Below are 72,089 nucleotides of genomic sequence, written 5' to 3'. Positions count from 1 at the left end.
TTGATGTCTCTGTTATGCATAGCAGCTGTCAACTCGCATAAGTGATCAACAATGAATATTGCACTGTGACAGGCTATAACATAAGCATAGTTCAGTTCCTGTTGGTGCACAGTTGCATTCCATTTCACTGTAGTAATGCCAAGATTTGTAAGTCGCATAGTCGAGCAAGCAGCCGAATTTTTCACGTGTTTGTCCGTTTTTGCACGTTGAATGAGGTCTGCTTGATGTGCATGAATTTCGCATCTACAAAACTTGCACATAGCCTTATTCCCAAATGGCAAGCTGGATCCAAGCTTTTCATTCGTGATCCTCTTCCCATGCCTTACAATACCTTTTGCCGTACTTTGACCAGTTTGTTAGTTTAGCCATGGAGATCCCAATGTTATTGTGGCACAGTAGTAGTCTAGTGCTTTAACAGCTAGCTGGCTGGCTGGCTAGCCAGCTGGGCTTTTGTCTGCAAGATTTTGAGAACTTTGATTTATTGCATGCCTGGGCTTTTTGTGGCTGACTGCTCCCTTTCACTGAGACCTTGATGTCTTGTGAGCTTGATGTGACCATGCTAATTGGCCTTGGCAACTTCAGCCTTCTCCTTAATAACGCCCCTTTACCCTCTTGTGAAAACTTCTTGAATACTATATTTTCTCTAGGTTTATTGCAACTTGTTTATTCATTACATAGTTGTGTGGGGCATGGTTTAGATTTAGGTTTTATAAATAGTCACAGTTCAACCAAATGATGCCACTGATTTGTCTCTCATACAAAATTAACAGAGGCAGTAGCACCTTATAGACAAACCTATTTTTTAAATGGTGCTCCCTTTTAGTTTATACCTGATTTTATGTTGTACACTGCTGTGATTTTGCACTTGTAAGCCAAGAGGAATAGAAAGTGTAATAAACTATAACCAATTTATTGAGGCATGAGTTTTTGAGAACATAAGAATAGCCATACTGGTTCAGACCAATGGTTTATCTAGCCCAGTATCCTGTTTCCAACAAATACCTGGCAGAAACCCAAATAGTAGCAACATTCCATGCTACCAATCCTAGGGCAAGCAGTGGCTTCCCCCATGTCTGTCTCAATAGCAGACTGTGGACTTTTCCTCCAGGAACTTGTCTAAACTTTTTTAAACTCAGATACGCTGACCGCTTTACCACATCCTCTGCCAACGAGTTCCAGAGTTTAAAAATTAATTGAATGAAAAAATATTTCCTCCTATTTGTTTTAAAAGTATTCCATGTAACTTCGAGTGTCCCCTAGTCATTGTACTTTTTGAAAGAGTACAAAATTGATTCATTTCTACCCGTTCTATACCACCCAGGATTTTATAGACCTCAATCATATCTCCTCTCAGTCGTCTCTTTTCCAAGTTGACAAGCCCTTACCTCTTTAGCTTTTCCTCATAAAAGAGGAGTTCCATCCCTTTTATCAGCTTGATCGCTCTTCTTTGAACCTTTTCTAATTCTGCTATATCTTTTTTTTAGATATGGTGACCAGAACTGAATCAAGAAACAACGAAGAAGAAAAACCTTTGCAAAACTCAAACAACAGCACAAAAGCCCTTTGGCCCAAACACAAATTTGTGTAGAGTCTTTCTTTCAACATAATTCATCACCACGACCGATTTTGCTTTTGTGTTGTTGTTGACCAAAACTGAATGCAATACTCAAGGTGAGGTCACACCATGGAGTGATACAGAGGCATTATAGTATTCTTGGTCTTATTTACCATCCCTTTCCTAATAATTCCTAGCATCCTGTTTGTTTTTTTGCCTGCTGTCACACACTGGGCGGGCAGAAGATTTCAGCGTATTGTCTACAGTGACACCTAGATCTTTTCAAGGGTGGTGACTCCAAAGGTGGACCCTAGCATCAGGTAACTATGATTTGGATTATTCTTCATAATGTGCATCACTTTACATTCATCCACATTAAATTTAATCTGCCATTTGGATGCCCAGTCTTCCAATTTCCTAAGGTTTTCATGCAATTTTTCACAGTCTTCATGTGTTTTAACAACTTTAATAGTTGTGTTATCTGCAAGTTTAATCACTTCACTTGTCATTCTGATTTCTAGATCATTTATAAATATGTTAAATAGCATTGGTCCCAGTACAGATCCCTGCGGCACTCCACTATTCACCCTTCTCCATTGACAAAAATGGCCATTTAACCCTACCCTCTGTTTTCTGTCTAATGACAAATTCCTAATCCACAACAGAACATTGCTTCCTATCCCATGACTCTTTAATTTTCTCAGGAATCTCTCATGAGGAACTCTGTCAAAAGCTTTCTGAAAATCTAGATACACTCCATTAACTGACTCATCTTTATCCACATGTTTATTAAAGCCTTCAAAGAAATGAAGCAAATTGGTGAGTAGAGAGTTGCATGGGGACAGAAATCTAACCCATCTCTGCCCATCCCTGCTGGAATCTACCCGTTCCCACAAGTAATCTCCATTAATTATTACCCATACCCATAACCTTCAGAAGTAATTTTTGTTTTTGAGTGTTAATGAAAAAAAAAACAGAAAGTCACAAACATATGCCAAATCAGGCATAAAGCCAACACCCCCCCCCCCCCCAATTCCCCAACCTGAAACCAAGAGGCTGACATGACAACCAAAGAAGAGGTCAATAAATAGTCAGCTCAAATACAGGGAATCCTACTAACAAACTCCTAATCGGACCTATATAGAATTGCCTAATGCTCCTACCTCTCAAAGTCCTCATTGTAGTGCAAGTTGGAAGCATGAAATGGTGACCAGATCTTCTGTGTCTGGTGGTGAATCATTCTAGAATTCTCCATAATGCATTTCTTGAGATTGACTACATTTACAGTAGTGGGGGAGGGGAAGTGAGAAGAAACAACCTAGCTTTATATTTACAAAGTAAACAGTTTAATGATTAAGAATTGTTTGTTGATGGCATTTTCCTTTAGTAAGTGGCTACCAGTTGGGAGTGGGACTCTAAGGTTGTGCTAATTGATTTTTTTTGTTACATTTGTACCCCACGCTTTCCCACTCATGGCAGGCTCAATGCGGCTTACATGGGGCAATGGAGGATTAAGTGACTTGCCCAGAGTCACAAGGAGCTGCCTGTGCCTGAAGTGGGAATTGAACTCAGTTCCTCAGGTCCCCAGGACCAAAGTCCACCACCCTAACCACTAGGCCACTCCTCCTCCTACAGATGACTGTAAAACCATATTTTTTAAGATGGCGTGGCTAGCAGCAGTCATCATCAAATGGCATTGGCTATGAGTGGATTACCACTCATAGCCAATGCTGTTTGATTGCTTGCCATGCCAACTTAATAATTACGCCTGGAAACAGGAAGTTCTGTCAGAGAACGTGGGACGCTACACAGAGAGGCATCAGGCAGGTGAGAGAAGCAGCATGCCTTCAGCGCTGCAGCATTAAAGGCAAGGTCAGGGCAAGTAGGAGCCTGAGAGAATGGGGACCACTGCAGGGAGAGGAGTCAGGAGTGCAAGAAGAGGTGCCGGGAGAGAGATGCGGACCATGGGGGGCTGGGGGAGAGGGTTCAGGAATGCAGAAAGAGGTCCTAGAAGAAAGAGGGAGAGATGTGTGTGTGTGTGTGGGGGGGGGGGGGGTTGTTTGAGAGGGACAGATGCTTGGAATAGAAGATGGAAAAAAAGCAAAGAAGGAAGATGGTGACCGTGGAGTGGAGAGGAAGAAAGGGAAGAAATTGTGACCCATGAAGGGGAGAGGATATGGGAGGAGATAGTGCCCATAGAGAGAAGGGAAGGGAAGAGGCAAGAAAGGGAGATGGGAGGAGATGAGGGGATGGGGAGAGAAGAGAGACTAGAGGAGATGGTGTCCATGGATGGAGGGGAAGGGAAGAGAACAGAAACTTTATAGATTTAAGGAGGAAGAAAAATGAAAGAAAGTTGAATGTGAAAGATGGATATAAGGCAGGAAGTTTAGGCGGAGAAAAAAAATAAAAAATAAAAAGTGAATAGACAGGAGGCCCTGGAAACAGAGTTTAGAGCACAGAGAAGCAGAACCAGAGACAGGGAACGAGATGATTAGAAAAATAAAATCACCAGACAACAAAGGTAGGATAATCAATGTACAGCTCTAATACATATATATATATATATATATATAGTTTCTTATGAACTTAAGAAGAGTAAAAGTGAGCTATGTAGATGTCTCTTGTATAATCATGAATTATCAGATCATATTTCTTCTTCTCTTAAGAAATCTCATTGGTTACCTATAGCATACAGGATTAAATTTAAAGTATTGCTACTTGTGTTTTAGGCCTTAAAAACTGTACAGTCTGTAACACTTTTTAATATCCTCATTCCTTGTGCTCCTCCTTGACTTTTATGATCTCAAAATGATTGCCTTTTATTGGTACCCCTACAAACAAGGGCCCACCATGCTCCATTGCCATGTTTAAAGCAGGTGTTGAAGCTTATTTGCTCAAATGGAGTTTTGGGGATAGGTGGTCTCCATGGCTGATTGGGGGAGACCATGACAGGTTCTCATCTGTCTCCTCTTCCTTTCCTTTTTTCTTGTGCTCTTTTAATTTGAATTTTGTTTGATCTTAATTGTAAATTGCTCTGATGTTTATAATGAAGGACAGTTTTCAAAGTCCTTGGTTAAAAATAAGCAGAATACAACCTGAGAAAAATTTGGCCAGGCTGTGGATAAGGAAAGGTGTCAGATATTATAGCATAGCTGTTGTTAAAGCAAAGGAGGTGTATTTTACTGTGAAACTTCAGGCATCTGTTAATTGGTCCCATGAGTCATATCTCACAGAAAAATCTTTAGTACAAGATCCCAAACCACTAATTTCCAAAGAAATAGAATGTCAGACATGAGTAAACATTTTTTTTCTGATCAAACTAGAAACGTTAGTACTTGTTTTCCTATCTTCCCACCTCTCTAATGGATTTAAGTATATGTATTGAGGTTATAGGGGAGGCATTTACCTTACAGATGATGTTATGAGAGTAGTTTCTTGTGTAAATGAAACCTCAAGTGTGTTGAACCCTTGTCCAATATGGGTCATCAAGGCCATGAAGTAGACTGTTGGAGATTTAATTATCTCTGCTGTGAATGCATTTCTAGTGCAGGACTATCTACCAGATCAGCTCAAGCAAGCCAGTGTTAAACCTGCCTTTAAATATAACAAAATTGAATCCCTTGGATCTTAGCAGCCAGGTCTATAAAATAATGAGTGGAATGGAATGGGTAGATGTGAATCGATTGTTTACTCTTTCCAAAAATACTAGGACTAATGTCCACGCAATGAAGCTACAAAGTAGTAAATTTAAAACGAATCTGAGAAAATATCTCTTCACTCAACGTGTAATTAAACTCTGGAATCCATTGCCAGAGAATGTAGTAAAAGCAGTTAGCTTAGCAGGGTTTAAAAATGGGTTAGATAGTTTTCTAAAAGTCCATAAGCCATGATTAAAATGGACTTGAGGAAAATCAACTGCTTATTTCTAGGATATGCAATACAACAGTTAGTAGAAATTCTGGTGTATGTGTGTGCTTGCGACTTATTGCTGCGTCTGGTTCTTTTACTTAGGGAAAGTCTCATACAGTCGTAGGGGTCTTTTTCATATTGCACCAATTATGGCATACCCCAGTTTTACGACAAATATAATCACAGACGATCCCTTCCTCCACCCTCTTTTTTACTCTTATAAATTTTCTCTATTTTATACTTTTTTTCTCTCTTTTTCTTCTTATTTTTTATTTTGTTTACATGAGGAGGACACTTTCCACAGGTGCAATATGTACGCACTATGTACTGTACACCCTTGTGTTGAAATAATTTTGATTTTTTTATCTAGGCTGTGCTCATTTTGCAATGGAAAAACATAGCTTAGCTTAAATTTCCAAGTGCAGATATTTCCCCCCAGGGATTTACAGCCTGCCTTACTGTCACAGACTACTCAATAATTATTGTGGATTCTTTTAGATTCGTATTAGGTAAATGAGACCTTTATTAGAGGTGCTAAAATCTACAATGATTAAGATATATACAATGATTAGCTATATATAAACAATCATTACATCACTGGTCTCTACATCTAAGCAATGCTAAGAGTTCTTAGACCAGGAAAAGAAGCAATAATACACTATACATACAATCATCACTGGTCCTTACATCATCCAGGCTCTTATCATCAGCTGGGGGGGGCCCGTTGCAGCGAAAGCCAGGAGCTTCTTTGACCAGGAACAAGTCCTCAGTGCAGTACGTCTACCCACAGATGAGCCCCCAATTTCACTGAAAGAAACTCCCCTTTTTATTAGGCTCAGAACTCATGTTCAGAGCTAAGGAAAATTACAGAATGCTTCTCTCTTTAGGTACTGTGGGAACCTGGTCACATGTTTTCCAAGTCCAGGTGGCCAGGCTAAACTCCGAAAACAAGTACCATCCCCCTCTTCACATACGAAATTAATTAGAGCTGTCTTATCTTCTGCATTCCAACTTGTTCTCACACAAAGTTAAACAATCATATTGTTAAACAGAAGTACTTCTAATCAACAATACAGACCCCGAGTGCACTGGTCGGTCAAGACAGAGTTGAAAAACAATCTTTAAAATTCACTTTTATTACAGATGCCCTGTTTGCTTCACACCCTTCCCCCTCCTCAGTGCAGCACACCTCTATCCCTGATGATCTGCATTTTGGTTATGAAACTTGCTGATTGAACTAACAGCTTTTTGTAAGAGTTACTATCTGTACTATCTACTAAAACATGTTGCTGAGGGACAGTACACTCTTTGGTTAAACTGTAAAATCCAACCTTTTAAAAGGCCACTTACAGAAAAAGAGCACTGAAAAAGGAAAAATATCCTGCAAATTCAGTAAAGCTAACTTAAATGTGCTGATTGAGAAACTTCAATAAGAAACATTTTGAAAATTTAAAGCAAGCACTGTTCTGTTCTCTGACAGCCTTACACTAGCTTATATTGTGACCCTAAAATGTGTTTAATGCCTTTACTGTTATTCTCACTTCTAAGGATTTTACTGCTGCAGTCCTCACTGCAAAGATCTACAAGCAATGCATTGTGTGTAATGTAGTCTCACATGTAATGCAGTCACACCTGCCTGTCTGAACAAAGACAATTCTGCTGCAAAGACCTCTTCTCTTTCTCACCCAAGCTTGGCTCCTTTGTCTACCTGCTGTCATTTTCTGGTCATTCTTACTATCTCTGTCCTGCGAGGTCAGCCAGGTATGACTTTCCCCTCCAATCAAGGGCTGCCCTCAGGGACCACCCCTGCTACCCGACAGCAGGCTCTGTCCCAATTTGTCCCTTTACCTCCTCCTCCCTGGGCCTGTGTGAGCCCCTTCTTGGCCTCTCTTTCTCCATGAGCCATTTTCCATCTTGCTTCAGACAGCACTTGTCCTGCTAAACCCCTGGTAATGAGCTCGTTTTTTTTTTTACCTCATAATATCTCTCTAATAAGATATTGCACATTCCAGCCACCCAGCTCTGAACTACCTGGCATCTGTTTCTTAGAAATAGGTCCCAGATAACCTGAGAACCTATACAAAGAAAGAACTTCCAAAAACAAATTGGTGAAGCAAGTCTTATTTATTATTTCAAAATACAATCTTGCAAGAAGGGTGTCTCATAGCAAGTAGGCACACGTATCCCTTAATTCTTACAGCTTATATTCCTTTCACTTGTAACATAGATTTCTGCCCCTAAATTCTTCATTGGATATTGATTCCACATTTGTAACCTATTACGTCAGTTCTAGGCATCATATGTCAATCCCCCCACCCTTCCTGCTGTTCCCCTTTTCTTTTCTTCCATAGCTACAAAGTTATTTTGGGTGTTATCTTTCAGGTGTTCACTCATGGGTAGCTCTCATGGCTGGCTTACATTCTTATTTCAGCCTTCAGACCTTCCTGTCCTTGAGACTTTCATACATTCCTGCATCAGCAGTTTCAGGCATGTTGGGCTTCCCCCCCCCCCCCCCCCCCCCCATTTACTGGTTATCTTGCTTCTCACATTGTAGCAACATCCTGTCTTTCAAACTGCCAATTCTTTCCAACTGCCTTTTGTTAGCAATTTTAAAGCCATCTTAAAATGTTACATTAATTTCTATGTATTAATGTGGTGGTTCTTATTAAAAAGGGCCTGCAATATTAGCTGTCAGCACACCTCCGCCAGTTGCTTCCGTCTGTGCTATACGCTACTGGATCCGCACCTGTCCGTGCTGTTTGAACAGCCGTCCATGCTGTCTGTCCCGAATTCCACACCCACCTGTGCTGTTCACCAACCTTGCCACACTGATATCACCGCCGGTATCTGCCTCCTGGGAAACCAGCCGACCTTGTCCTGACGGTTAGTCTGAAGTTCCCAGGAGCAATTACAGCATACTTCACAACAAACTGTTCTGGCTGCGCTTCTCTCCCTCAGTAAGGGTAAATACAGAAAAAATCCATGACATCCTCCTGGGCCTTGGGCTATCTTTCAGCCTCACAGTTCCAGAAGCCTGGCCTCCTTGGATAGTTCAGTTTAAAACACTGTATCCAGAATCCTTGATTAAAGCTTCAGTTCAAAGCGCTTGCTTTAGCATACAGTTCTTCACCCACCCTAGGTTAATCCCCAATACCCCATAAACCAGTACAATCCTCAGTCCTACATATATCAGGTTCAGTCTTTTACCCCTCTCTCTTTCAAGTTCAATCAAGAGACTGGGTTGAACTTCTCCACCCTCTTTGTCAGCCAATAACTCTCTGACAACCACCCTCAGTTCAGACTGACCTGCCTTAGAGGTATTGATAATAATAACAGTCTTGGTTTAGGAGTCTCTTCCTGATACCAAAATCCAGCATTTTCACCTGCATTCACTCCTCTTGGTCTTTCAGGCATAAGCCCTTGCCTGTGTCTAGAACAGAAACTTCCATCTGCTCTCCACCTCCCTCCTCCAGCTCTCCTTTTCCCTTTTGTGCCCACTCCTCCCACTCCATAAAATCATCCCCCCCTCTCCTCCAGGTGTTCCTCCTCCCCTTGATTATCCTCCTTTTCCCAATCCTCTCTTGGCCCTATGGCCTCCTGGGTAGTGTAGTCCCATTTCCTGTGTTCCCGCCTCCCCTGCAAGTGGTGCTGGTTTCTGTAGTTCTCCCCTTGTCTAGAGTACCTCATTCAATCTTTACCCACTAGAGGGTGCCCTCTCACCCCCAGGGAATTCTGGTCCTTGTAGTTTCCTGTTCTTAGAACCTTAGCTCCTCTCCTCCCGGCTCTTTCCTCCCCCTCCTGCCTTTTCTCAGAACCCTGCTTACATAGCACATACACACTCACACAAGTATAGTTATACCCTTTATCCCCAAAGATTTCCTTTCTACAAGGGCTTAAGCTATGTATTTTACTTTTACAATTTTGTTAAATGAAAAAGCAATATATTTACATATTTCTCACATGTTTAACTATTTTTCCACCTCTGCAATAAAGCTGCCTTTCTTCAGACGTCTATCTCCAACCACTGATACAGCTCTCAGAATTACGGAGTCAGTGTTGCCTTGGGGCGATACTTCTGAACATCTGACTTTGAGTAAACTATCTATATTTATTCAATAAATGAAATTTCATAAAATAAAGAGGCTTCAGGTGTGTGCTGGTGTACCAAGGTTATACTCCAGGATATTAAGGTTGTACAGATATTAAGTCTTAAGAGGCCTGACAAGCACATGAAATATTTGGGGAAAGTAGCCTTGAATAGGATTTCTCAGAGCAATCTGTCTTAACTGCCTGCTTTTATGTTGCAAATCTAGTACTCTGAGTGGCTACCTCCTCCCGCCACATTCTCCCTTTCTGGTAAAATCTGAGACACTGTAGCTTCTCTCAGAGAAAGCAGTAAGCCTCAAGATAGAGCAGCTCTACTGTAAAATACCGCACAAAAATATTGTGGCTTGTTATAATCAAGGACCATGTACATTACTGCCGTGTTAAAGTTAAATATGTCACCTTTTCTGTCAATGTCTGAGTGGTGATTGGCTCAGGTACTGACAGAATGGTGACATTAAAAGAAAACAAAATTATACTCTTCTTCGCAGAGAGCTTGGGAAACTGATTCTGGTGAGCAACTGTCAGACAAATAATGGTCTCTTTTCTGCTTATATGGTGGGAATAAGGGAACAGAGAGGGGGGGTACCGGCGGAGGAGAAGATAAGGCCCAGAGGAGGGGTCAACCCAGATTCTTAGCTCGAGTTCCACATGTCAGGAGAAGGCATAGATCATTTTCCCCAGAGGGCTGGAGGCAGTGTAAAATCTACAATTCCCAGCAGCCTTTGAGGAGGTCTTACAACAGAATCAAAGACTTCTTATCCCAGCAGCCCCCCCATGGAGCCCAAGGGAAAGGCAGGTAAAGGTGAAACCCAAGACACGGTCGGGAGGCCAGGAATGGAGGGGGAGCCTCTAGGCAGAACTAATCAGGGGGAGGAGGATCAGCTGGAGAATGGGTGGGGCGAGGAGCCCATGGAATGGAAGGGGATAAAGGAGGAGGAAGTGAGGCAAGAAGAGCCAATGGAAACTGCAGGCTAACAAACTGGGCAACACAACAATGATGGTGATTCCAATTACCCCAATATTGACTGGATAAATATAACATCAGTGCATGTTGGGAAAGGTGAAATACCGTGATGGAATCAAGGACTACTTTATAGAGCAGTTGGTTCAGGAGCCAACAAGAGGAGGAACAATACTAGACCTAGTTCTTAGTGGAGCGAATTATCTGGTTCAGGAGGTAATGGTGCTCTTGATAACAATGATCATAACATGATCAGATTTGATATAAACTCTGGTGTAAGTACACACAGGAAATCCAATATGTTAGCATTTAACTTTCAAAAATGAGACTATGATAAATTAAAAGGAATAGTGAAAAAAAAACTTAAAGGAGCAGCTGTGAAGGTCAAAAATTTAAATCAGGCGTAGATGCTGTTCAAAAATACCATCCTGGAAGCTCAGTAAAATATATTCTGTGTATTAAAAAAGGAGGAAGGAAGACCAAACGACAGCCGGCATGGTTAAAAAGTGAGGTGAAGGAAGCTATTAGAGCTAAAAAAAAAATCCTTCAGAACATGGAAGAAGGATCCGACTGAAAATAATAGGAAGCTACATAAAGAATGGCAGATCAAATGCAAAGCACTGATAAGGAAGGCAAAGAGAGATTTTGAAAAGAAGATTGCATTGAAGGCAAAAAAACATAGTAAAAGCAAGAAGCAGGCAAAAGAATCGGTTGGACTGCAAAATGACCGAAGGATAAAAGGGTCTTTCAGTGATGACAAGGCCATAAAAGAGAGATTAAATTAATTCTTTGCTTCAGTCTTCACTGAGGAAGATGTGGGAGAGATACCAGTGCCAGAAATAGTATTCAATGCTGATGAGTCAGAGAAACTGAATCAAATCTCTGTAAACCTGGAAGATGTAATGGGGCAATTTGACAAACTGAAGAGTAGGAAATCGCCAGGACCGGATGGTATGCATCCCAGAGTATTGATAGAATTGAAAAATGAACTTGCAGAACTATTGTTAGTAATATGTAATTTATCTTTAAAATCAAGAATGGTACCGAAGATTGGAGGGTGGCCAATGTAACGCCGATTTTTAAAAAGGGTTCCAGAGGTGATCCAAGAAATTACAGATCGGTGAGCCTGACGTTGGTGCCGGGCTAAATGGTAGAGACTATTATAAAGAACAAAATTACAGAGCATATTCAAAAGCATGGATTAATGAGACGAGTCAACATGGATTTAGTGAAGGGAAATCTTGCCTCACTAATCTACTACATTTCTTTGAAGGGGTGAACAAACATGTGGATAAAGGTAAGCCGGCTGATATTGTGTATCTGGATTTTCAGAAAGCGTTTGACAAAGTACTTCATGAAAGACTCCAGAGGAAATTGCAGAGTTATGGGATAGGAGGGGTAGTGTTCTATTGTAGATTAAAAACTGGTTAAAAGATAGAAAACAGAGAGTAGGTTTAAATGGTCAGTATTCTCAATGGAGAAGGGTAGTTAGTGGGGTTTCCCAGGAGTCTGTGCTGGGACCGCTGTTTTTTTAACATATTAATAAATTACCTAGAGATGAGAGTAACTAGTGAGGTAATTTAAACTTGCTGATGACACAAAGTTATTCAAAGTCGTTAAATCGCAGGAGGATTGTGAAAAATGACCTTACGAGACTGGGAGACTGGGCATCTAAATGGCAGATGATGTTTAATGTGAGCAAGTGCAAAGTGATGCATGTGGGAAAGAGGAACCCAAATTATACCTACTTCATGCAAGGTTCCACGTTAGGAGTCACAGACCAATAAAGGGATCTAGGTGTCGTCGTTGATGATACGTTGAAACCTTCTGCTCAATGTGCTGCTGCGGCTAAGAAAGCAAATAGAATGTTAGGTTTTATTAGGAAAGGAATGGAAAACAAAAATGAGGATGTTATAATGCCTTTGTATCGCTCCATGGTGCAATCGCACCTCAATATTGTGTTCAATTCTGGTTGCCGTATCTCAAAAAAGATATAGTGGAATTCGAAAAGGTACAGAGAAGGGCAATGAAAATGATAAAGGGGATGGGACGACTTCCCTATGAGGAAAGGCTAAAGCGGCTAGGGCTCTTCAGCTTGGAGAAAAGCCGGCTGAGGGGAGATATGATAGAGGTCTATAAAATAATGAGTGGAGTTGAACGGGTAGATGTGAAGCGTCTATTTACGTTTTCCAAAAATACTAGGACTAGGGGGCATGCGATGAAGCTACAATGTAGTAAATTTAAAACGAATCGGAGAAACGTTTTCTTCACTCAACATGCAATTAAACTCTGAAATTCGTTGCTAGAGAATGTGGTAAAGGCGGTTAGCTTGGCGGAGTTTAAAAAAGGTTTGGACCGTTTCCTAAAAGAAAAGTCCATAGACCATTATTAAATGGACTTGGGGAAAATCCACTATTTCTGGGATAAGCAGTATAAAATGTTTTGTACTTTTTTGGGATCTTGCTAGGTATTTCTGACTTGGATTGGCCACTGTTGGAAACAGGATGCTGGGCTTGATGGACCTTTGGTCTGTCCCAGTTTGGCAATACTTATATAAGTTACTCAACTTTTGGTGTGTTTACCTTCAAGGTAAAAGGCCAGAAGACGACCTGCTTTATTTTGCTCTGCATAGTAGCGTGCACCAATAGAAGCATTAAGCTGTCCAGCTTGTTTTGCCCAAATCGAGTTATATTCTATTTGATGCTCACATATGGGCATTTTTACTAAGCTGTGCAAGGGCCTATGTGCGTACAGTGCACGCCAAATAGGCACTACCACCCGGCTAGCGAGTGAGCCAGGTGGTAATTCCAAATTTGGTGTGCGCCAAATCCCATGGTAGAAAATAATTTTCTATTTTCTACCACAGGCCGCTTACCCAGCGGTAAACAGAGGTTGGCACACACTGCATGCTTACTGCGCAGGTAGCGCTTGAGACCTTACCGCTAGGTCAATGGGTGGCAGTAAGGTCTTAGGCTGAAAATGGATGCACACTGGTTTCAATTTTAGCACATGTCCATTTTCCGGCCCCTTAAAAAAGGCCCTTTTTCCTAGTCATGGTAAAAAAATGGCTCAGCGCGCACCAAAAGATGCACTCGCACTACAGCAGGCCACTTTTTACCATCGCTTAGTAAAAGGACCCCATAATTTGAGAAAGATGGCATAATTACTTCTAAGAACATACTGAGATTCCAGGGCTTTAATTCCCAAGTCTAAATGAGATAAGGTAGTAATTTGTTTTCTTTGCTATCTTATGTAGAAGCTAATAATAGAGCCACAAATTGTTGCCCTGAATGTGTCCCACCAAATAGAGGGAGAATTATCTTCAGTTTTATTCTAAAGACAGTAGTCTTGTATAGTATTTTTAATTAAACCTTGGAAACCATCTTCATTTATGAGGATAGGATTGAAACACCATTGTAATCTTTGTTTGCTAGAAGAAGAAAGTTCTACTTTCAAATCAATGGGAGCGTGATCCGATATAGTTATAGGTAAAATTTTTGCATCTAAGATCTTAGGTAATAGTGAATTGGAAGATAAAAAGAAATCAATATGTGAGGGAGCGTGATGAGGTAATGAATAAAAAGAAAAATCTAAATCATTAGGGTAGAGAAGTCTCCATGCATCGCACAATTGTAACTCATTTAAGATATTGAGAACAGAGGATCTACTCTTTAAAGATGAGGGGGGCGGAGGTCACGTGATGGTTTGAGAGAGGAAGTCGCGTCCTTCTTCTCTCTGGGGCTCCCTCTTCTTCATTCCCTGAATAACGAGCGAAAACCAGACGAAAAATAACTACAAAACGTGTGCGCACCTTGTGCTTATATATGCATCCCTTTGTAACAAAGGAAACCCAGGCTTCAGCGTCGAAATCGGCGAAAAAAACAGCTGAGAAGCACCGAGGGTCGGAAGAATCCAAGATGGCGCCCAGCCCAGTCCCCAAACGCCCTCCACAATTCCACCCGTTGCAGCTTCAACAGATAACAGAAGCGGTGAGAGAGGCTTTGAAACCGGAGCTGACAAAATTATCTGACCAGATTGCGGGTGTAGAATCGCTACTGGGAGAAACGACGAGGAGGACGGGGGAGCTCGAAGTGCGAGTTTCGGAGCTGGAGGACTCAAACACGGGCAGAGGATCATTGCTGCAGGACCTGCAGAATTCATTGCGAGCCCAGGCAAAACATCTAGACGACCTGGAAAACAGGTCTCGCAGGTCTAATCTTTGCCTGATTGGAATTCCCGAATCAGTGTCAGATCGCGCTCTGCCCACGCAATTGGAGAGTTGGCTCAAATCTGAGTTTGCTCTCTCTGATAGCAGTGGGCCACTCTGCTTAGAGAGAGCACACTGCCTGGGCAGGAGAACTGAAGGAGGAAACAGACCGAGAGTGGTCATCATAAAGGTTCATAATTTCTTGCACAAGGAAGAAATTCTGAGAGGTGCCAGATCCAAATGGGACTCACTCACATTTGATGGAACAGCAGTAAAAATTTTTCAGGACTACTCCGCTGCCCTGCAGGAGCGCAGGAAAGCATTTGGACCTCTGTGCCGCCATCTGGCGGCGAAAAACCAAAGATTTATGCTATTGTATCCAGCTCAGCTCAAGGTGTTGGAACAGGGGGGGCTGGAAGATGTATAACTCTCCGGAAGAGGCCCAGTCCCTCCTACGGGACAATCCCGCAGCCTCCCCTGGTCATAATGGCTGAAGGGGGAACACATGAGCAGGTAGCAGGCTATGGTGGTCTAAGATTGCAGGCGCACTGCAGCTATAACGCAGCTGGAGCAAAGCTTGCACAGTGTTGTACCACAGTTAAATGTTATGAAGTTAACTTGGATCTGTATGTTTGCGGATTTGTTGAATTGTTGTGAATTATTGTAATTCTAGCGCAGCAAAGATGAGAGGATTGGAAGAAGAAAAAGGGGGGATGGGGGCCCCTACCGTTAATTGACCGGAGCTCTCCTAGTAGATGTTGCGAAAGGAGAGGTCAAAGGTGATAAGGGGGGGAGGAATTAGGGGTAGGGGGGAAGCTTGGGGTGGGGGAGGGTAGGGGAGAGGGGGGAAGGGTGGGTCACAGAACAGAAGGGGACTGGGTGCACGGGGAATGTCCTTGAGATGTTGGGTGATGGAGCGGGGAGACTCGGGTGGAGCTGGGCACCGGAGTCTCCCATACTCTTATTATGGTTTGGTAACTATGGAAATAACTTCATTCAGGAAGGGGGGGTGCTCGGACTAGATTCATAACATGGAATGTAGGGGGCATTACATCCCCAATTAAGAGGGCAAAGATTTTACAAGCCTTAAAGAGACACCATGCAGATGTGGCTTGTATACAAGAGACGAGATTATCTCAAGAGGAGTTACAAAAGTTGAAGAGAGCATGGGTAGGTGAGGTATACGGGGCAGTGGCCGAAGGAAGGAAGAGTGGGGTTGCAATCTTAATTCGAAAGGGAGTTGTGGCGAAAACACACCTGGTGGGTAGTGACCCAGGGGGGAGATATGTGGTGGTGTGTCTCTGGCTACATCATGTGGAGTACTTAGTAGTAGCGCTATACGGTCCGAATCTATATGACAGATCCTTTTACGACCACCTAGTCCAAGTGTGCCTCCCTCATGGGTCACTGCCGCTGCTTGTGATGGGGGATTTTAATTTAGTGGCTGACCCCACACTTGACTGCTCGTCCCCTAGAAGGGCAACCCAGGGAGGCCCGGAGGTGCGGGCTCTATCACAGTTCATGCAAGCACTTGAAGTGGTGGATTCTTGGCGCACTTTACATCCAGAGGAGCGAGAATACACCCATCTATCTAGGGCCCACGGGACTTTCTCTCTTCTAGATTACATTTTGGTGGATCAGCGGGTGTTTCCCTATGTGAGTGAAGTGGAGATAGGCCCGGAAGAGATCTCGGACCACTCCATGGTGTGGTTGGATTTAGAGGATCGAGACCTGGGGATTGGGGGAAGAGGGTGGAGATTTCCCACGTATCTAGCATCAGACCCAACATTTAAACAGCACCTGCTAAAGAGTTGGGGGGTATACTCACAATTTAACAAAGAACATAGGGATACTCCCATACTATTCTGGCAAGCGGCGAAAGTAGTTTTGAGGGGTGCAGTGATCGTATTTACTGTACAACGGGAGCGCAAGATCAATGGGGCAATTATCCATTTAGAACGTAGATTTGGGAGAGCTAGGCGCCGATTTGCGGCGGTTCCGTCGAGCTATAATGAGCAGATGAAAATAGCTCAAATAACATTAAATTCACTTTTACATGAAAGAGCCTCGAGAGCCCTAGCGGTTAGGAAATACCGGTTCCAGAGGTATGGGAACAAATCAGGCGCCATGTTGGCAAGGATAGTCAAGGCTTGGAGTGGCCCTAGAGCAATAGTGGCGGTGAAAGACCGGAAAGGACATATTCAGAATGGGAGGGAAGGAGTAAAACAGGTGTTCCAGCACTTCTATAGTGAACTATATAAAAATCAATCCCCACCATCATTGGAGGCGGTGACAGATTATCTGCGGAAGGCCAGAATGCCGACACTTAAGGCAGCGGAGGTAGAGGACCTGAATAAGCCTATTACGGGAAGGGAACTTCAGGATATCATTAGGTCACTCCCCACGAACTCAGCTCCAGGCCCAGATGGCTTCTCTAGTGAATTCTATAAAATCTTAAATCCGCACATAGTGGGCCCCCTGCACTCGTATTTTGAGGAGGTAGTAGCACAAGGACAGTTTCCTGCTTATGCAAATGAGGCACTAATAACACTATTGCTAAAGCCAGGAAAGCCGGAGAACCAGGCTGGCTCTTTCCGGCCTATCTCCTTAATCAATGTAGATGTAAAGATCCTAGCTAAACTACTAGCTAATAGACTACAGGAGTGCCTACCCAGTCTTATCGGGCAGGAACAAGTGGGTTTCATGCGCAATAGGCACTCAGGAATTAATGAGCGATGATTGCTACTAGCCCAAGCCCAAATTCAGCGTTCAGGCAGCGAAGCGATGCTGGTCAACCTGGACGCTGAAAAGCATTTGATAAAGTGGGCTGGGATTATATGTTTGCAGTGTTGAGACATGTGGGTGTAGGGGGTTGGGCTTATGGGGCTATCCAGTCGCTATACTCAAATCCTCGAGCAGCTGTGCTAGTTAATGGATCTAGAGCACAACAATTTCCCATCGCGAGGGGGACTAGGCAAGGCTGCCCCCTCTCTCCGCTCCTTTTTGTGCTATCCATTGAACCACTGATTAAAAATATCCAACAGGGAGAGGGGGTGGCAGGGGTGACAGTAAGCGGAGAGAAAGTAAAGGTGTCAGCCTTTGCGGATGACCTATTGATAATATCAGAGTCCCCGAGGTCGGCACTGCCAGCACTGCTCGAGGAGATAGAATGCTTTAGTGTACTGTCGGGGTTCAAAATTAACCGGGAAAAATCACGCATAATGAGGCTACCTGAGCGACTGGATGGCCCTGACCCAGATGACTTCTCGCTGCAGAGGGCAAGGACAGAGATGAAGTACTTAGGTGTATTAATCCCCAATACATTAAGTTGTTTGTATGAGATAAATATCCAAAAATTGATGAAAGATACAGCGAGGAAACTTGAACAATGGCGGGGTCTTCCTATCTGTTTGTCAGGGCGTATAACATTATACAACATGATGATTATCCCCTGCTGGTCATATATGTTCCAAACCCTGCCTCTACACCTTACCAACAGGGACGAGAAACGATTGAATGGAATGTTAAGGAAATTTTTGTGGCGGGGAAAGAAGCCGAGATTCCCATTGGAGAGTATGTATGTACCGAAAGAGTATGGAGGGATGGGCCTGCAGAGTGTGAGACATTTGGGGATTGCTTGTGCAATGAGACATGTAACAGACTGGTTCCGCAACTCTGCGGATTTCTCGGCCACCATAATGGAACTAAGGTTGTTTGCACCCACTCACTTTAGTAGTTGCCTACATGGGAGTGGAAGGGCCTCTCCAGTACTACGTATTTCAAACCTTTTGCCGCAAGCACAGAGAGCCTGGAGCTGGATTTGCAGACTACATCAATTTTCACCAAAAGTCACCCCACTGCTGCCAATCTGCGGGAACCCTGAATTTCCGCCTGGTTTGATATATAAAATTTTTGAGCAATGGAGAGCGCGAGGTATAATCTACCTGCACCAGATCTTAACTCGAGAAGGAAAGTTGCAATCGTTTCAGAAACTGCAGGATCGAGGGCTGCTCCGCCCTAAAGACTACTTTCATTATTGGCAACTATTGCATTATACGAAGAGCTTGTCTTGGGAGGCCCTGGCTGAGGATGTGCAGGAGGAATTGCCATTGGCATACTCGCTGGGATCACAACAAAAAGTCCCATTGAGGTTTCACCTCCGACATATTAAAGACACAGCTGTGGAGCCAGATTTTGGTAAATATGCTGAGGCCTGAAGCAGAGACTTGAAGGTAGACATTTCATCAGGCCTGCTTAAAGAACATGTATTGGCCCTATACAGAGTGTCACCCTTAACTGATCATTGGGAATTACAGTATCGTTTTGTGTTTCGGATGCATATGCCGCCTCGACGGGCGTTTCATGTGGGAGTTTCCCCTGATGGGGCGTGCCCCAAGTGCCATACTGCGGGAGCGACCTTGGGACACATGTACTGGACTTGCCCTGCAGTGAAGAATTTTTGGACGACTTTATTGCAACGGGTCTCAGCCTTGTGGAGGACTAGGTGGTCTTGTTCTCCGATGCTGTTGTTCGGGAAGCACTGCCTGCGGGCTCCCCGACCAAAAGGGCTCACTCTCTTTGTACAACGAGCCATTATGTTTGGAAAAAAAGACTACACTGGTGGATTGGCTATCCCCAAAAGGTCCCTCACTCCAGAATTGGCGAATGCGGATGGTGCAGCTGTTGCGCTTTGAGAGAATGATGATAAAAGACGGAAATCCGACTGAGTTGGACAAATTCTGCTCGAGATGGGGTCCGTTTCTGGACTCTATGCCCCCAAGGGCTAAGAGTTCCCTCTTGAACATATGACTGGCTCATGGAGCCCCGGACATTCATTCCCAGAACTAAATAACGAGTCACAGGGAGGGGAGGGAGGGAATAAGTAGATAATAATGTGCCGGCCTGGAGAGTCTTGGGGGGCCATCAGAGTCCAGTCCCCTCGGGACTACCCCATCCGGAATTTTGCTTTAGACATTAAATCTTGTTATTCAAGGGAGGGGGGCACAAAATGTTAAAGAACTGATGATGCTGTTTAGAGAAAGCAATATGTGAAGTATCTATGATATGGTTAGAATGTTACTTAACTGTTTGTGTGGACTTCTTTTATATGTCATCAATAAAAATAATTGACGATAAAGATGAGGGGGGCATTTTGATTTTCTATCAAAGTTGGGATTTAACACTAAGTTGAAATCACCACCCCATATAATAGGTATGTATAAGAAAGGGAGTAGAGCATTAGCTATTGTGAGAAAGAAGGAGGGGGGTCATCTGCATTGGGAGCGTAAATATTAAAAAAACACAAAAGGTGGTTTATAAGGGTATTCGGAATTATCCAGCGTCCTTCCATGTCAGTTTGTTGTGAGATAATGGTAAAAGGGAGGGAGGATTTATAATAAATGGCAGCACCATTTTTCTTGCCGAGCAGGAGAAACAGAAGCTAGTGTGTACTTATTTTGCTTAAGTAAATTATAATGGTTTATTTCTAAATGAGTTTCTTGAAAAAATAATATATCAGGGACAGTTTTGTGATATATACCCCAAATTTGCTCCTTTTAAATGGGTTATTCAAGCCTTTTACATTGAAGGAAATGATATTTAAAAGGCTAGTGTTATGATTGGGGTCAGAACCCCTCTCAAACTTACCTTTTTCCTGGTGGTCAGCTTAGCTGGCTTCTGTTTCTTTTGTTTGTCCTTTTTGAGCAGCTGGTTATCTCTCTCTGTGCTGGCAGCTTCCAGCAGCATGACTCTAATTGTTTCACTTTACCACAGCTGTGTGGGTGGACTGAGTTAGCGCTACCTCTCTTTGGGTGTACTGGCTTCAAGTGCTTCACGGTTTTGCATTGGTGTGGGTTGGGCCTCTCTGGGTCAGTGTGCTGTTGCCTGGGTCTAGGGAGTGTGACATCATCAGGGAGGGCCTTGATAAGGAAGTGGTGTTGTTTCCTTCAGAGCCTTTGCAACAGTGGTGTTTGCTTTGGGTAGGGTGGTGCAGTGTGCACTTCTGACTTTGGGTCTAGTTTCCCTGCTTGCTTTTGCTAAGGGCCAGGTTAGTGTTAGTGCAGTGTGCACTGGTGTCTGTGTGTTTAGCTTTCCTGCTTTTCCCTCTTGGTTTTGGAAGCATTGCTGTGTGTAGGGCTTTGGAAGCTCTGTTGCTGATAGAAGTTCTTCAGGGTTTGGTGTTGTTAGGAACACTGCAGAGTTTGCTGTTAGAAGTACTTCTGGTGTTTGTGCTATTGGGAGCATTGCAGTCTTTGCTGTTGGTGTTTGGTGCTTTAGAAGCACTTTTGGCTTATGTGTTAGCTTCCCTGCTTTTTCCTTGTGGCTCCCCTGTCTTCCCTTTTAGTGCTAGGAGCTCTTCTGGTTGCTTGCCAGAGTAGTGCTTAGGAAGCACCTTGTTAGTTTTGTATCTAGTTTGCTAGAGCAGTGCTTAGGTAGCTTGTTAGTTTTGTGTTTAGCTTGTTAGTGTAGAGCTCTGCTTGTAGCTTGGTGCTTAGTAGCACCTGTGTTAGCTTTGTGTTTAGTTCCCTGCTCTGTTAGTTTAGGGCTTAGGAAGTCCCTTTCTTGAGCAGGGCTTAGGAGCTCCTGTTTAGTATAGGGCTTAGGAAGTCCTTTTGTCAGTTTACTGTTAAGAACACTCCTGCTGGTTTAGGGCTTGGGAGCACGTAGATCAGTTTAGGTTTAGGAGCACTTCTGTTTCCAGTCCTGGTCCCTGTGTCATCTGGTATCCAGTAAGTCCTGCCGGCTACTCGAACCCAGGAGCTCAACTCCTGGGGGGCTTAGTAGCTAAGTGCAGGTGAAGCTGTGTGGACCAGTCCGGTGTGCTCCAGTCCGGTGTTCCAGTCCTGTGTCCTCCAGTCTGGGGGGGTTCCAGTCCTGTGTCCTCCAGTCCGGGGAAGTCCATGTGTTCCGGCTCGCTGGGCGGTGCCTGCAGTCCCTGCCGGTGTCGGTGTGCTTGCCCAGCATTGGTTGGAGGGTTTTGCCTGCTGCTGTCAGTCCTCGTCAGCAGCCCAAGGGCTCACGTTTGCTCCAGAGCCCAGCCCCGCGGGCTCTGAACCTGAGAACCTGACAGCTAGACATCAAATATTGAAAAATAACTATTCCAGTACTCTAAGTACCCATTAAAATATAAGTATGCAATGTATATCAGAATCATGATGCAGTATGTACCTGTAAGGAAAATTGTATCAAATAAAACATCTGCTCAAAAACTAAATAAAATAACAACCAGCCATAAGGCAAAACTGAATGCGTCTGCGTGATAGGGCAAAGGATGTTCAGGCAGCGCTAACCCCATAGTAAGAATAAAATAATCTATTATGAATGCATGATAATCCAGAAAATAGATAAGTGACTATTGGATATGAAAAAGGTAAATGAATTTAAAGGGAAATATATAAGATTATTTCAATAAATGAGAAATACACAACTTTAAAGCAAGACATCATGAAGAGTTATCTTAGTTTAAAAAAATCCCAGAAAGTTATTATTCTGATTATGAGTCAACATATATAGGACTAGAAACAAGTTTATAACTAATAGAGTGTTGTGGAAGAAAAAGAAATTGAAAGAACATTTGCAAAAGCATGTCAGGATTACAAAATGTAGAGATTGTAATAAAGGTAACATTAATTACAAGTTATTCAGTTATGTATGTTTATGAGTTTAAGAAAAATAGAGATGGAGATCCAGAACCTGGAATAGAATGTGCTAAAGTAGGAAGCAACTTGTCCATTTTTTAAAATGGTAGAATACTGTATTATTTCCCCAACTTGTAAACGTAAGTACAAATTGCTTAAATTTGATCATTATTTATCCAAACATTCAGTAATTTCCATTGTACCTTAAGATTTCTTATTCTCATCTGCTCATTTGTTCTCTTGTTTATGCTTCATGTTTGAAGTGTTTACTAACAATTATATTTATTTGTTTGACATTTATATCCCACATTATCCCAAACAAGTTTGAGTTCAATGTGATTTACAATAAATAGTATAGGATACATAACAAAGAATAATGCATAAGAAAGTAATTTGTTGTAAAAATCTAATGTTACAATACAGTATCATAAACATACTGGGATGGCTATGAATGTTTAACATTTAGCAAATCTATTATGAATGAGAAATTGTACATGAAGCAAAGAAAAACTTAATGGTAAATAGAGAAATAACCAATTCAGGTAATAATGAATTGTTTGAGATATGGTTGTTCTTTGTGAGGGTTTGTTTGAATAGGAACCATTTGAGGATTTTGTGGAATCTAGTATATTCCTGTATATTTCTTATTTTGGGTGGTAAGGAATTCCACAATTTGGTTCCTAGGTACTGAACTCTACAGAGTGGACAGTTTTGTAGATCACTTTTTAAAAATTTGGGAGGTGTAGTCTGATAGATTCTTGCCTCATATTTAGTGTTTCTTTGAGGTAAGTTTATTAATAATATAGTCTGGAGCTGTGCCATTTACCATTTGAAAGATAAAGGTAAATAACTTGAGGTGATTCTCACTTTGATGGGAAGCCAATGTAATTTGATTAACAAAGGGGAGGCACTTTCAAAATGAGAGATTTTGTATATGAACCTGGCCGCAGTGCAGTGTTTATACATTGACTTTATATGATTTTGTATTATTATGTCAAATAACCTCAATAAAGATGGTTCTTTAAAAAAAAAAAAAACCTGTCCTGGAGTTGCCAGGAATTAAAGGTTATTCGTTTGCACTTTTACATACAGAGAAGGTGGATAATGTTGAGCAAGCCTATTTTATCTAGGTAAATGACTTTTGGAAATTGCCCTCATTATATTTTTGCAGTGTTGGGATGCTCCTGATTGTGGAGGGGGAGAGGGGAATGTTAGGAACCTGAAATTATTGGGGCATAAGGCTGAAGGTTCATCTAGAACACACACAGCCATTGCACTGGCTCTATCATTTGCTCGCTTATCATCAGCTACAGCACAGTCATTAAAAAAAAACCAAAACGAAAAACATAATTTATTAAACAGACAATTTAAACATTGAAAACACTGATAGAAATATGCAAGTTAACCTTGTTTGGCCAAAACACAAGCCACTAATTGGCGTTACCAAAGCTCATCTCACCACACGCCGCAGATGCGACAATACATATCACGTGGTAACAGGGCGGCCATTTTCGGAGTTGGGCTGCAAGGAAGGAAGGTCAATGCCTGCTCGCAGTGCTCGCAGAGTGCTACGTCATTCCTTAGCAATAGAACGTCACTGAGGCGCCGGGTGCTAACCCAAACCTCCTTGGATGGATGTGCAGGCCGCCGCTTACGATATACTTATGACAATTTCCGCCCTACCATCCCCAAGTAAAGATGGCGGCAATAGGTGCTTCCCAAACATGTTTGGTGCTTCAGTTCCCGCTTCCCCCATCAGCTTCCAACATGGTGCCCTGCAGCAGCGTCCCTTGCCAGCACTGTGACGCACTTCCGCCTCTCCGCTGTTCTTTACCCCTCCCTTGCGCGTTAAAGGGCTCTTCCAGCTAACGTGCCGCCTCCCGCTGCGTTGCTGTTGATCAGCGAACATGGATGTGTTGAATCAGGTGAGCGCGGCAGCAGCTTCAGCACCTTTGGACAGCGGCCCGCGGGTAGAGCCCGGGGGTGTGAGGAGGGGATTTCCAGGGAAGCAGACCCCCCACCACCAGCAGCAATGCAAGCAACAGCTATACAGAGAGGAAAAAAAGGGAGAGAGAAACAGGGAGAGAGAGACTGCAAACTGACTCCATCCATCATTCCACATAGCAAGTGCACAGAGGAAATAACTGCAATCTCCATCCACCTTTCATCAGCAGCCGCTGTCCCTCCATTGGTTTCATCCCTTCCACCGATCCGTCCTTCCACACTCCAGTGAAGGAGTTTCTTTCCTCGTTTCTGTCCCTTTCCATCCCTTTAACAACACTATCCCTTTTCTCCATCCTTTGGCATAGCAAGCTAAGCAGTAACCACACGGAGGAGGGGGGTGGACATTTGGGGAGCAGACGAGACACCCCTTATCCTCCATGTCTCCATCCCTCTCATCATGCCTTCTTCCCTTCCCTGTACCCATTCCTGCAGCTTTGAGCTAAACAGGCAGCAAAGAATGGAGATCACCTAGAGGGACAGAGGGAGGGGAGGACACAGCAGCAGCAGCAGCCTCATTATTATCTTCTTTCCTTTTATCGCATTTTTTCAGTATACTTATCAGTCAACAGTATGTAGCTGCCTGAATTATTCCTGCCTGTGTATCTGTTTGTCTTCCTACCTTTCCATCTGTCTGTCTCTCCAATATGCTTGTCTGTCATATTTATTTGGAGCAGTGCAAATAAAAGGAAGATATTTTCATTCCTTGTTTGTACTAACAGATATCTTGGTTTACAATGGGAGAAATGCCAGGAACAGAAAATGGTGTGTACTGTTAAAATCCTCCTCCTGACTGTGAATACTGCCACACAGGACAGTTATTTTAGCACAGATTATTCCCATGGTATTTTATCATATCTGTTAATGCTGGAGGGAATAGTGTTTCATTCTGTCTTTACATGTTATGATTGAAGGAGGATTCTGACATTTTTGAATGCATTGCTTTGTTATGTGGTAATGGGAGGAGTCTGGTTTGGGAGCTGTGTATCTTCTGTTTAATGATGGGTGAAGGAGCAATGTGTGATAGGCCTGGTCTCTGTGTAGTGTGATATTCTCTCTCTGTCTCTCTCTCTCTCTCTCTTTCTTTCATAGTGATATTTCATAATAAGAATTGTTTGCTTTTTCAGTCTTCCTTTTTGAAACTTTCTCTGCTGATGATCTCAGTCTTATTAATAATTCTCATTCTCTGTCACTAACAAGTCTCTGTCTTTGATAATGTCTCTCTATTTGTTTCTCTTGTAATCTTCACTGTCATCCTTAGCTTGTGGCCGGAGGGCAGTTTCGGATTGTGAAGGAACCTTTGGGTTTCATTAAGCTGCTGGAATGGGTGAGTAGGGATTGTTGAAATCTCTGTTATATTTTGCTTCCCCTATTAATTGCAGTTATTGTATTCTTAAATAATGAGGGCTCATACAGGATTCCCAGGGTAGTGGGGAGTTTGTCTCTTACTTAGAGAGTCATTCCCTATAAGCACCTGTAGGTAAAGTATGTTCTCACACTTGAGAGTTGATAATGACTGGCATGTCATAAGCAGGGATAGGCCAAAGGTGGTATAAATATCAGTGGAGGTCTTGGGCAATACAGCAGACAAACTGCACTAATCTCAGAGGAATGTCTGAGTAAATACATGGATGCAGCCAGTATTAAGTGGGTAGAGGTGCATGGACACTGCCACTCACTAGGAGAAGAGGTACATAAGTCTGGCCATAGGAGCCGACTCTGTGGGTGCTTGAGCACCCCCAACATTGAGAAAATTCCTTGTATTTGTACAGGGAGGGGTTAGTTCCATTGGGCTTAACACCCCCAATAATTTTGAAAAGTTGGCTCCTATGAGTCTGGCTGGTCTGTTAAGAAGGAAAAGTGATGTCTCAGTTCTGCAACTTTGCCCATCAGAATGCACAGAAAGACCTAAGACTACCAGGTGGTATAGGAAATAATCACACATCCACTTATGTTTATTATAACATTGAAAATGTACACATCCATTCATATCTTACATGGAATTTATCACATTCTTTCATTATGCAATGCATGAGTTATTCTATTTCTTGTCTTCATATGGTATGTGGAAATAACAAATATCCCTTCCTCAACTGATGTGACTAATTGTCATATGTTCCCCGATTAAGAAACCAAGAAAAGAAGAATTTTAAATGAGAGGGAGCACAGACAGAAAGAAAGAAAGAAAGTAAAAAAGAAACAGTAATGAGAGAATGAATGAACTAAAGATATAGAGTTAAAATGAGACACAAAAGAGGGAAAGATAAAGTGAGAAATACAATGATTCCTTTGCGCTTTGCCTCCTACACTCTTTCTCTCTTCTCCGCTTTTCCCAGCTAATACTGCCAGGAGACCAGATGGTGAAATGACAGCAGGGACAATAAGTGATTACATCTCTCATATATATGACAGCTACAGAATGGGAAAGAGAGAAGACAAGAGAGTGAGAAAGAGGGAAAGATACAGTACAAAGAGAGAAGGAGAGGGCTAATGTGAACAAGATACCTACAGGGCTGAAGAGTGTATCCCCTGCATAGTGGAACAATGACCAGTAATGGACTGACATTAATGGAGAGTGAAGCCTTTTTGCAGATCTCTTGCCCAAGGAGACAGTGATATGGGAAGGGCTTATAGATGGAAGCCTCTCTGTATATGCCTAGTAGAAAGAGACATTAAGAGGGAAGGGGCAGACAGTGTTAAAAACCACAACACTATATTCTCAACTAAGGGTGACATCAACAGGCCAATATTCAATATGGTTCCTAAGCTGGATACTTTTCTATCTGCAGGTACCTAAAATTTGCCCCAGATTTTGAAACAGCTGCTGTGTGAATCATACTGTTCTCAAGATCTCTCTCTAGCCACAAGTGTAAGCTCTCAGTGGATAAATGGGTGTATTTTCTGCAGCTAGACTGTATACATTGCATGTGCTCTGTTTCCAGTTCCAGTGCGAGTGGAGGGCCCGGCAGTGATGGCATTCTGCCACAGTTTTCAGCCAAGTATTTCCAGCTCTGGCTGAGTTATTCCTGCCAGAGAAAGGCCACCTCTTCCCAGTAGCTGGGAAGTGGCAGAACCTGGCTGTTATGATTGCCCCCTTGCAGGTGCTCCTCTGATGCTATAACAAATGGGCCACCTACTAGAGGAAGCTGAAAGACCTGAAGGAAAAGACTCAGAAGCTGAGGCTCCGCGAGACCGAATAGCTGGACCAAGTCAGCTTTGGGTAAGTACTGAATCTTAAAGGATATCCTGCCTTTACTCTGACAAGCCATGTTATACATACTGACACTACAGTCCAGATAGTAGTTGACTTCTGGGTAGGAGTCTGTCTATGTCTCCTGCACATACGTACACAAACACATCACTGCATCCATGTGTCCCTGTTCTCTCTTTTTCACCCACATGTACAGCTAACCATGCTGATGCTTTTAATTGTATTTCCCTTAGAGATGTTAATCAAAGATTGCTTATCAGATTTTAAAATAAATTAAAGTAAAACTTAATTCCTAATCAGTGCAGCGATGCCATCTTTGTCACTCCTTTTCTGAACATACTGTATAGTTTATCCTCCACTCTGCCCAGGGAGCCTCCTTTTCAGAATTGCTGCCTCCTTCTGCTACACAGAGAGGCTGATGCAGAAAGCTATCACAGACATAAGCGCATTGTTTACCACAAGGCATATGTGCACGTTACTGAGCACTCAGTGCAGAAAGGGTTCAGCGCAGTGGCGTAGCCAGGGGGGGTGCCAGGGGAGCGGCCGCTCCCCCAAATGGAGTTCTGCCTGCTCCGGTGCCTATTTTTTTCTCAATGTGTTGCATTGAAAATGTGCACCAGCGCCGATGGAAGTCCGCTCTCGCTCCCCCTGCGTCGTCAACCTGGCTCCGCTTCTGGTTCAGCGCAGAGGTCAACTTGCGCTGTCCACACAAGCGTACAGTATATTAAAATGAATGGTAATTAGGTATTCCTCCGCACCACACAGAAGTAAACAGATTTTAATGCACACACTACATGAGAAATTCACTGCCAGGTTCAAGGCAGCGTAGAAGGGTTAGTTGAGAGGATTTAATACCCGTTTTTTCTTTTTCTACAACCATAGCAAATGCCTGCAACTTTAAATGACAGAATGGGAAATAACAACTTCTGCGTATAAGTATCAGCCTCGCAATTTTTTTTAAGTGTAAGAAATTTTTGCTCGACAGAATGACTTGCACAGATGCTTGTGCTAGTACTTTCATTTTCTTCCGACAGGTGTAGAGTGAAGGCACCCTTACCACAGAACCTTTCTCTACATATGTTCAGTAGGCTTTCCTTGATTAGAGCGCAACTTCTGCGTGCTATAAATTTACATCTCACTTGTTTACTGCATTGCTGCGGGATATTAATCTTGCGAGTAGAAGCCGTGCACTGAGCCATCAGCACGCAGCTCTACCATCTGCGTGGCTTTCTGCATCAGCCTCACAGGGTCTGTCAAAGTTCACCTCTCTGGGTCTTAGACTTTTGCAGCATTCCTCTCTTTTCTTTGGACGGATGCTATTTGCAGAAAGCACCCATGTTATACTTTCTCTGGTCCTATTAACCTTTCCCTTACTGCAGGTATATACATACTGGGAACCAGAGATAAAAAGGTGCTTCTGTTCAGGACTTTAAAATAGTATGGCATCTTGCAAGTAACAGTGTACTAAAGATAGCCAAATCACAAAAGCATTGTTGTCTATGGAAATACATACAGTTGTTGCTACGGAAACTTTCACTATACAAAGTTCTAGTTTGCTATGGTTTACAGTACGCTCTCTGGACCATTTCTGAACCTACAGAATAATGCCTAAGTCTTCTTGCTAATTGAATATTTAACAGTCACCTCTTTCTCTTCTAACAGATACCTCTGAATTGGAGACACCCACTCCAACAGAGCCCTCCATCAGACCTTCCACTTCTTCCTTGTCCTGTGGACCATCTGCCCGTGACTTCTCTCCTGACCACCCCTCTGCCCTGCACTTCTTAACCTCTGGAACTTCCTTAGGGACCCCTGATATTTGCAAAAGAGCAGTGATAAGGAAGAATTTTCTATTGTTTTACGATTGGAATTCCCATTTTGCATTGGGTATTTAAGTTGGAAATGGAACATATAAGTTGGGGCATTTATTATTTCCAGCCTATTGTGGAAAAGGGCCCATAGGGGGCTGTGAGAAGTACATGAGTATGTCGCTAAACATGCAGCAGGAGCAACCGTTCAATAAAACTACACCTTTAGAAAAGGAGCGGCATCAGCCAGCAGCTCCTATGTGCAACAACACATATAATTTAAGAATATAAGAGTAGCCATACTGGGTCAGACCAATGGTCCATCTAGCTCAGTATTCTGCTTCCAACAGTGGCCAATCCAGGGCACAAGTACCTGGCAGAAACCCAAATAGTAGCAATATTCCATGCTACCAATTCCAGGGCAAGCAGTGGCTTCCCCATGTCTGTCTCAATAACAGACTATGAACCTTTCCTCCAGGAACTGGTCCAAATCTTTTTTAAACCCAGATACGCTAACCGCTGTTACTACATCCTCTGGCAACAAGTTCCAGAGCTTAACTAATCCGTGAGTGAAAAAATATTTCCTCCTTTTCATTTTAATAGTCTTTCCATGTAATTTCATTGAGTGTCCCCTTGTCTTTGTACTTTTTGAAAAAGCAAAGTATTGATTCACTTTTACCCGTTCTACACCACTCAGGATTTTGCAGCCCTCAATCACATCCCCCCCCCCCCAGCTATCACTTTTCCAAGCTGAAAAGCCCTAACCTCTTTAGCCTTTCCTCATATGAGAGGAGTTCCATTCCCTTTATCGTTTTGGTATCTTTTCTAATTCCACTATATCTTTTTTGAGAAACTGCAATAAGATGTGCCAGTTTTTGCTACTTATGTGTCTGGTGTAGTTTACAGGTGCAAGAGCAGCCAATCAAGGAGCCATGCTCTTGAAACCAAGTTTTTACATTTTAAAGCTCATTTAAATTACCAGAGGGTTAAGCACAATAACCCTCTCCATTTATTTTCTAAAGCTCTGGCTGAAACATTATGCATGCCTCAGAGGAAAAGCAAAAGCTGAAGGTAAATTTTTTAAAAATATACATGTATTCCTGTTCATGACCAGGAATACGTGAATAATTTTTGGACCTCACAAACCACACCTGGAACACATCCCCTTTGAAATCTGCTGCGTTGTAAAATAGGTATTTAGGCAGACACATCATCTAAAGGTGCAAATGACACTATTTATATGCAGAATTGGTGCACACGGCTTCAAAATGATCTGCTGATGGTCATAGAGGTGACCTCCCCAGATGGCTGAGGACCAGCACCAGAGCAGCCCTAAGCGGCTTAGGAGACCTTCTAGGGCTTGCGGGGCATGTGGGTGAACATGAGGGACCATACTTGAAGTGTACACCCTCATTAGATTTCTGAAGCAAATAGTCCTCACTGGAGAACAGATAACATGGTTCTCAGCACCTGCAGCACAGATCTCTTCAGGGCCAGACACTTGTGAGTTGCCATAACCTAGTGAGCAAGTGTGAGTTATGGGCACCAGCCTAGAAGTTGTACAAAATCACCAAGTGACACATCAGTCATGTAGAAAGGAAGTAGGAAGCAGGGGAGTGATCAGTACCAGGTGCAATCCCTGTATGGTCACCAGGAGGGACCTAGGATTCAGAGAAACAGCATGAGAGTTCTTCAGACAGTGACATCGCATGAGAGAGTTGTCCATCAGGCAGTATGGGCTAGATGTACTGGGCTGTTTCCCCATAGATATGAGTTAAAGCCTGTATGACTTCTGGCCTGAATCAGGCCCAGGATATATTACAACAAGTGTAGGTTATGCATAAGTAGGAAGTAGTTATGTGCAACCATACCATATTTATTGGTATTTATTAACTTTCTTTATAAAGAGATTTACCCAAGGTGGTGTACAGCAAGTGCTGTTTAACATAAAACTTACAATTTTGTTAACAGTATAACAGCAGTAAAATGATCTGATATAAGTATAGATACAATCAATGAAGTAAACTTGGAAGTGGCAAATTGAAACGTAGTAACAGGAGTAACATGAAACAGTATCAGAAATACCTGCATTTAACAGCATTGTGGAACAACCATATAACAGAAATATGATAAATGTCAGTACAATGCAAATGTTATAGCATGTAAGAACATTCAAACATCAATATGGTGTCGGCATAATACCAGGGAAACACCTAATAGGCATGCATTAGATAATTCATTTAACAGAGATATGATTCTAATGCTGTTTGTACAGTACAATGAATCATCTTACTATGTAGATAAGGGAGCAAGTGCAGCTGACATATAGATGGGAACAAGATGGGCAGTACAAACTCAGATAGGCTAAATGGGTAGCTGAACTAAAGGCAAATTTTATGTATAATTGAATAAGATATGAGGAACCGTTCTAGGTTATAGGGTGTGTGCAGCAAGTTAGTCCAGATTCAAAGTGAGTGGCTAGTCAGTCACAACATATATTAAAGGCTTGGGAGAAGAGCCAGGCTGTCACACTTCCTGAAGCAGAGGTAGTCTTGAGTTTAATATAATCTCTTTGTGGGGTCTACTCGAGAAAATTTGCTGACGGATATCACATCATGCAATTACTTTTGATGAGGATACAGATAGTGATGCTCTTTGAGTGGACCTTAGAAGTCTCAAATGTGTGTAGAGGGCTAACTTGAGTTTTAGATTTAGCCTTGTAAGGTACTTGTAGCCAGTGTAATTTTTGTAGGAAGGGTGTGATATGGTCATGCCGCTTGCAGCCTTTTATTAGTCGTGCTGCAACATTCTGAATTATTTGGAGCTGGTACAAGCTTTTTATGGTTTGACCAATGTACAGGGCATTACAGTAGTCCAGTCATGATGTTATCACAGCAGGGACCATTGCAGTCAGACTCGTCTTTCTATATATGGAGACAGATTTCATAGCTGCCACAAGTGATAGAAAACATTTTTAAAGGTTTGAATCTGCAGTATCCCATGATTCATGATCTGTGATTTTAGGGGAGTTCATATTCCCAGAAGGTATTTTGAAGTCAGGTACTTGTCAACTTGTGTTAGTAATCCACAGCATTTCTGTTTTGCTTGGGTTCAGACAGAGTTTGTTGGGGGGGGGGGGGGTTTGGAGGGGGGGCTGCCCATTCCTGAGTTGCTGTTAGACAGGTACTCAGTTTACTATTTTATTGGGCAGACTGGATGGACCGTACAGGACTTTATCTGCCGTCATTTACTATGTTACTATTGGGCTCCTTTTCGAAAGAGAAGGGCACCCATCTTTCTCCCAGGGTCGCCCAAATTGGCATAATCGAAAGCTTTCCATTGCGGGGACGACCAAAGTTCCCGGGGGCGTGTCAGAAGCATAGCGAAGGCGGGACTGGGGCATGCTTAACACATGGGTGTCCTCGGCTGATAATGGAAAAAAAGAAGGGCATCCCTGATGAACACTTGGCCGACTTTACTTGGTCCTTTTTTTTTTTATGACCAAGCCACAAAAATCAACCAAAGCAACTCAGCTAAAGGCATGAGGTAGATATTACATTTAAAAGTAGGTGACAGTATGGATCCCTGTGGCACCCCAAAGTTCAGTGCCCAAGATGATGATGTGTTATTTATTTACTTATTTAACTTTATTTTCAGCACTTGATATACCGCAAGTGAACCCTGAGGCAACTATGTTTACAGAACTGATTGTTGCCCGTCTGACAAACAGGAAGCCAGATTGATGTGGACCCGGCCGGTTACTTTCATTTAGCCAGTTGAATGCAGATTGTTCTATAAGTTTTACCAGGAAAGGGATATTAGAGACTAGTTGGTATCTTTGGAACTTGTCCTAGTCAAGGGAGCTCTTTTTCAGCAGCGGGTGCACCACAGCCCTTTTAAGTGTTCTTAGCAGCTGCCCTTCCATAAGAGAGGCAGTAACAGTTTTAGTGGCCCCTTCAATGAGGCCTATGCTTGCTAGCTATACTATCATTGCTGGGCAGGTTGTCAGCTGTAGACCTTTCAGAATTTTTTCAAGAGCCTCCTCTGTGTCCTGGTTGAATGAATCCCAGAAGCCTGTGCATGGTGGGGAGGAGGGGTTCACTTTGCTAGCTGGTAGGATGCTTGATGGGACTATCTGTAGGTCTTGTTGGACAAAACATCTTTCAAAATCATTGCTGATTAATTGTGATTGGGAAGGCTTCTTGGTTGAATATTGTTTTTTGGCTGTTGCTGTCATTCTTACATTTGAGCCTGTCTTCATCTAGATAACATTTTTGCCATTTGCTTTCAAGTTTAGATCTTTGAGGCTTAAGGGATCCATAGTTCTGGGGAGAAGCACGGGGAAGCATTTGTGCATAAAGCATCAGAGGGGCCATTTTTTCTATGGCCATCACTAAATGTGCATTCCAGATGTCAGCCTGTTCTGACAGTGTCACCATCTTTTTGTCCAAATGGGGTAGAACAAAGCCTCTAGGAAGTTCTCAGCAGTCAGATTTCTCATGTCTCAAATTTCTTTCCAGACTTTACTGTTCTGACCACCTCCTTCTTTAGAGGTAGGTTGTTTCCTGCCTTCAATCTTCAATATGTGTGAAGAGTTATTTCCTGTAGCCTCTCCCTTGCTGTTTTTCATTAGGACTAATTGCTCATTGTGATTGCTGTTTCCATAGACAAGCCCTCTTTTCCTGTGATTTCCTATATGCTCTCTCTCTCTCTCTCCTTCTAGGTAGCTAGAACTTAGGGGCCTGGTATGTGTGAAGTAGCATTGTCTGTTGAAGAACAGTAGTTAGGGAAATTAAATTAAGTCATGGTCCTTCTCTTGCCTTCAGAAGATGAAGATTCCATGAAGAACACTTATCTGGGGCCTTCAGCTCATAAGCAAAAGAATAATCCAGGGAAGGGGCAGAGCCTATCAGCAGGGGAGGAGAGAAACATTGAGCTAAAGATACCAGAGGACCAGCTGCTAGATTTTCCCCTGAAAATTTCATGGACCCTGAGGATGAAAAAAAATCCCAGAATGTTTCTATGAACTGGTCTCACTAGTAATATAGGCAGAAGATTCAGGGGAGAGAATTTTAGCTGTGGACAGAGATGAGGTGTCTCCAAAGGAAGTGAGCTGATCATATGGATATCTCCCAAAACAGTGAAATCCTGTGGCAGCTAAAGGGGATAAAAGCGCCTGACAGAAATGAGAATGAAGTTTTGTCTATCTATGTTGTAAAATGTCTTGTGGAGAGCATGTCAAGTCAGATGCTGTTCCCCTTTTGCTAGCTCCTGTACTGCATCCTGCCTCACCTGGAATACCATCAGGATACTGTGCAACGCTCAGAAGACAGCATGACATCCAAGCAAGCCCGGTTGTGCTGCAGCGGGAATTATATCTGGAGGAGGTGGAATGGGTGAAAAACCTGACCCTGTACAAATGTGAATGTCTTGTAGAGAGCTGTAAATAAAAGTTACTTTCAAATTAAAAATACTGTGTGGTGATATCCAGCATTATCATTCTTGCCAACTCAAAAGCTGTTGGAAAAAATTCTATATTAAGGGTCAGAGTGCTTGTCTGTTTGGGGGCAAAATAACTCTGAAAATTTAACAGAACCAGATTTGATATTGGAGAAAAACAGTGAAACAATGCATCAAGTTTGAAAATAGGTAATGTGCACTTTCATGTGCCTAATTTATACCTATTTCATAAAGTCAAGTACATACCCACTTAACTGTAAAAAAATATTAACTTAAGCACAAAAGAACGTGCCCACATGTGGTACTTAAACCAGCTTGAGGGCTGGTATAAATGATAACATACTTTAAGTATGTGCATAAATTAAGGAATTTTATAACCTACATGCCTAAGTGTTGACTCCGCCCACACTCCACCTAAACTCCACCCGTGCACACCCACTGTGAATGTACACACCATGATATTTGCATGTACTTTCACACTGTCAATTACATGTGTAAATGATTAAATACCAGCATTTACACACATTCCTACCACCTAAAATTAGGCAGCTGCTCATAAAATTATTCCCAAGGTGCTGGGGTGGTTCAATGGATTTTCACCTAGGCATTTGTAAAGGCTTTGAATGTCTATGGACATCAGATTTGTATGTATAGCTCCACTTGAAAATGAGTCCATTCATTTTTAAAGTATTAAAGGACTTCATTATGCCATCTCAAGTTCGTTTCATCTGAATATATATCTATGTGTCGCCCCTTCTTTTAAAACATTATTTAACACAAACCTAGCTTAGGACTTCTTTCCTTCACCAAACAGGATTGAGTCGGGCACATAAGTGGCTGACATCATCCAAAGGTGCCAGGATAGAACTGCTCTCTTAGAATTCAAAACTTACTATAAAATTCTGAGCATGCACAGCCTTTCCCATACACAGAGGTCTCCTCACCTCTTCAGTTTTCTTCCGCTCTGCCAAATGGATGTATGACAAATCTCTCCTTTGTATATACATTATTTTCAGTATATCATTGAAGTATATCAATATTTATCAGTACTGTGGGTTATCTAAGGGCTCATTTTCGAAAGAGAAAAATGTCTAAAAAGCGGCATAAACGTCCAAATCAGTATTTTTGAAACCTATTTTTCAGACATTTTTCTATGCTGTTCTTCTGCAGTGCATCCAAATCTCAAGGGGGCATGTCGGGGGTGTGGTAAGGGTGGGATTTGGATAGACCTCTTTCTTTTTCAAAATGACCTTCTTTTCTATTTGGATTTTGGATGTTTTGTGCAAAACATTCAAAATTGTACGTGGCTGTCATATCAAAAATGCCCCTCCACATGTTTTCTCCAGAATGTCAGCTTTTCACTTGTGCCCTGTCTGTGTGAGAAACTTCCATCATGAAGACTTCATCCATTTTGCTTTGTCTATAGAGCTCAGTTGTGACTGTATGTTCTGAATGACATAAGAAGATAAGATAGCCATACAGGGTCAGACCAATGGTCCATCTAGCCCAGTAACCTGCTTCCAACAGTGGCCAATCTAGGTCACAAGGACCTGGCAGAAACCCAATTAGTAGCAACATTCCATGCTACTAATCCTGGGGCAAGCAGTGGCTTCCCCCATGTCCATCTCAATAACAGACTATAGACTTTTCTTCCAGGAACTTGTCCAAACCTTTTTAAAATCCAAATATGCTAACTGCTGTTACCACATCCTCTGGCAATAAGTTCCAGATCTTAATTATTCTTTGAGTGAAAAAATATTCCTCCTATTTGTTTTACAAGTATTTCCATGTATTTTCTCCTGGTCTTTGTTTGTTTTGAAAGAGTAAAAAATCGATTCACTTTTACCCATTCTACACCACTCAGAATTTTATAGACAATCATAAACCCCCACCCCAGCCATCTTTTTTCCAAGCTGAAGAACCCTAACCTCTTTAACCTTTCCTCATATGAGAGGTGTTCTATCTCCTTTATCAGTTTGGTCACTCTTCTTTGAACCTTTTCTAATTCCGCTATATATATTTTTTAATACGGTGCCCAGAATTGAACGCAATACTCAAGGTGAGGTTGCACCATGGAGCGATACAGAGACAATGTAGTATTCTTGGTCTTATTTACCATTCTTTTCCTATTAATTCCTAGCATTCTGTTTGTTTTTTTGGCCACCGCAGCACACTGGGCAGAATATTTCAGCATATTGTCTACGTTGATAGTGTGTTGAAATAATGACTGAACATCATTATCACTGGGGACCTCTGTGACCTCTCTGTGGCAGTAATACTCCAGACTACTGAAGTCATGAAGGAATCACTTCCATCTCTCACTCAGCTCAAAGCACTTCCTCCAGCAGCTACCTATCATCTGTTCAGAAGCCAGATACAGAGGAGTACTATATGGAGCCTAATCCATCTTGCTCTACTTTTATAGAGATTCTCAATTCGTTTTTAGCTTCCCTTGCTATCTGTGACATAGAGATTCAACAGATGACTTATTCTGCGCAATCATCTTCCTAATTCTCAGTGCAGTAACCTTGTGCATGAGCAGCACAGCAAAGTCTTCCATATCATCCTAGCACTCACTTCTTCACAGAGGTAAAGGCCTCTAGCCAGACCAAACTGTTCCTTCCTTCTCTGTGCAGCACCAGCAGTTTCGATGCAGCTATTCTGTGGAGATGTAACTAGCTTGTCTCTTTTTGCAAGGCATGCTGTATCACTAAGGAAAGGATTCCTCAAAAAGGAGAACTTCCCTTCCACTTGTGAGCAGAATCATTGCCACTTGAACAGCGGTAGTGCAACTTGTTTCATGAGGAGTCTGGATTATTCTACTTTCCTATTATGCCTATTCACATCAGTCTCTTACAGGCACTATATTAAAATTTTCATTATTCTGTTCATTGCTGTAATACTCTGTTAATCAGGTCTGGGTATCTCTGCTCAGTATGTTTTTTGCCTAATGCAAGAATGTCTCCTACTGGTAAATTAGCATTTGATTAAAATTGTGCCTTCTTTTCATGATCACTGTTGTGTCCTGTGATCCTGATGAGTTACCTTAAAGTTCTACCTTTTGTTGGAATGTTTCAGTATGGCAAGCATGGCCATATTGTGTGAACTGGATACAATTTTGCACCTGTATAACATCTCTTCACAAATCAACAACAAAAGAAAAGACCAGTATGGCAGACAGCATGAGCATTGGCAATCCGGCAAACAGAACATGCTCTCCATCAGTCAGAGGGAGAACGTTTGCTCATCTTCACATCTCTGATGTTGTTTTCATTAATACTAGTAAAAAAGGCCCGTTTCTGTTTGAAAGGAAACGGGCGCTAGCAAGGTTTTCCTCTGAGTGTGTATGTTTGAGAGAGTGACTGTGTGAGAGAGGCTTCTGTTCCTGCTGCTGTGCATTCCCCGTGTTGTGCTGATTCGCTGCTCCCTGTATTGCGGCTCCGCCCCTCTCCCTTCTACTGGCCAATCTGGTGTGGGTTGTGTGACATCACTATTATCTACTCCAACATGATCCACGGTTCCAGGTAGCCTCAGAATGTTGGAGGTGAGAATTATTATATAGGATGGTTGCCTTCATGATTTTCTATGGTCATCTTTCATTGTGTATCCCATATCAGGTCTCTGAAGTTTGACTTTTAACTTACTTTCTCCTCATAGTCTCTACTGAATTGCACACTCTAGGAGTCAACTACTCTTTGCATGAAATCTACTTTCTTAGGTTCTTCCTTACATTTTCCCTGGTTTCAGCTGGATTTTCCATTTTTCCTATGGACAGAGGGTTACAAAGCGAGCTTCAATAGGAAGTCTGCCTTCTTCTCCAAGCTAAAGCCATACACAGTATTCCATCATTATCTGAGGGATTCTGGATTTACTTTACTTTCTTATGAGTCACTATTGTTCCCATAAGATGTCAAGCAAGTATGACAGATTAAAAAAAAACTTCAAAGATAGGTACAAAAAAGTGAAACTATATAGTAACATAGTAGATGATGGCAGAAAAAGACCTGCACGGTCCATCCAGTCTGTCCAACAAGATAAACTCATATGTGCTACTTTTTGTGTAAGCATCTACAATTTAAGCCTCACCTAAGACATATTTTCTGAACAAATAAGATTTCAGAAATTTCCAAAACACAGCATAAGATGGTATTGACCTAATATCAATTGGTAAATTATTCCAATATTTTGCTGATAAATATGCTATAGTCATATAATTTAATGTCTTAAATCTGATGCCTTTAAGGGAAGGAAAGTCCAAATAATTTCCTCTCATTCTTCTACTCATTTTAGGCATTGGTTTATATAAACAGGCATGTTTCCATTCATAAACTTACGAATCATTGTACAAACTTTGAAAATCCCTCTCACCTCCACAGGAAGCCAATGCAAAGTAACACACAGAGGAGTTAGTCTCTCATATTTAGACTTTGATAGAATCAATCTAACTGCTACATTTTGAATACTCTGTAATCTCTTCTTTAAAAAGTTAGAACAACCTACTTAAAACACATTACAATAGTTAATTTGTGGTGCAATAAGAGATTGAACTAACAATCTAAAATTATTGGTGTTAAAACATTAACATATTTGCCTTAAATTCTTCAATACCCCCAAAACCTTTTTTACCTTTCGTTGGCAATGTTTTTCTAATGTTAAGTGCTGATAATCATCCCCAAGACCTTCAATTCTGTTTCAACCTTCAAAGAAATAACCTTAGAACACAATCATATATTTGACACATCAATATTAGGTGCGGTTAAAATCAAAATTTTAGTTTTATCTTGATTCAGTTTAAGGCACAAACAGTCTCAAGCAGGGTTAATCCATGATTAATCAGTATATTATCATCCTTATTCTTAGAAAAGGGAAAATACAGTGTAATATCATCAGCATAAGAAGAACAGCACCCTCTTTATCTATGTGAAAACCCAATGATGACATCAGGACACTGAACAGTATTGGAGAAAGGGGGAGCCCTGAGGCACACCAGTATGTACTACCAATTCAGCTGATAAGACCCCATTCATCTTCACAGAATAAGATCTAATTACAAACCTCTAATCCAATCTAGTACCAGAGCTCCTATACCAAAAGCATCCAAAATTTTCAATAGCTTCTACTTAATGTAACAAAAAAAAATAGATAAGAGTTGGCACTTTGTACCTAATCTTTCGTTTTCCAGGAATTATCTATTTTATATCTATTTTCTTCTACACAGCTTAGGTTATGGGATGTATACCGAAATCACCCTGTACGACAATCCAGACTTCCTTCGAGCCACTTGTTTGTTGTCAGATTAAGTCCACCTTCTTCTCCATGCCAGAGCTATGGAACCTGCCTCACCACAGGCAAGGAATTGAAGTTTTTACTCAAAATGCCATCTCATTCCAAAAAGAAAAAGACAGGAGTCTTACGCCCTACACTTGATCTCAATGAGCTTTCCTTCTCAAGGAGAAATTCAGAGGAATAGAATTATATCTCGGAGGTGCATGTACTCATATTCCAATCCACCCTTCTTAGAAGAGGTATCTCGGGTTTCCCTTCACTCCAACTTTTTAAGTACGCAGTGCTTCTCTCCAGCCTTTCTCAGGCCTCAGAGAGTTCTCCAAGTGCCTCATGGTAGCAGCTGCATACCATCACAAACATGGGCATTTAATCTTTCTGTACCTCTGCAACTGGTTCATATTGTCTTGGTCACAGTCACAGGACAATTCTTCTCAGCAAAACAATCATTTTTCTTCAGTCTCTGAGATTCCTTATCAGCTTTCAAAAGTCCAGACTTCATCCAATGAACTTCAGTTTATTTTTAAAGTAGTATCTTGGACACTATTCTTTCGGAGGACAGAATCCAAATCTTTTTGGCCCATGTATATACCATACATTCAGCACCCATGGCCACGGATAGAAAGTATTTACAGATAGCTTTTCTAACAATGCAACATTTGCTTGGGATCCCAAGTACCAGTGGAATAAATGTTCCCACCATCTCTCCTTCATGCTGTATCTTCCTTCAGCTCTGCTTCAGGTTTTAAGGTGGATTTTAGCAGTGAACATTCTTTTGCTCTTTCACAGCATCAGTTAGAGGCCTTGACCTGAGGGTGGAGAGCTCATCTCATCAATCAGCATTCCTAAGGAATCTGGTCAAGGTACAAAACACTCTTCACATAAACCACTTGAAGCTCAGGGTGATGTTCAATGCCCTACAACTATTCTTTCATTTCTTTCACAGTTCCTCTCTAGTGGCACTATGGGAGTACTACACGATTGACTTTACTTTCACCTGAAGATTTCCAGAAAGGAGTTTCCACTGAATCTAGTATTGTAATCAGGGGAAGAGAGTACTTTTGGAGGGAACTTGCCAGAGATGTAGAAGTAACCTAATGGTTAAAGCAATAGACTAGAAAGTGAAGGGCCCAGTTTCAAATCCACTGTAGCTCCCTGTGGTCTCGAGCAAGCCACGTAAGCCTCCATTGCCTTGTGATGACCAATTGTAGTACTGGAAAAATTGCCCCAATATAGATTCTTCCATGGACACCATCACACTTGTAGCAGTCACATGAGCTATGTATGGCTTGCTGCTTATGGGCAGCAGAGACAAGAGAGAGAAGAAATTCTGAGAGGTCCCAGAAGGTCTAGGGGATCTTTCGCAAGGCATCCCATTTGTGAGTCAGGCAGATGTTATCCCTCTCAACACAAGCAGGCTGGGAACTACAGGCCAGTTAGTCTGGACACTGTGGTAAGTAAATTAATGGAAATGCTTTTAAAACAGATAATAGTGAGGTTCCTGGAGTCCAGTGGATTGCAGGTCCCAAGGTATCATAGTTTCACTACAGGCAGACATGTCTGGTGAATTTTAAGATATAGGATAATGTAATTATATTTAAAAATATCAGTTTTCCTGTTAAGTATGATGCAGGGCAGGCTACTTAGAAATCCATCAGCAAGTGCATCCTAAATAATTATTTTGTAGTATCATTAAATGTAGTTTCATTAAAATGAGCATGCACGGCACTGAAAAACAGGACAGGGCGCCAGCAATATAAGAACAGCACGGGACAGACACCTTAGTTGGCGAGGGTTAGGACCCCCGCCAGCCAACCCGGGGGCCCTGGAGCCAGTTTGAGGGGGCTCAAGCCCCTGTGCCCCCCCCCCTTAGCTCTGCCACTGCCCACAATGCATACATAAGTGGCAGACGCAGTCCTCCCCCTTATGTTGGAGGGGATGCCCCACCGAGGGAGATATGGCACATATGTGGTGGGCATGTCCACATGTTTAATCTTTTTGGGAAATGACAATTACATTGCCAATTTACTTCAGATTGATATTCTACTAGACCCAGCTTTCATCCTCCTTAGAATGCCTCTACAACATTTAGCTTTTCGTAAGCATTTAGATTTGATCAGGCAGTTGCTACTTACAGCCAAAGTTTGCATTGCACAGAAATGGAAAGACCCGGTTTTACACTCCAAATGCATTTGGTTAGATAAAGTTTGGAGAACTTCTGGAATGGAAAGATTAATCTGGCTACAGAAACACAACCCTGGAGATATTTTTTGGGGCCCCTTTTTTTCGGGCTTCTACTCTTCCTTAACTTAGCCCATTGACAGATTCCAGTGTTTTATTTACAAACTTTACCATTTGCTACACATTGAGGGGCATAATCGAAAGGGACGCCCACGTTTTGCTGAGGACGTCCTCGCAAAACATCCCGATGGAGGGGCAGGGAAACCCATATTATCGAAACAAGATGGATATCCATCTTTCATTTCGATAATACAGTTGGGGATGGCCAAATCTTTAAATTTAGGCCTTCCTTAGTGATGGTTGTCCCTAGACTTGGCTGTTTCTGATCTTCGGCGATAATGGAAACCAAGGACGCCCATCTCAGAAACGACCAAATGCAAGCCCTTTGGTCATGGGAGGAGCCAGCATTCGTAGTGCACTGGTCCTCCTGACATGCCAGGACACCAACCGGGCACCCTAGGGGGCACTGCAGTGGACTTCATAAATGGCTCCCAGGTACATAGCTCCCTTACCTTGTGTGCTGAGCCCCCCCAAAACCCACTACCCACAACTGAACACCACTACCATAGCCCTTATGAGTGAAGGGGGGGCACCTAGATGTGGGTACAGTGGATTTCTTGTGGGTTTTGGAAGGCTCATATTTACCACCACAAGTGTAACAGGTGGAGGGATGGGCCTGGGTCCGCCTGTCTGAAGTGCACTGCACCCACTAAAACTGCTCCAGGAACCTGCATACTGCTGTGATGGACCTGAGTATGACATTTGAGGCTGGCACAAAATATTTTAAGATGTTTTTTGAGGGTGGGAGGGGGTTAGTGACCACTGGAGGAGTAAGGGGAGGTCATCCTCGATTCCGGTGGTCATCTGGTCAGTTCGGGCACCTTTTTGTGGCTTGGTCGTAAGAAAAACATGACCAGGTAAAGTCGTCCAAGTGCTTGTCAGGGACGCCCTTTTTTTTCCATTATGGGTCAGGGACGTCCATGTATTAGGCATGCCCAAGTCCCGCCTTCGCTATGGCTCCGACACGCCCCGTGAACTTTGGCAGTCCCTGCGACGGAAAGCAGTTGTGGATGTCCAAAATCGGCTTTCGATTATACCGATTTGGACGACCCTGTGAGAAAGACGCCCATCTTCTGATTTGTGTCGAAAGATGGACGTCCTTTTCTTTCTAAAATAAGCCTGATTGTGTGTATATCTACCTGTAGTGTTTTGTGGATTGAGCTTCTCTTCCTGAACTTCAAGTTCTCTTATTTAGAGTTTATCTCTTCTTTCTCTGTCTCTGTTACTACTGGTTCCTATATATACAGACTTGAATATTGGTTATATCTTATAGCCTTTCTGAAAATGTTCGTACAATTTACAATGTAATTTCCTTGATGTATTTTTGACTTGCTGCATTGTTATTGTTCTGATTATTATGATAATTAAAATAAAAATTATTTGAAAAAAAACAAAACAGTGCATTTCCTAGTGGAAAACACTTCAGCTAGGAGAGTAAGCGAAACTCAAACATTGGTGACATATAAACCATCTATCCAATTGCATCATCATAAAGTTGTTCATCGATGCATCCCAGCTTCTCGCCTAGAATATTCACATCTTTCCACCTAAATGTACACTGCCTTGGGTGAATTTCTTCATAAATATGATTAATAAATCCCAATAAATAAATAAAGCAATAGTGCGTTTCTTATCTTTTGTTCAAAGCTCCTTTCAAATCCTTGCAACAAAACTCATCGTACTCTAGATTGTAAATGGGCTCTCACCTGCAGCTTAAGCGTCCATCCTAATAGAACTGGTGTGCCATTGACAAAAGAAACTCTAGCAAAACTGGTTGCTTTTTGTCTGTATAATTCTGCTAAAAACAAGCAGATATTCCTCCAAAGTAAAATCTCATCAGATTATAGACTCTGCAGTCACAGTGGCCCTTATTTATTTATAGCATTTATATCCCACAATTTCCCACCCACAGGTAGGCTCAATGTGGCTTACAACAGTCTGTAATAACATACATCAATTCAGCAAACAAAAAATCAATTTTATAGAAGTTAAAGAGAGAAGGGGTAATAGCAAAGAAGGGAAAAGGAGAAAGAGTAGTGGTGATCAATATGTCGCTTTGACAGGTACAGTTTAGAAGTAAGAGATGTTAGGCGGGATTTGAGTGTAAGCTTTTCCAAGGTCTTGAGGCGTTTTTTTGAAGGTCGGGTGATCAGGAGTAAGTTTTACCAACTTAGGTAGACCAAACAGGTTCTACTGATATTTCTTGTTGTTGTGAGCGCCAAGAGCAGAGCCCATGTGCTAGAACAGGGGCAGGCAACTCTGGTCCTCGAGAGCCGCAGGCCAGGCCCCCAGGACATCCACAACGAACATGCATGAGACAGACCTGCATACCATGGAGGCAATGCTTGCAAATCTGTCTCCTGCATATCCACCGTGGACATCCTGAAAACCTGACCCGTGGCTCTCGAGGACCGGAGCTGCCTACCCCTGTGCTAGAAGGATCTGAGCAAAGGCCAAAGTGACATATCTGTAGCACACCAGGTCATGAAGGCACACTAGGCTATCATAGCATATTGCTGTTAATATTATTGTGTTTGGTTTGAAAGATCAGAAATCTCTTCAGCCCAGCGGTCTTCTGATGACCCTGTAACACACTCCATGTGTTAGAAGGGACTGGGAACCAGCTCTTTTTGTTACCCTGTTTCTGCTTCATGCACCAATGCCCAGAACACACACCAGAGAAACTGTCAGCAAGGGATTGGGATATCACTTAGAGCAGATCCTCCTACTTATGACCTTATCAGGTCTGCCTTGCTAAATACCATCTTCTTCTTTTCATATCTGGACCAGGCTTCACCATGGGACAGTACCTTCAGTCAAATTATGTAGGACAATCTGTCCCCGTGAACTAACAATTCTCACATTAGCTCTGCAGGCTGCTCCAAAGACTAACACAATATGGATCTAAGCAGCTCTGAACTGAGAGTCACCCACTTAGTTTATTTATTTATTTGTTGCATTTGTATCCCATATTTTCCCACCTATTTGCAGGCTCAATGTGGCTTACATAGTACCGTAAAGGCGTTCGCCAATTCCGGTATAAACAGTTTCACAATGATGTTATGGTAGAATAAGGTTCATGTGGAACAGCATGTTAGGGAATCGTATAGAGGAAGAGTTACGTTATGTCCATTACGTTCTTTGGTTTTGTAGTGTTGCAGGGTTCTGATATTTAAGTAGGGTCGGTAGGGTATGCCTTTTTGATCAGGTAAGGTTTTAGTGATTTTCGGAAGTTTAGGTGTCTGTACATTGTTTTCACGGCTGTTGGTAGTGCGTTCCATAGTTGTGTGCTTATGTAGGAAAAGTTGGATGCATAAATTGATTTGTATTTAAGTCCTTTGCAGCTTGGGTAGTGGAGGTTTAGGTATGTTCTTGTTGATCTGGATGTATTTCTGATTGGTAGGTCGATGAGGTCTGTCATGTATCCCGGGGTCTCACCATAGATAAGCTTATGAGTTTATGAGTTGCCTGACTCAGTCCTGCTTGTCCATAGGAAAAGTAATGTGCTTACCTGCAACAGATCTCTTCAGTAGATAGCAGGATTCATAAAGTACATGCTTTTCATTCATTTGTTCTTTTCTAAACTGTATTTCTCTGTCAATTTATTTATCTCAACTGTTTTAATGTATTTTGCATTCTATCTTATTTTAACAAGTTTTGCATTTTGTGATATTACAGGGGAGGGACCGATATTACATGAACCCTCCCGCAAACCCCCCCCCCCCCCCCCCCCCCCGAGCTGCCTGTGTGTTTAGCTTTGGAACTAGCTGTGAAGCTGAGGAGACTGGTGAACACAGGAAAGGGGACATGTACTGAGAAGTTTATACTAAGTTCTGAGCTCTCTGGAACAACTATTCCATCCCAGCACCATTAGATGATGTCACCCCTTGTGTGTCCAATCAATTGTCCACAGATAAGCAACCCTGCTTTTCTGTAGCAGACCCATTTTGTAAAAATGTAAAAAGACTTTTTACACATGCTTTTCATACTTATAAGTTCATTTGTTCTTTTCTAAATTGTATTTCTCTGTCAATAATTTTATTTATCTCAACTGTTTTAATGTATTTTTGCATTCTATCTTATTTTAACAAGTTTTACATTTTGTGATATTACAGGGGAGGGACTGACAGCACTGGATGCTGAGGCTCCGCTGCATGCACAAAGGGAAAGTGACAAGGGAGAGAGTGACAGTGCAGGAGACTGAAGCCCCTCTGTATATCCCTAAAAGAGAGGGATAGTGACAGGGGAGGGAGTGACAGTGCTGGAGACTGAGGTCTCTCTTTATATCCCTAAAAGAGAGGGACAGTGACAGGGGAGGGAGTGACAGTGCTGGAGACTGAGGTCTCTATATCCCTAGAAGAGAGGGACAGTGATAGGGGAGGGAGTGTCAGTGCTGGAGACTGAGGTCTCTCTTTATATCCCCGGAAGAGAGGGGACAGTGACAGGGGAGGGGGAGTGACAGTGCTGGAGACTGAGGCCCCTCTGTATATCCCTAAAAGAGAGGGACAGTGACAGGGGAGGGGAGTGATAGTGCTGGAGACTGAGGTCTCTCTTTATATCCCTAAAAAAGAGGGACAGTGACAGGGGAGGGAGTGACAGTGCTGGAGACTGAGGTCTCTCTTTATATCCCCAGAAGAGAGGGGACAGTGACAGGGGAGGGGAGTGACAGTGCTGGAGACTGAGGCTCCTCTGTATATCCCTAAAAGAGAGGGACAGTGACAGGGGAGGGAGTGACAGTGCTGGAGACTGAGGCCCCTCTGTATATCCCCAGAAGAGAGGGGACACTGACAGGGGAGGGCGTGACAGTGCTGAAGACTGAAGCCTCTCTGTGTATCCCTAGCATAGGAGGACAGTGACAGGGGAGGAACTGACAGTATCACAATCAAAGAGAAGACAGAGGGGAGAAAATAGTATTGCTGGAGACTGAAGCCCCTCTGTATATCTCCAGCACAGGGGGACAGTGACAGGAGAGAGACAAATAAGGCTGGAGACAGAATCCTATCTGAATAATCTCTGCAGATGGTTTTCCCTTAATGTTTTAATCTTCTTTGGGCTGCTGTCTCAGAGGTCCTGTTCTGCTCTTCTAAGAATAGAATTTCTTGCCTGTGGGTGTGCGATATGCGCATACTCAGGGATCACAGCTGGGTCTTTGTACCTGCCAAGTTTGCAGTGCGGAGGAGGGAGACTATGGATCTAGCACTGGCACTAGCACCTGCTTGTCTTTTAAAACCATTGCACAGGAGCCTGGGTATAGGGAGCTGTTCTTAGGCTGTCCAGCATTGTCCTGATCTAGGTCTGCTTTCGAAGGTGGATCTTGAGTCTTTATTTGTAAAACTAATATAAAAATACATAATCAATAAAATAGAAACCTTTCTGATAAACTTGCTATTACCCATCAGTGTGAACTTCCTCACTGCTGTGCCCCAGGTCAGTAGGACTCCTATCAGAGTGAACTCTCTCATCGCAGTGCTCCCTGTCAATAGGACTCTATCAGGGATGAGCTTCCTTACTGCAGTGCCCCCCCCCCCCCCCCCCGGCAATAGGATTTCATCAGTTTGAGCTCCCTCACTGCTGTGCCCCTTGTCAGTAGGACTCTATCAGAGTGAGCTCTCTCACCACAGTTCCCCCAGTTAGTGGGACTCCACCATTGTCAGTTCCCTCACTGCAGTGCCCTTTGTCAGTAGGACTCTATCAGTGTGAGCTCTCTCATCACAATGCTTCCTATTAGTGTAACTTGATGAGTGTGAGCTGCCTCACTGCAGCGCCCCCTGTAAGTTGGACTCCATCATTGTAAGTTCTTTCACTGCAATCCTCCGAGTAAGTCAGGGGCGTAGCCAGACACCCAAGTTTGGGTGGGCCTGGACCCAAGGTGGGTGGGCAGAACTCTGCCTTGTCCTACAAGTGATTTGGTTTCTCCCTCTCTCGCCTGCATGCCATATGGTCTTTCAAATATCTCCTCTTCCCCGTATGCCTTTTAAATAGGTGTGCTGCTACTTGGTGGGCCTGAACCTAAAGTGGGTGGGCCTGGGCCCACCCCAGCCCACCCTTGGCTACGCCACTGGTGTAAGTAGGACTCCATCAGTGCAGGCTGTCTCACTGCAGTGACCCCTGTCAGTAGGACTCCATTAATGTGAGCTCCCTCACTGCAGTGTCCCTTGTCTGTAAGTGGGACATTGGCAGTGTCTACCCCTGTATAGTTTGCAACAGGGGTATATAGCCTGAAAATTTTCATTTCATGTCATTTCCCATGTCATTTGTTCACAGGTTTTTGGGCATTTTTTCATCATGCGAGCAAAGTGATCAAGAGTGTGCACTCTTTCAAAAGAGTGCACACTAATTGATGACAAATGGAAAATGTGACATTTCATGTTTTTCTGCTCATTTTCCCTAGACTATGACATAAAATGACCTGAGATATGTCCTTGCACACAAATGCACATCGCTAGTTTGTCATGTAATGTTGTTCTGGTGTTGCCATTCATAGTCTCTCTCTCTCTCTCTCTCTCTCTCAGCTGTTTTCCATCTTTGCCTTTGCAACATGTGGAAGTTACACTGGGGAGTTCCGTCTGAGTGTAGAGTGCGCAAACAAGTCTTTGAGTAACCTAAACATTGATGTGGATTTTTCCTATCCCTTCAGGTGAGTGTCACCCCCTTCTCCACAGAGGGCTAGGGGCTGGGGCTGAGCTCAGCATTTCCTCTCACCCATGTACTGAATGACAAAGCCCTGCAGCCTGGGTTGTCCCCCTCAACCCTCAGGCCTGCCTCACCTGTCCTTTTTTTTTTTTTTTTTTGTTCCTCAGGCTGCACCAGGTCTACTTCAATACTCCCAGCTGCAAGAACACTGACCTGGTCAAAGTCTTCCTGGTGGGGGATTACTCCTCCTCAGCAGAATTCTTCGTCACCATTGCCGTCTTCTCCTTCCTCTACTCCCTGGCAGCCCTTGTTGTCTACTGCTTTCTCCAGAACAAGTATCGTGAGAATAACAAGGGCCCCATGATTGTGAGTATGGAGCAGCCTTGGATTAACCATTAAGCAGAATAAGCACATGCTTAGGACACCAAGGGAAGGGGAGCACCACAGAGTTTTTCCCCAGGCTATTAAGCCTGTAACCAGGGCCGCCGAGAGACTGAGCCAGGCATAGGGCAGGGCCGCTGGCCCCACCCCCACCCCCCCAGGATCGCCGCCACTGCCTGGCCCTGCTGCAACTCCAAATACCTTGGCTGATGGGGATCTCCAGGCCCCACCAACAGAAGAAGTCTTCCCCCAGCGCTGTTCTTCACTCCCCCGCAATGTCTGCCCTGCCCCTGCAGTTGCTTTTTCTCTCACGCCACGTACGCTCGGTTTCAAAACCGAGCATGTGCAATCTGAGGGGAAAAGCAGCCTGCTTCACAGGCAATGCAGCAGAGTTAAGAACAGAGCTGGAGGAAGACGTCTTCTGCTGGTGGGGCCTGGGGATCCCCGCCAGCCAAACCAGAGGCCCCGGCCTGAAGCCCACCTCCTCCTCTTCACCCTTCAACCCTCTCCCTCAACCAACCAACCCAGACCTCCTTCTCCTCCTTTCCTGATATCTCCGAGGAGGAAACCGCCTGCCTTCTTTCCTCCTCAAAATGCACCACTTGTTCCTCTGATCCCATCCCCACCAACTTACTTAACACCATCTCTCCTACTATCACCCCCTCCATCTGTCATATCCTCAACCTCTCTCTCTCCACTGCAACTGTCCCCGACACCTTCAAGCATGCTGTAGTTACGCCACTCCTCAAAAAAACCATCACTAGACCCTACCTGTCCCTCCAACTACCGCCCCATCTCCCTCCTACCCTTCCTCTCCAAGACACTTGAGCGCGCAGTCCACAGCCGCTGCCTTGATTTTCTCTCCTCTCATGCCATCCTTGATCCGCTTCAATCCGGTTTTCGCCCTCTTCACTCGACAGAAACAGCACTTTCTAAAGTCTGTAATGACCTGTTCCTTGCCAAATCCAGAGGCCACTACTCCATCCTCATCCTCCTGGATCTATCCGCCGCTTTTGACACTGTCAATCATGACTTACTTCTTGCCACACTGTCCTCATTTGGGTTCCAGGGCTCTGTCCTCTCCTGGTTCTCCTCCTATCTCTCCCACTGCACCTTCAAAGTTCACTCTCATGGATCTTCCTCCACCCCCATCCCCTTATCTGTTGGTGTTCCCCAGGGATCGGTCCTTGGACCCCTTCTCTTCTCAATCTACACCTCTTCCCTGGGCTCCCTGATCTCATCTCATGGTTTCCAATATCATCTCTATGCTGATGACACCCAACTGTATCTCTCCACACCAGACATCACCGCGGAGACCCAGGCCTGCTTATCCGACATTGCTGCCTGGATGTCCAACCGCCACCTGAAACTGAACATGTCCAAGACCGAGCTTATCGTCTTTCCACCAAAACCCACTTCTCCTCTTCCTCCACTTTCTATCTCAGTTGATAACACCCTCATCCTCCCCGTCTCATCTGCCCGCAACCTCGGAGTCATCTTTGACTCCTCTCTCTCCTTCTCTGCGCATATCCAGCAGATAGCCAAGACCTGTCGCTTCTTCCTCTTTAACATCAGCAAAATTCGCCCTTTCCTCTCTGAACACACCACCCGAACTCTCGTCCACGCTCTCATTACCTCTCGCCTGGACTACTGCAACTTACTCCTCACCGGCCTCCCACTTAGCCATCTATCCCCCCTTCAGTCTGTTCAGAACTCTGCTGCAGGTCTCATATTCCGCCAGAACCGATATACTCATATCACCCCTCTCCTCAGGTCACTTCACTGGCTTCCAATCGGATACCGCATTCAATTCAAGCTTCTCCTTCTTACCTACAAATGCACTCAGTCTGCTGCCCCTCACTACCTCTCTACCCTCATCTCCCCTTACGTTCCCGCCCGTAACCTCCGTTCACAGGATAAATCCCTCCTCTCAGTGCCCTTCTCCACCACCGCCAACTCCAGGCTCCGCTCATTCTGCCTCGCCTCACCCTATGCTTGGAACAACCTTCCTGAACCCTTACGCCAAGCCCCCTCCCTGCCCGTCTTCAAGTCTTTGCTTAAAGCCCACCTCTTCAATGCTGCGTTCGGCACCTAACCCTTACCGTTCAGTGAATCCAGACTGCCCCAATTTGACTGCCCCTATTGGACCGACCGTTCACTTGTCTATTAGATTGTAAGCTCTTTGAGCAGGGACTGTCTCTCTTTGTTAAATTGTACAGCGCTGCGTAACCCTAGTAGCGCTCTAGAAATGTTAAGTAGTAGTAGTGTTTGCTCCTCCCCAGCCTCCAAGGGGGGCCCAGCGCCGGAGTTTTCTCTCTCCTGCTCCTGTTAGCACGCGATCACCCGGGTCCCATTAGGAGTAGGAGAGAGAAAGAGACCCCGGCACCAGGCCTCCCTTGGAGACCTGGCCCTTGGAAACTTTGCCCCCCCCCCCCCCACTGCACCCCCTGCACCCCCCTCTCAGCTGCTGTGCCCTTAACTCTTTCATTGTTGTCTGCCACCCATTATCCAACATGAATTTCAGGGTTTTTCTAGTCATTATAAATATATGTGATGTTTGAGCTTTTTCAGCACTTCTTGAGTCTTAGCAGTCAATATTCAGCTCGTGGAAAGCAGGCTGGCTAAGTCCTGCAATCAGTGCTGAGCACAGATATTCATTGCCAGGCTGTTTCCGGTGACCGATATTGAATATCCTTCTTTTTTGGCTGGTTTTAACTTAATCAGCCAAATTAATATTCAGCGCTGGCCAGTTAAATTTATAGCAGCCAAAGATAAGCCTACTATTTAGGAGGTCCTATTTGGCCAGAAAACTTAGCCAGCGATGCACTAAATATTCACGGGTAGCCAGTTATATCACGCAATATAGCTGGTTAGCCATTATGCACTAGCACTTAGCTGGTTAAGTGCTATTTAACCAGCAAGGAGCTGTTCCTGGCTGGTTAAATTAGTGCTGAATATTGGCCGGTTAATGTCTTGTCTGTTAAGCTATGGAAGGGTTGAGGATACCATTTTTGGGCTTTGCTTAAGGCATCAGTTGGCCTTAATCTGGCCCTGGTATGGAGTCTCCAACTAATAGTCCTTTGGCCTTTCTTCATAACAATGAACTGGACTGTTCTGTGTCTGCAAAAGACCAGCAACCTATGTCCAGGACATTAAACAGTTCATCTGTTCTCCTTCCTCTGTCTCTTTTTACTTTATTTTCCTCTATTTCTGTCCCACCTCCATCTCTTTCTTCCATCCTGTCTCCTCATGCCTTTATTTTTTTCCCTGCTCTGCCTCTCTCTGTCTCCTCACATTTCTTGCCCCATCTCTCCACTGTCTTTCAGATTCAAGATTTAGGGAACTTTATTGACATGACAATTTGTATGTGCGTTGCCAAAGTAATACATAAAGTGATAAAAGGTAGAATTACAGAGTACAAAGGCTATTTATTCGTGGGTTCTAGTGATGCTCAATATTTTCTGTGGTCTGGTTACATTTTGACCAGTGCAGGATCTAGTATGTTTGTCACTGTAGCTGTTGTTTCTCCTGTTTTCCCAAGGATTGTACAGAACTGCTTGTTCTCATTCTTCTGTGGGAAGTCTTTCATCCCTTTCCTTTTTCATATCTGTTTCTTCTCCCCTCCTTGCCTTATTTCTTCCTCTTATCTCTGACCTCCGTCTCTTTCGCAAATCCATGTCTTTACATCTCTTGCCTGCAGGACTGCATTGTAACCGCAATATTTGCCTTCATGTGGCTGGTGAGCTCCAGTGCCTGGGCAAAGGGTTTGTCTGACGTGAAATTGGCAACAGACCCCGAAAAAGTGATCAAGAACATGCATGTGTGCAAACAGGAAGGCGTCCAGTGCAAAGAACTGCATGATCCCATTATGTCGGGCCTGAACACATCTGTGGTGAGTTCACACTGAATCAACTGCACTGCATTATTTCATTTAGGCCATCACTGAACCACTAACATCTCCAGCTCACTTTTGACATCTTTATTGGCATAGCATTGCACCAGTGACATCACAAGCTGCACAGTGCTCCACCAGTGTCATCTGTGCCCTGCAGTAACATCTCCAGCAGCACTGCACCGGGATCATTATTAGCTGCATAGTTCCATATCAGTGACATCTCCACCTTGCACAGCACTGTGCTTAGAACATTATTAGCTGCACAGCAACACAGCAATGGCATCTTCACACCGCACAGCACTTCAATAGTGAGATTATTCATTGTATAGCACTGTACCAGTGACATTTGTAGCTGTAAAGCACTGCACTGGTGACATTATCAGCTTTCTATCCTCTTTCTCCCTCCTGTCTTTCTAGCTTTCCCCCCAGTTGTTTTTCATCTCTCTGTCCCTTCTTTCAGGTCTTTGGATTCCTTAACTTCATTATCTGGGTAGGGAACGTCTGGTTTGTCTTTAAGGAGACCGGCTGGACTGCTCCTTTCATTCGCTACCCACCTACCACACAGGAGAAACAGCCTGCCCCCGAAAGTTACGGCCAGTCCTACAACCAAGGATCAGGCTACGGTCAGCAGGACTCATACGGACAACAGGGGGGCTACCAACCCGACTACAACCAGCAAGGCTATGGGCAGCAGCCGGCTGACTATAACCAACAAGGCTACGGGCAGGGAGGCTATGGGCAGACTGTGCCCACCTCCTTCTCCAATCAGATGTAAACTGGTGAGTGACTGACAGGTCCATGGGCCAACAAGAAGACAGCCAGACACAGCGAAGGTGATGAATGACGCTAAGCACAATACCAAGGTGCAAAAACAGACTTTAATTGATTGGCAGAATCAAGACTATACACAAATTGTGTTTCGGCCATAAGGCCTTCCTCAGGAGTCTCTATGAAACTGCCACAGTCCTGATGGAAGACAGCATTGCTGAGCTTAAGCAAACCATGATGTACAAAACAAATGCTATGTGCTTCACATTAGCACTGAAAAAACAAACACCAGCCAATGCAGAAATATCTTGTGAATCGTAGTGTTTCCTCTGCTTTTGATTCAGTAGATGTTACTATGTTATTGTTTAGGTTGAAGCAATTACGAATGAGTGATAAAGTATATGAGTGGTTTGCCTCCTATTTATCTGGACATGTCATGCGAATTCGTAGTGGGGAGAGAGTCTTTAAATCCATTGAGGTGCGGAGAGGGGGTCCCCCAAGGGTTGGCTGTTTCTGCTCTCTTGTTTAACCCATTAGTGCCCAACATTCTCATATAGGGTTTCATTATGGAACATTGGGCACTAATGGGTTAATATCTATATGGCTTCTTTGTGTTGAGTGTTTGAGCAGTTGGGGGTTGAATACCACCTATATGCTGATGATGTTCAGGTTTTTTTTCCCAATAGTGGTAAGGAGAGTAGGTTTGTCGGATCAGATATCAGCATATATGAAAGTTATACGTGAGTGGGACGGAGATTATGGTTGTGGGGAGAGTGATGGATGATAGATGGCTAATGGCAGTGCAGATGTGTGGAATAGAGATGCCTGTTAAGAGTGAAATGAGAATGTTGGGGATGGTATTGGATGCCCAGCTTACTATGCAAACTCAGATTGGTAATGTGATGTGAGCATCATTCACTCAGTTGCGTTTGTTGTATCGATTGAAGCCAATATTGACTTTTTCTCATTTCGTAAATGTTGTACAAAGTGTGGTTATATCGAAGGTGGACTACTGTAATTCTCTGTATTTGGGAGTGTCTAGTGTTAGGGTTAAAGCACTGCAGATAGTGCAGAATGCCGCCGCAAGTGTAGTTATGGATGTTTCAAGATGGGATCATGTTACTCCCACTTTGAAGCTGCTACACTGGTTTCCAGTAAGATTTAGGATTCAGTTTAAAGTTCTATATTGGCTTCACCTGACTATTTATGGGAATGTTCCATGATATTTGCATTCTATGGTAAAATTGTTAGGGTTTGAGACCTGATTCCGTGAAGAAGCAACTGATTTACTAGTGACTACACATTATGCTCTGACGAGGGCTGCAGCATTTCAGTTTCAGGTCCAGTACTGTGGAATGCTTTGCCTGGTTATTTGTGCCTCTGTGCTAACACTGGACAATTCAGGAAGCTATTAAAAACTCATTTGTTTGTCCAGGCTTTCTGTTCATTTTTGATGCAGTCAGGTAACAGCAGCTGTTATTACCTTTTTGTGGTCTGTGTGGGATAATAATGTAATTGCTGAGTCTATGTTTATGATTTTAATTATTATGTATTATTATTATGTTGTTAGCCATTTCAGATTAAGTGGGGTAAATTTTTTAAAAATAAATAAATATTGCTGCATTTGCTGGCATTTCGGTTTTTTCGGTATTGATGTGAAGCATGTGATATTTGTTTTACAACATTGTGGTTTGCTTAAGCTCAGCAACACTTTCTTCCATCAGGGCTGCGGCAGTTTCATAGAGACTCCTGAGGGAAGGCCTTATAGCCAAAACATGGTTGGTATAGTCTTCATTCTGGCAATCAATTACAGTCTGTTTTTAGACATTCATCACCTTCTCTGTGTCTGGTATTCTTTGATTCTGTGGAGGATTGTTCTTCTGTCTTTCTGTTCCAAGAAGAAGACAATCAGGGTTCTATTGGATTGTACAGCTGCTACCCTGCTTAAGGTGACAGCTGATAGGGAATATTCTGAGTCAGTCTTGCCACTGGGCAGCTCCTCCCATGAGAAAGGAAACTCTGCTGTGCTCATGTCTATAGGTCATTGCGAATAGGAGGGGCACCTCTTTGGTGGATTGCATCTTTTCTATTATGTAGGTTAGTATCAGTGAATATGTGTGTTCGGGCAGGGCTGAATTCTATAACAGAGTACTTAGGCGGGGAAAGCAAACTGGGGGTGCCACAATAAAGTCACACCAATGTCACGCTCTGAGCACCAATTCTATAATGGTGCCTGTGTGTTAAGATGCCATTATAGAATATTAGTGTAAAGACGGCTGAGGGGAGATATGATAGAGGTCTATAAATTAATGAGTGGATTGGAACGGGTAGACGTGAAGTGTCTGTTTATGCTTTCCAAAAATACTAGGACTAGGGGGCATGCGATGAAGCTACAAAGTAGTAATTTAAAATGAATCGGAGAAATGTTGCTTCACTCAATGTGTAATTAAACTCTGGAATCGTTGCCAGAGAATGTGGTAAAGGCAGTTAGCTTAGCAGAGTTTTTAAAAGGTTTGGACGGCTTCCTAAAGGAAAAGTCCATAGACCATTATTAAATTAGACTTGGGGAAAATCCACTATTTCTGGGATAAGCAGCATAAAATGTTTTGTACTTTTTAGGGATCTTGCCAGGTATTTGTGACCTGGATTGGCCACTGTTGGAAACAGGATGCTGGGCTTGATGGACCTTTGGTCTGTCCCAGTATGGCAATACTTATGTACTTACGTAGTTATGTAGAATATTAGTGTAAGTTGGCATCAATGCACCTACATTGAGGCCCCCACTTATGCTAGGTCTATGGCTGGCATAAGTGTTTGTGCCCAGTACAGCAGCAGAAGAGAGGCTCAAAGTGAACAAAAAAACACCAAGGGCTGTTCAAGCTTGGGATAGTCAAGGGTCCTTTATTAGTAGACCCAACATGGGCCGTGTTTCGGCATCAGGAGCCTGTGTCAGGGATCAATGAAATAAGTCTGTATTGTATGTGATTGAGACCCCAGCCAAACGGTATGGAGATCTCTGGGAATAATTCCATCAGACAAGGGATATCAATCAGCAAATAAGTGTTTTATTTATTTACATTTGGACCTGTTGCTTCACAGGCAAAGTAAAGTCTCTCTCAGTATTCCAGGTCTGGTCCTAGCCAGACCTCAGCACATAGCTCAAATTCCTCAATAACAGTTGGGTTACCTCAGCCAGGTCACAGCAACTAGAAGCATTCAAACAACACATATGCTGGGTCACACTACCTTTCCTGGTCCTCTGTATCGGAGTCCTCTTTCTTTGTTCGCTCTCTCTGGGAAGCCTCTGTATCGGGGCTAGTCTCTGCTCCTGAGACCTATGTTTCGGGGCCTGTCCTCCTGAGACTTCTGTGTCGGGGCCTGTCTGTTCTCAGTTGCAGGAGGGCTTTTACCTTTCACTCCCTGTCAATCCCCGCCCTCCTGAGCAGCCAGCCCAACATTCTTCTGCTCATTTGCCTCTGCAGTTCAGTCTCTGATATGGCAGGTTTAGGGCCTCCTGCCGTGCAGGGGCTGATCTGCAACCTCAGAGTGAGAGAGTTTCTAGGGATGCCTAGCCCTATGGCCCTCACTCTCTCACAGTGATATTATCTTGGAAATATAGGAGGCCGATATTCATACCGTGAGAGGAAGCCAGGTTGCCTCCCACTGTCTGCACTGAGCCTGGATATTCAATGATGGGCCGTTTCTGGTGATTGGCATTGAATATCCAGTTTATTTTTGGCTGATTCCAACTTAACCAGTCAAGCCGATATTCAGCACTGGCTGGTTTAGGCTTGCTGTTGATGCGGCCAAATTTGGCAGCCAAACTTAGCCGACAATGCTCCAAAAATCGGCAGATAGCCAATTATATTGCACGATATAACTGGCTATCTGCTAAGCACTAGCCAGTGATAGTCAGTGAGAGACAATCAGCTATCTCCCACTGAATATCATCGGCTAGCCATCTAAGTACCATTTAACCGGCCAAGTGCCATTCATGGCCAGTTAAATGATTTTGAATATCAGGGGGATAGATTTATTTCATTGACCCCTGACACAGGCATTTGACACAAAAACAAGGCCTATGTCGGCCCTACCAATAAAGGACTCTCGATTATCCCAATCTTGAATGGCCCTTGCTACTTTTTTGTTCTTTCGTAAGTGGTTGTGCATAAATGCGGCACTGATGCATGTAACACATGTAACTCACATTATAAGTTACATGTGTAAATGTTAGCGCTTCCCATGCCCCATCCATGTCCTTTCCTTGTGAACCACCCTTTGCATTTACCTGCTAAATGATATGTGCACTTAAATTATAGAATAGTGCTGAGCAATGTTCCCTCTAAGCGGAGCACATGAGCGATTGCTCATACATTGTAGGAGCGTCGCTCACAGATTTTACATGGTTGCTCACAAAAATATTTTTTTGTGCTATATACAGAAATGCTTTGCTAATACTGGCGCTCAGAAATTGTTGTTTTTTAAAACTTGTTGCTTACATGAAAAAACAATTTGCACACATCATGCCACTCCCTAGAGAAAACACTGGTGCTGAGCTGTCTGCTAGCACTGATGCACGGAAGTGCACAGTCACACACTTAGGGGCCAGATTCTATATATATAGCGCCTAAAACAATCCACACGGATTTAAGCACATTCTATAAGATGTAGGCACGGTTTGTAGAATACGCTTAGTTGACACCATAGCTCCTAAACCTACATGCGCTCATTTACACCAATAAAATCCTAGTGTAAATCTACGAGTGTGTATTTAGGTGCACCACTAACCTGTATTCTGTAACTACTCATGGAAATTTTAGCATGCCCACAAAAGTCCCATAAACATGCCCCTTTTTAAACTACATGCATTATTGTGAACTGTTCACTTTTCAATTTAGGCGCAGTTCTTTATAGCATACGTTTAACTATTTCCACACATCAATTCTGATAATTCCCAATTAGTGCTTGTTGTTGCTTGTTAAGTGCTGTTATCAGCGCTCATTAGCTTGTTAAGCCAATTAAGGTACGTGCGGTGTTATAGAATGCATGCCTATTCCGGCACCTAGAATCCAGTGGTTAATGCTTAAATGTAACTGACCTGTTACAGAATGAGGGGATAGATTGCATACATTACATCTATTTTACTAAAGTAACATAACATAGGCTCCTATGTAACCCAAAAGCTGGCCCACAAAGAAGAGGTGAATGCTCAAAGGCAGGAGTAACTCTCTGTGTGTATGTTCCAGGAGAAAATGAGCATATATGCATATATTTTGTAAGAAAAACAGTTTGTCCAAGTGTACAAAATGTAATGAGGAGAAAAGACCTCAGAACTCATTGAGTCAAGGTAATTATGGGGTTGACATTCAGCCTATGGGAATCGCTGCCGCTGTCGCATTTTGGAAAATAATAAAATAAGGTAAACACGGGGAAGAGGGTTGAGGAGGGAAGGAGGAGATGCCAGACTGGGCGGGGGCATCAGTGGCGTTGGCGGGGGTGGTATCTCATCTGTGCCTCGGGCAGCAGATTGCCTTGGGCAACCCTTGTCAATATGTATACTCTGGAAAAAAGGTGGGAGAGAGGGGATATGATAGAGATGTTTAAATATCTCCGCAGCATTAATGTACAAGAGGTGAGCCATTTTCAAATGAAGGAAAACTCCGGAATGAGAGGGCATAAGGTGAAGTTAAGTGGATATAGGCGCGGGATTAAGCTAAGGAAATACTTTTTTATAGAAAGGATAGTGGATGCGTGGAATAGTCTCCTGGTGGAGGTGGTGGAGACAAAGACTGTGTCTGAATTCAAGAAGGTGTGGGACAAGCACATGGGATCTCTTAGGGAGAGGAGGAGTGCGTGCTGAGGATAGGCAGACTGGCTGGGCCATTTGGCTTTTATGTGCCATCATGTTTCTATGTTTCTGTGTTTAATTATTGTTAGCACCCAATTATTGGCACTAATTGGCTTATTAGCTAATTTAGTTGTGTGGCACAGCTCAGAAAAATGCACAGTTTTGCAAGAGTAAATTTGTGCACCATTTATAGACTCTTGGGGATAAAGTGCAAATTTATAGCATGCCAACTGTACATCTCAGTGTACAGATTACTGACACTTAGGTGTTTAAGTATACACTTATCTCTTCATGAAATATCTGACATTATAATTGTATAATTCTCTCTTTGATGGAATTTATTTAAATTGATATTTGTGTATCTTTCTCCCTCTATTCTTTTTATAAGCCGCTCTGGACCAAAGCACTTTTATTTCTCCTCAGTCCTCCCCCTGCTTACATCTCATTGTCAGTCATTTCAGTATCAAATTTTCCCCGCACCCATTTCAGTACCAGAACTGTACACTGGCACATTCACCACATGTCAATCAGCTGGGTATACCCCTCCACACACTCCTCCCCCCCAGCCAATAACCACTCCCATTTCTCCTCCCAGCCCCTGGCCAGGAGCTAGATATGATTCAGTAGTCCCCTGGGGGAAGTCACTCAGACCTCACTCCATTACCAGTTCTCCCTAGGGGGTTACACTAATATTAGACCCCAGTATTCAATAAAGACACTTGGGTGCTCATGCGTCCATGCAGAGTAGGATTCCCCTCCACCCCCCGTGTGCCTAAATGGAAGTACCCTATTATAGAATTGCCTCCATATTGCTTAAAAGTAGGTACCAGCTGGTGAAGTTGTATAAGCACCACTCTGAGCGAGTATAATCCTGTTGTGCCCCCTCAGGGTGCTTATAAAATTGCCCCCCTAAAGACCCTTTGTCAGCTTCCTTGCACTTTAGTGTGTGTTCCCTAAGGTTCGTCATTTTTACCTGTATTATTCCATATTTCCCTCATGCCACGTTGAAAAGTTCGATACATAGCCTTGGTTTGATGGGATATATGTCTACATCATGTTGGCTATTGGTCAGGATTGCGCTCAATATTCTCTGTTGCCTCCGTTTGAACAGTGAATGATTGAATGCTTCTATTCCACTATTATCAGAAAAACTTTCTGATGTAGAAAGTGCATGAGCTCCTCATTAGTCTAAAAAAACCTTCATGAATATTGCCTTTGTTCTACTTGTGCTAATAAGTGCAATTTTTGTATTATACTGCTGCTATTTCAGCGGTACTTATCTGGGCTTTAGTGGTAGCTGTGGTTAGGAACGCTCTACAGAAGATTCCTGTTTCGCTGTAAGCTTCTTAAGGAGCGAATTTCATAACCATCGTGTAGCCCTAGAATCATAAATGCGTACAATATTGAATTAGAGAGTGATTTATGGTACTTGGCAGCTTAATCTTATGGAATCTCACTTACCGCTTTATCTCCTGCCTTCCTTATCAAAGACCACAGTTTTGAAAATGGCCGCCGGTTTTTAAACCAACGCTTTTTATTCTGAGCCTATCATCATAAAGCTTGAGTTCTTAAAGCTATAGTATCCCCATCAGCTAAGTTAATCAGAAAAAAGGAAATCAGAGTAAAGAAACAAGTGGAGCCTATTAGATAAAGGCATTCCATTCAATCTGACTGTTTAGTCCTGACAGTGTTAGAGATTTCAGCCTCTATATCCAGCGCTGTTCAATCTGATGAAGTTTATGATCTCTATCTCCTCCCCTAATGGATTGCAATACATGATCAATAGCTAAGCATTTAAAGTCTTCAAACACATGAGGAATGCTTTTACTATGAGCAACCAAAGGAGCCTCTAATCTTTGATGGCATAGATTGAATTTATGGTCACTGAGGTGTTGTTTAGGGAGCGGGTTGTCTTTCCCACATATACTTTTCCACAGGGACATATCAAAATGTATACTACATGAGTTGTCTCACAGATTGTGTTGTGCCTCAACTGATATTCTTTTTTGTCACTTGGATTAATTAAGATGTCTGTCGTGATCATATTTGTACAGAAGATACATTTGCCACACTGTTTATGTCCCTTTGTGAATGTTATATGTTTATGGGTTTGTTTTGTTTGTAAAGAGTCTCTTAAATTAGCACCCCTCGAGTATGCTATCCTTAGTTCTTGAGTGATGCCGCTGCCGCTCGCTGCCTGCGTCGCATCGAAATGGCTGCCGACACTTTAAGCTGTGTCCTCACGAGACTTCTAGAAATCTTGCAAGGCCACCATTTTGAAGCTTCGCCAGTAGCAAGCGGAAGACTTACTTGTCCTCTTTTTGAGGACACTGTGGGACGTCCGATTCCAGCCTGCCCGTTTGTCCACAAACCCGGACAAATGGGCAGGCTGGAAAAACCCATCCGGACGTCCCCCAGATGTCCTCAAAAAGAGGACATGTCCGGGTAAAACCGGACATATGGTAACCCTAGCTATTATTAACTAGGTCTCATTGCATATCGTAAGGCCTGTGCAAAAATAGCACGAGTTAGTGGTAAAATATTTCATCTTAATGGTAGCCCACTGTAATAACTACACCTCTAAATGCTAAATAAACAAACTCCAGGCTGCAGCATGCACTGGGGCAAAAGCATAGCTGGCTCCACTGCTCCTGGAGCCACTGGAGAAACTGGACCACTTTCCTGCCAGTCACCTGTGAGGAGTGAAAGCAGACAGAGAGAGGGCTGGTGAAGTTCAGGAAGAGAAAAGAATAGGAGAGCTCACTAACGTTCTGCTCTCTCCCACCCTCAGGTCACCCTCCGAGGATTCTTCACACTAGGGAGACAGCCGGAGCCTCCTCTTGTGAGCTGCAGACATCGATGTCAGCACCGGAGTGAATATTAAAAGGAGAATGTAGTTGTCTGTGACGTTTATATATATTATATATATAAATATATACATATATCTGTATGAGAAATGAAAACTGTCACCTGTATCTCCTTCCCTGGAATCTGTTTTGTTCTAGATCTAATGCCACCCGATCATTTCCTGCAGAGACGCTTCAAGGCATAGAATAAAATGGCAGACTGAGCCCCCTAGGCCCATGGAGGCTGCCCGTTTTCCCTTCTGCTGCAGTCCAGTTCATGGCTGATTCTGCAGCAGGGATTCTGCATGCAGTGTTGACCTCCTTGCAGTCAGTTCTTTATATCGTCTGGGTTCTGGCCCTTGCAGGCCAGAGACAAGCAGACATGCAGGAGGACGAGCTGCTGCCTGCTGTCCACAGCCAGCAAGCCTCATGCTACAGTGAATCAGGGCAGGCCTGCAAAGGACTGAGAGTGAAGGTGGTCTACTAGGGCATGTGCAGGGATGTGCCCCCTCCCTTCCCATATGCACCATTTTTTGCTAATGGGCTTCTCTTACCAAGCAGTCTTCATCCTGCACACATATAGGTCATGCCACTCAGAAGCAGATAGACACCAGCTCTTTACCCCCTTGTCTCTTTCACTGCTGTGTGTGAGGACTGCAGGTCCGCAGTCTGTGTATCAAGCACAGATTTCGGGAGTTGAACCTGTAACCCACTGCCTCTGAGCCAGAGACTTCACTGCTAAACTATAGGACCTGCCTCCTGGTCTGAGATCTCAGTCTCTCTTCTCCATCTCCTCTTGACTCCTTCCATCCCCACCCCCCGCTACTCCCTGCTGTGAACACTTAACCCTGCCGCTGTGACCTCCCTCCTCCACTGTGACCCCTTGTCTTCCTCTCTGTGACCCTTAACCCCCTATTATGACCCTATCTCCCTGAATCCCTGTCTATGACCCCATTTCCTCTCCTACCCCACAATGACCATTTCTCCCCCAGAGAGGATAAAGTGCTTTCTCTGCTCGTCCCAGTATGCAGTGTCAATACACAGCTTAGCTCCTCATGCCAAAGATGGCTAGGGTCATAGGCACAGTACTAGAACCACTTTTTTCTCCCCCCCCCCCCCCCCCAACCTCCCATCTTTGTGGCTGAAATACCAGCTCATCCATGCTCCTTCTTGCACGGCCCTGGCACTGCATGGCACGCACCGCTCTACTAGAATCTCTTGCTTCCTATCAGTATTTTCTCACTCGTGACTTTCCCAGTCTCTGCTGTAACCCATCCTTTGTTTGATAAGATACAATTTAAAGAATTTTTTCAAAGCATGCCGAATGTTGCTAGTGATATGTTAGAGGCTCTGGAGCTGCAGATAAGGAATTATGGATTATGGACGTTATGCGGGAAAGGGGAAGCCCAAAGTTTTGCATTCTGCTCTGCTCTTAGCCTTACAGTTGCCAGATAGCAGCCTAGGACATTGTACAGGAGAGAAATGCTGGCCAGGGGGAGAGACCAGGCAATGTCTCATTACCCTTTAGGTTTGGTTGTCAGGGTCAGGTGCCTGGCAGAGGAATGGTGAGCAGAGATCTCCTGTCCTGGGTTGCCAAGCTCATGTGCAGGGATGTTTTGCTCCTAGTTGCTGGGGTCGGGTCTGTGATGTCTTGTGGCAAAGTTCAAGCTCTCTGTGGTCAACAAGCCAGTGCTCTTAACAGCCAAGTAGAATTTGGTAGTAGTTGAGAAAGGAAAGAAATCGTTAACCGGCCTCTACAGCTCCTCTCCCCAGCCATGTCGCCTACCTGCTCTCCTCCCTGTTGGTATTACTGTGTTTGTGAGTCTGCTGTATCTGTGTCTTTACTCAGTTGGGTCAAGCCAGTCAATATTGTGATTTCCATCATTCAAAAAAAATTTAAAACTAGTAATAAAAATGACAAAATCTGTGCTGTCAGCTGACTGTGTCCTTGTGTTTTTAGTTGCTGAAAGGAGTCCCTGCCTAATAGAAAAAATTCTGAATCTGCAGCTTGAGTACAATGTCTAGGATAAATTACTGGCCCTTTAAGCTGAATTATTGTGTATGACAGGAAGCAGACACCTGTGTAAGTACTGATTGATGTAACTGCATAGGGCCTGACCCAATCAATAATAAAACAATAACCATGACCAGCAGATAGGGCACAAGTTGTTAATCATCCCCTGTAGAAATATCCCAGTTGACCTAACCCAGTTGACTCAAAAGCGAGCCACTCTGCCTCCAAAAGGAGAACCAATAACACTCATTCTGGGTTTGGCTTGTCTCCTTCCCCTGCTCCTTATGGAGACTGGGAACAAGCCACATCTTCCTGCTGCAGGATGAAGCTTGTTAATGAACTGGACTATTATTTATGTTTGAGTGATGCAGACAACGATATTTTGATTTTTTTTGCATGGGGGATCCTGAATATTCCTGCTACCAGCACATCTTCTGAGAAGACATCTTCTATTGCAGGTACTGTGGAAGTAGAGAATAACACGGGGACAAAGTTTGTCCCTTTGCCCTTGGGTTCTGCCTCCATCCCAGTGCCGTAGCGAGGGTGCCTGACACCTGGGGCGGGTCGCCGCTGCACACCCCCCCCCCCCGGATGCAGCACGGGCACGGTGCACCCCCCCCTCCAGAGCGCACCCCCCCCCCCCCGAAACGCACCCTTACCTTGCAGCGGGAAGGCCGATCCGCCCCCAGTGCACGTCACTGGGAGCTGCGTCGGCTCTGCTGCTTCCCTGCTTTCCTCTGCCCCGGAACAGGAAGTAACCTGTTCCGGGGCAGAAAGAGCAGGGAACCAGCGAGCCGACACCCCCCAATGGCGTGCACCTGGGGCGGACCCCCCCCCCCCCCCCCCCCCTCCCTACGCGACTGCTCCATCCCCACCCCATCCCTGCAGGCTCTGTCCTCATCTGCAGAAGCCTCGAACACTTATGATTTTATGTTTAAATCTTTTTATTAAAGTATAAAAAGGAACAATATGCTGTGCATCTGTTGTTTATAAATCACAAATAGAAAACAATAATGAGTAATATACTAATAATAAGTAACTATAATAATCCCCCACCACCACCACCACCAGCCTTCCAGCCCCAACAATAGCTGACTTCTATTACCCCAAGGAATCCAAATCCACCCTGTTAAAATGTCCATGGGTACAAAATACAACCCATTCTTTATACCCTATTGGGGGAGAAATATGCCCTATAAAGCACTGTTATGATTTTGTAATCTGTGGATGAATAAATCATCAACAATCTCAGGATTCAGTCTAGCTCTCCTGTCTTCCACATAGAGAATGACACAGGGACAAAGTTCGTCCCCATGGGCTCTGTCCCCATCCCCTCCCTGTGGTTACCGCGGGCCCAAGTCTCCGTGTAATTCTCTACTGCAGGTCTTTGTTAGGTTGGGATGATGAAGTTAGAGGCAGTGATACGCTATCCATTATTTCTCAAGAGGCTTTCAACAAGTCTGCTCCACTAGCTGAGACACTTTGTTCTTGTAAAATACTTTAATAAGGGGCTCCTGAGGCCTTCAGCAAGTCACTGGGGCAATCAAGTACTGCCCATCTAGATGATACCATGACACCTCCTAACTGTGTAACAATAACAGCGAAAAAAATGTGCAAGTGTCAGCTGAAAGTGCCCGGGTGCCACTCTGAATTCTACAATCACCGCATTAGGCTGTTACACTTAATGCAGTGATTGTAGAGCTTAATGTGACACACAGGGCACCTTTTCCTGACACTTAAGGGCCACAGCCAGCTAACTGAAAATGAATGAGACTCCAGTGAAAATGCCTGCACATTACAACAGCAGCAAGGTGTCATGGGAAATATGGAGACGGAATACGATATCCCAGAACTGGGCAGCCATTCCTTGGTGTTTGTTATTCACAAAATATGGAACCAAATGTTGTATCTTGGTTGTCTTGCAAAAGGAAATAGTTTGCTCAGATAAGTTTTCCCTGGCCCTGTGAATGTAGTTTGCTGCCAAGCCCCTGCCTATTTTAAAAGTTTCTGTTTCTCCTTAACTAGGAGCTGTTGGATAATCCCCCATACCCAATTTGAGGTGCAATACCACCAGTGGGAATGATCCTTCTCTTGATGGGTCTGTGGAGTTGGACGTAGCTAGATGTGGTTTGAGATTGCAGGAATAAAATGTTTGAGGTGAGGGGAATAGCATGGAATGTCAGAAGATGGATGAATGGATGATTTGATTTTACAAAATAAAAACAACAAATGATCAGCAGGTGGATTGATGGCTCTATGATGGTTGGATGCCTGCAAAGAGGATAATGGTTCAATTTATTGTAAGATGAATGACAGATCAACTGCATAATCAATAGTAAATGACAGATGGTTAAATGGTTCAAAAGTGGGTGAATGATGAACTATAAAATGGAAGAATGATTAGCAACGAGTGGCTTTTGTGATGGACGTAACAGAATGAATGAATGTGTGATGGACAGATTGGTTGTGAGGTAGACAGATGAAGAACTGTGTGGTAACTAAATAATGAATAGACCAGGAGTCCCCAGACTATAGCCGCTGGACAGGATGTGGCCTTTGAAGCAAGGTTTTCTGGCTTTCCATGCTTTTTCTGTCTTTAGATCCTGGTTGTGATGCAAGTATTTTTGATTTTATTCCGTGTACTCCATCCTGCCACTTTCCCTCCCTTCCAACTGCAGCTCTGCATTCTTCCCTTCCCCTACACCACCCACCACACCTCTACCTCTGGAGCCAGCATCTCTCCATCTCTCTTCCTTCTCTCCTGTACCCATACCACCACCTCCGGAAGCCAGCATCTATCTTCCTTCCCTTTAGTCCTGCCTCCACATAGGTCAGCATTTTCTTCCTTTCCTCCTGCCCCCAACCCCCCATCACTACTTTTCCTTCTGTCCCCCCAGCCAACCATCAGGGTCCAGCATTTTCTTCCTTCCCTCTTGTCCACTGCCCTCAGCCCCATGGGCCATCATCTCTTTTCTTTCCTTCCTGCTCCCCTCACCCCAGTGGCCAGCATCTCTCCCTTTCACTTCCCTTCCTCCTGCCTTCCTGCTGTCCACCCCAGGGGTTCAGAAATTGTCTCTTCACTTTCCTCCCTTCTGCCGTATGCTCTCTCTCTCCCCACAGGTCCAGCATTTCTTCTTTTTCTTTCAGTCCCCTCCTTGGGTCCAGCAAGCATCCTTCTCTCATTTCTCCCTCCTGCACCCCCCCCCCCCCCCCCACCAGTGGGTCCAGCATTGTTCTGCTTCCTACCCCAGACATCTCTTTCTCATCCCCCTCCCTTCACCTTCTGCAGACCTGGCACCTCTCACTCTCCACACCCCTTCCCCCGGCACACCATGTGCCTTGCCTGTCTGGTCAGCAGTGGTGAAGATGCGCCTTTCAGCCGGCACAGGCCACCTTCCCTCTGTTGTGCCCGGCCCACCTCCTCTGACACAACTTTCTGTTTCTGGTGAGCCAGCCAGGGCAAAGTGCTGCCGGTCAGACAAATGAGGCTCACGGTGCACTGGGGAGGGGGAGTTTGGAGAGTAAGAGCTACCGGGCCGCCTGGTGGAGAGAATAAAATCAAAGAAATATGCCAACCACAGAGGCAGGGAGCAGAGCAAATGAGTGTGACAAATGCATATAGGCATCTGAACTGGAGAAAGGCCTAAATGCGTGTGTCACACACCAAATGCATGTGACTTGACATGTCTGTTACAGTCTTTGTTAGAGGTGCTGCTAGACTTGGCTTTTGAAGCCCCACCCTTACAAGAGTTTTTCAGGTGGCTTGATCCTGCTGGGATTTAAGATGGATCCCAGAAGACCTGTGGCTGTAAATGGTTCTTGTTTCCTTTGCCTCTGAAGCTGGTCCAGGATCCTAAAGAGATAATAGGAGGCCCTGGTTGCTCTGCTGGAAATATACAACTGGGCCCAGCTTCTCTCTTTCTCGTTACCACAGGAATGGGTACAATGGGTTCCCATTTCCACTCTCCTGGTGACAGTACAGAGCTTATGTGGCTGCTGTTACTGGTGGAAGTTCCTAGGTTCCCCTAACTGATTGCTCTGGCAAGGGCAGCGCAAATCCACTTCTATACTTCTGCTGTAGTTAGGGTTGCCAACTAGATCCAGATTCACCTGACAGGGTTGATTCAGTCCTGGGCCTACCACATTGCATGCAGAGACATGTGGTTCTGGTTTTCCCATTGGATTCCCTAAGTAAAAATTAGGCTACAAGTCTCTGCATGCATTGGGGTAAGCCCAGGACTGCATCAACCCTGTTGGGTGAATCTGTAGCAGGGCTAGATGGGCTCTCCCCCTCACATGCAGGTCAACAGCTGTGGAGACAGGAGCCAAAGGCAAGAATTTAAACTGTGCACAGGGTTTATACCCTTGGCAAATTCCCTTTGAAACTAGTCCCCTCCCCTGATTATAATACTGGTCGCAGGGGAAACTTTCTGGAAACTGTCAGGTGTGGAAGTAAAGTCAATCATGTAGTACTCCAGCAGAGCCACTAGAGTTCACTGCAGGATTCCAAGAGCAGGACTCTGTCCACCCATCTAAGTGTATATGAAAGAGGGGAGGGACCTGGAGTTATCACAGTCAGAATATAACACCATGCCATGATGCCAGAAGCTATATTTGGCCTTATTAATACAAGCTTGTAAGGAACTGTATCAGTGTTACAAATAAGTCTATAGTCTCAATCATAGGAACCCTCCTCAAACCCCCTTTCATGTCAACACAGGTACTCAAAAATTATCAATATTTTAAATATAGTGTGACACCTCCCCCTAAAAAAAATGTCCATGCTTGAAGGGTGGAAGGAAGGATTTTCAGGGTGATCACTAAAGAGCCTGGTAGAGAAATCATTGTGAAGCCCAGTCCTAGGGGGGGGGGGGGGGGGGGGGGGGGGGAGGAGGCAGGATATGGAAATTAATACAAAGGATTGTGTGAAGAAAATTCTGGTCTTTGGATAGCTTCCTAAAAGAAAAGTCCATAAGCCATTTTTAAAATGACTTGGGGAAAATCCACTGCTTATTTCTAGGATATACAAAACACTCGGTAGTAGAGCTTGTAGCGAGAGTTTCTTAAACTTGTAATTGGGTATGTCTAATGCACAATGATTGTCAAGGGAAAGTCTCATACAGTCACCGGGGCATTATTTCATCGCACCAATGCAGGTGGGATTATAATCATTAACTAGCCCCCAACCTACCTGTGTTTTTTTCTTTTTCTTTCTTTTATATCTCTATTCTTCGTAATTTATATATTCTGAAAAAAGTTTATTAATTTGTGTCTCTTGAGACTTGATGACCTGAACATGTATACTCTGGAAGAAAGGAGAAACAGGGGTGATATGATACAGACGTTCAAATATTTGAAAAGTATTAATCCGCAAACGAACCTTTTCCGGAGATGCGAAGGAGGTAGAATGAGAGGACATGAAATGAGATTGAAGGGGGGCAGACTCAAGAAAAATGTCAGGAAGTATTTTTTCACAGAGAGAGTAGTGGATGATTGGAATGCCCTCCGCGGGAGGTGGTGGAAATGAAAACGGTAACAGAATTCAACACCGCGTGGGACAAACATAAAGGAATCCTGTTCAGAAGGAATGGATCCTAAGGAGCTTAGCCAAGATTGGGTGGCAGAGCCGGTGGCAGGAGGCAGGGATAGGCTGGGCAGACTTATACGGTCTGTGCCAGAGCCGGTGGTGGAGGAGGGGCTGGTGGTTGGGAGGCGGGGATAGTGCTGGGCAGACTTATACGGTCTGTGCCAGAGCCGATGGTGGGAGGAGGGGCTGGTGGTGGGAGGTGGGGATAGTGCTGGGCAGACTTACACGGTCTGTGCCCCTGAAAAGGACAGGTACAATCAAGGTAAGGTATACAAAAAAATAGCAGATATGAGTTTATCTTGTTGGGCAGACTGGATGGACCATGCAGGTCTTTTTCTGCCGTCATCTACTATGTTACTATGTTACCCGTATCACGGATCCCTTGTTAGACGGTGTAATAATCACGGCTATATTTAACCTTTTAACACCCCAGAGGTATTTAGTCTACCACTTATCTGAGTGTCCCGGTACTGGTGCTGCCCCGATAGGTGCCTGTTTCGCTCTGTAAGGCTTTCTCAAGGGATACGCACACTCGGACCTGTAAAAGTTAGGTAAGACAACGTCGGTAAATGTGTCCATAAATACACTCCAGCATAATTCATCTTATGTCACGGCTTACAGATTTTTCAACCTCCGCATCAGCAAACGACTCCTGAAGCTGGGTGGTGGCAGCGTCTTATATGCATACCCAGTACCGAACGTATCTTGGTTTCCAGTGTGCCAAGGTGCATCACATAAAACATCCCCAATGGATGTATGTATTCAACCCCTTTGGTTCCACGGTATTAGATGGTAGATCCAGAAGGTCTCTTGTTAGAATAATTTTCTGTTCCGATCCCCGCCTCTGTGCATTGCAGTGACATGGTCAATTACCATGCATGCAATGAGTCTACTGAATGATTGTTTGTATGCACTGTTGTACCAACGGTGCTCCTACATTCTGAGCTGAAATCCAGACCTATGTTCGGTCATCCTCGCATTTAGAGATCTGCTTGATTCCAATATACACTTTGTCACCCAATGCGTGTTGATTTCACTGCACATATAACTAGAGATGCAGGGAAAAGGAATAGATCAGTGAGACAAATTACACAGAAAGATGTGCTCAGATTTCTTCTTATTGATAGGACCACTTGGCTTTTTTTCCTCTCAGGTTGCCTCTCATGAAGCAGTGATCAGGATCAGTGCACTGACTCAGAAGGTCTAATGAGTGAGAGAAGGGGCTCAAAGAGTGTGAGAGTGAGTGAGCCTTGAAATGAGTGTGAGACACTCCTAATGAGTAACAGAAGGGGCTCAAAGAGTGTGAGTGAGTGAGTGTGCCTTGAAATGAGTGACACACTTCTAATGAGTGAGAGAAGGGGCTCAGAGTGTGAGCTTCAGAGAGCCTTGAAATAAGTGTACACACTCCTAATGAGTGAGGGACTCAAAGAGTGTAAATGACAGAACCTTGAAATTAGTGTGATGCATCCCTAATGATTGAGAGAAGAAGCTCAGACAGTGTGAGAGAGAGCCTTGAAATGAGTGTGACACACTCCTGATGAGTGAGAGAAGGGGCTCAGAGCATGCAAGAGTAAGAGAGTCTTGAAATGAGTGTGACTCACCCCTGAGTGAGACTTACTTGGCATCTCTGCTATAGAGTTCTAAAAGAATGGTTCCCAAACCTGCCCTGGAGTATCC

The 72,089-nt window shown here is 43.7% G+C and overlaps 1 protein-coding gene across 1 annotated transcript; it reads left to right on the top strand.

The window, feature by feature from the left end:
• The first annotated feature begins 24,223 nt into the window (after positions 1-24,223).
• On the top strand, positions 24,224-64,734 carry SYP (synaptophysin). Its single transcript, XM_030194257.1, has 7 exons — positions 24,224-24,301; positions 25,639-25,704; positions 48,953-49,077; positions 49,241-49,439; positions 53,155-53,346; positions 53,810-54,128; positions 62,757-64,734. Exons 1-6 carry the CDS (start codon positions 24,284-24,286, stop codon positions 54,122-54,124), a joined length of 915 nt encoding a protein of 304 aa, XP_030050117.1. The 5' UTR covers positions 24,224-24,283; the 3' UTR covers positions 54,125-54,128; positions 62,757-64,734.
• The last annotated feature ends 7,355 nt before the right edge of the window (positions 64,735-72,089 follow it).

The sequence above is a fragment of the Microcaecilia unicolor genome, chromosome 2, assembly GCF_901765095.1.
Source record: "Microcaecilia unicolor chromosome 2, aMicUni1.1, whole genome shotgun sequence".
NCBI classification, from domain to species: domain Eukaryota; kingdom Metazoa; phylum Chordata; class Amphibia; order Gymnophiona; family Siphonopidae; genus Microcaecilia; species Microcaecilia unicolor.
Note: the sequence above shows the minus strand (reverse complement) of the source record. Positions and strands in the feature narration are given on the sequence as shown.

Coding starts and splice junctions, on each gene's coding strand:
- SYP (XM_030194257.1), top strand. Junction 25,705..48,952: donor TCATTAAGCTGCTGGAATGG/GTGAGTAGGGAT, acceptor TCTCTCTCTCAG/CTGTTTTCCATCTTTGCCTT. Junction 53,347..53,809: donor CGGGCCTGAACACATCTGTG/GTGAGTTCACAC, acceptor CCCTTCTTTCAG/GTCTTTGGATTCCTTAACTT.